This window comes from Diospyros lotus, chromosome 14 (genome assembly GCF_014633365.1).
Source record: "Diospyros lotus cultivar Yz01 chromosome 14, ASM1463336v1, whole genome shotgun sequence".
Lineage (NCBI taxonomy): Eukaryota > Viridiplantae > Streptophyta > Magnoliopsida > Ericales > Ebenaceae > Diospyros > Diospyros lotus.
The window spans coordinates 16946951-17009948 of NC_068351.1; the positions used below are offsets into that span (position 1 = coordinate 16946951).

The 62998-nt window shown below is 34.7% G+C and overlaps 2 protein-coding genes across 3 annotated transcripts; both read left to right on the forward strand.

Annotated features, from left to right (window-relative positions):
• Positions 1-2175: 2175 nt before the first annotated feature.
• On the forward strand, positions 2176-15419 carry LOC127790785 (uncharacterized). Of its 2 annotated transcripts, XM_052320465.1 has the most exons (8): positions 2176-2775; positions 3905-4040; positions 4308-4389; positions 7886-8061; positions 13276-13413; positions 13504-13643; positions 14615-14920; positions 15146-15419. In XM_052320465.1, exons 1-7 carry the CDS (start codon positions 2658-2660, stop codon positions 14872-14874), a joined length of 1050 nt encoding a protein of 349 aa, XP_052176425.1. In that variant the 5' UTR covers positions 2176-2657; the 3' UTR covers positions 14875-14920; positions 15146-15419. The 2 variants fall into 2 exon arrangements, with proteins under 2 accessions (XP_052176425.1, XP_052176424.1); XM_052320464.1 differs by lacking the exon at positions 15146-15419 and having other exon boundaries at positions 14615-15061.
• Positions 15420-46627: 31208 nt separating this feature from the next.
• LOC127790697 (probable histone H2A variant 3) lies at positions 46628-57924 on the forward strand. The gene is made up of 2 exons (XM_052320311.1): positions 46628-46874; positions 57416-57924. Exons 1-2 carry the CDS (start codon positions 46752-46754, stop codon positions 57710-57712), a joined length of 420 nt encoding a protein of 139 aa, XP_052176271.1. The 5' UTR covers positions 46628-46751; the 3' UTR covers positions 57713-57924.
• Positions 57925-62998: the final 5074 nt, after the last annotated feature.

The following is a 62998-nucleotide window of genomic DNA, read 5'->3' on the forward strand; positions in this document are numbered from 1 at the left end:
TCTTTCTGTAAATTATTAGGAGTGGTCCATTAATTGAACCAAACTTATCTATTTATGGACATTAAGTCATAATTATTGTAGGGTTAGGTTTCCCAAATCTATTTTTATCCCTTAATTAAAATCAATATATTATAAGGCTTATTTAGGAGACTTTTCCTTTATTAGATTATTCTTATAAAAAAAGATTACAATCTTAACCAAACTAGAATTAAGGAGTTATCCCAACATTTATGGTTTTTACATAATTGCTTGTGTAATTGATAAGGGGATTTCTCACATTTAATTTTGGCCTATGTAGCTAATTAAGTGGCAACAATGGCCAAGGGTAATGATTCATCATGTGAATCATTGATAGTGTTTTAGTAGGGACCAAGGAACCTTTTTTCTCAAATCAATTTTGAAGAAGTTTTAAACTGCCAAATAAGTGCAGTGATCTATAATTTGAAGATCATCTGGTTGCTGGTATGGCGACATTATTAGCCTTAATGGAAGATGTTTATTATTGTATGGTTAATGATGCATTTGTTAGGATTCTATTGGCATAGGAAATGAATATCTCATGTTTAATGATAGAAAATGATTCAATCTATCTCTCTCTCTCTCTCTCTATATATATATATATATTATATCGATATTGTCTCAAAGGAAGAATTTGCTTACTAGTTATGATCATCTTCTTCAATTGATCCTTGACTTATTAGGTTATTTTCAAAATTTTCAAATTTTGTATTTTAGATAAAAAAAAAATTAGCTAGTGTATGACTTTGCTCATGTAAGGTTGCAATTGTTAAGAAAAATGATCTGGGCTTGTTCGTTCCTATTTTAGACAAAATATTAATTTTTTCAACTAAAAAATTACTCCAATTTTGACAGTGCTTTGATAGCTACCAAATGATCTTTTTCTCAAACTTAATGATAGAGCCTTAAATTACCAAATAGGTGCATTGATTCATACATTTGAAGATTATCTTGTAAGCCTTTATAGAATACGTGATTATTACAAGACCAATGCTACTCTTGTTCGGATTCAGTTAGCATAAGAAATGATGAATATCTCATGCTTAATTATAAAAAGGAACTTTTTCGGTAAAATCTCAAGAGTTCAGAGAATAGTAGTATATATTGAGGATAAATAAAGAATAAAATAACATCAGCTGAATACTTTTTGGATTAGATATAGGCAAAAAACTTCCGAATTAAGCGTGCTTAACCTGGGGAAGTTCAAGAATAGGTGACCTCCTGGGAAGTTCGCGTAAGCCCATCAGGGTAAATTATTCCAATCCTTTCTATTACTCAATGTAGGATGTTACAGGTGATATTAGAGTCAATCTTTGGTAGGGCGGGGAGTGGCGTCAGGACTTGAGGGCTTGTACAAAAAGAAACTTCTGGCAGGCTTCTAGGATGACAGCCTCAAATGAGAGAAGATCTAGAACCAGTTATAAGGTCGTATGATGAGGACGTCATATACTTAGGAGGAGAATGTAATACCCAAGAGCTCAGAGAAATGTAGTATATATCGATAATAAGTAAGGAAGGAAATAATACTAGTTTGATATCTTTTTAGCTGAATGTAGGTAAAAAACTTTTGGGTTAAGCGTGCTTGAACTGGCTCAAGAATGGGTGACCTTCTGAAAAGTTCGCGTAGGTCCATCAACGAAAGTTGTTCTGCTCTTTCATATCGCTCGATGCAGGATATTACATTTTCTCTTTTCACATCTCATCATTGTCTTAAAAAAAGAATTTGCTTGTAAGTGATGGTGATTTTTTTTCAATTGATCCTCGGCAATAGGTTGTTTTCAAATTCTACATGTTAAGCAAAATGTGGTGGACTTGTTCATTCATTATACTTCAGCAACTTAAGCTAATGTCATTTGAATCCAATTTTAATTTTAAAAATAAACCTAAATTATATAGATAAAAAAAAGGTTAAATCAAATGATGTAGGCAGATAGCTAGTTGAGATCAATTACAAGCGTCAGCCCTGCTTCTCATTTATAGTCAGTAGTATAAGACAATTTTTTTTGGTTGGAAAATGCAACACAAAAAAAGAGAAGGTAATTAATGTAATATTTTATACTTGGCGTTAATTTACGTAAAAACAAAAACTCGAGGACGAGGAGTGTAAATTTCTGGAAGAATAGGAAAAAAGAGAGAGAAAAGGAGAACTCATGTGGCCACACTATTTAGGCAAATCTCCATTTGCTTTGGTGCTCCAGCCCTGGCTGTAGGCTCTCTCTCTATTTTTCTTTGTTTTTCCCTTTATATTATCAATAATTTCAACCCGTCGCTTCGCAATTCTGATTCGATAGGACTAGAGGCCGTGCATTCATCCAGAAAATCAGACAGATCAAAGCTCAACATTAGGGTTTCTTACCATCTTCGTGCAACTATACATACATATAGCTTGATTTATTTATATATACATATAGTTTACAAATCTTAGTTTCTTTAGACAATTTCCATGTGTGCTTTTGAATGTTATGTTCGGGTCGATCTTCGTTGCTGGTAGGCTTTGCAGGGCGTTGATCGTATTTACAATCAGGCCTAGGGTTGTTTTTGGTGTTCCTGGTTTGATCGTTTCGTCAGATATAGAAGTTTGCCAGTGAATTTGATCGAGGAGTAGTCTAGGCTTTTTGAATCGTTGAATTCTGGGAGTGATGGACAAGAAGAAGGTCGCAACTCCGCTGGTCTGTCATGGGCATTCTCGTCCTGTGGTCGATTTGTTCTACAGCCCAATTACACCAGATGGGTTTTTCCTCGTCAGTGCCAGCAAGGGTAACTGTTCAATCTCTACACAAATGCTGATTTTTTTACTTCTGACTGCATGCATTGTCCTTCGTATTGCAGATGATTACTTATCCTTGTATGCCATGGAACTCTTTTGATCATTTCTGAGTTTTTTTTTTTTTCTGAATCTTTTGAAATTTAAGTTAGAAAATGATGATGACTGTGGAAAAGTAGTATCTTATTGCTGGTAAGGAGCTTTTTGTTGAGCTTTAAACCAAAGATGCATGAAGAATTTTATTTCATAATTCAAATTTATTCATTCCCTTAAAATTGCAATTTAGAAATAAGACATTATGAATGCCCATTTTTTAAACTATCATTGAATTCTAGTAATGGAATTTGAATGGCTTTGTACAATATCTATGAATGTGTAGCCGCACGCTCAACGCACGCTTACTAGTTTGGAATAATTCAAAAGTCTAAGCTTTGGGTTGTTTGATCTGGAACAGTTCAAAAGTCTTCATGGGTCCAGCAGCAATAAGTTGTAGGATTATGACCCATCGGTCATCACACATCAGCCTTAACAAAATATGTTCTAGTAATCTGCTTGTTGCTATGAGTTAGGTCTTCAAGTTACTTATATTGTCAAAACTGTTGCTGAAGATTTCATTTATATATAGAAACAGTAACAAGAAAACAATTATAAGCCTTAATCCCACTAGACAAAGTCAAGTAAATAATTTCTATCTTGCCTACCATTTCCATACATGGTCACATCCTCTCAATGCCATGATATCCAATATCATGTTTAAGGGTTTTCCACCTAGTTTTCTTCTGCATTTCTCTATCTCTTTGTTACAAACTTTTTCGTTCTATCCACTTGCCTTTTTGGTATGTCTGTTGGTTTTCTTTTCACATGTACTAATTATCTTAATCCCGTCTTGCACATTTTATTTTCAATAATCGTGACTGTAATCTTATTATGCATAATATTGTTTGTAATTTTGTCTTCTTTTAATGGATGAATATCTATTGTAATATTTTCATTTCAGTTACATGTGTATTCTGCACATGTTAGTACTTAACTGCTTAACATTTTCCATTATAAAAAAGATTGCCTTATATCTGTTTGTTAAGTTTTTTTTTTTAATAAATTTCACTGTTGTTATGAACTTAGATTCAACCCCTATGCTTAGAAATGGAGAAACTGGAGATTGGATTGGAACCTTTGAAGGGCATAAAGGTGCAGTATGGAGTTGCTGCCTAGATACAGATGCTTTACGTGCTGCTTCTGGGTCTGCTGATTTTACTGCGTATGCAACCAAGCCTTTCCACTCATATATATATGTATATGTTCAATGATAAATAAATTCAATTACCTTATCTGCTGTAAAGTTTTGTCCATTGGGTATTGTTCTCTAGATGCTTGTGATTGTGACCTTTCATATCTATTTTTCTATAGTAACAAGCTAATGGTATCAATCTTCCAATAGAAGCATGGTTTGCATCTTTAGACTTGCCTGCTATTATTTACAAATATTGTGTCTGAATTAGTTTTTCTCATTCACAAATGTTTGCAGGAAAATATGGGATGCATTGACTGGGGATGAACTACACTCTTTTGAACACAAACACATTGTCCGTGCCTGCTCCTTTTCAGAGGTAATATAGGTTTTTGTTTTTTCCTTTGTTCTTGAGTATCAGAGTATCATTTTTATGTACTGTTTTTGGTTAGGCTTAAAAGGTAAAATGATATGGGAACCTTTCAGAAACATAAGGAGAATAGTAAAAAATAATTGGAAACATATGAAAAATGTTTGGAAGCAAAACCTAAAAACTAGACAAATGTTCATGCAAACTCGGCAATTAAAAAGTTGAACATCTTTGAAGTCTATACATTCTTCTATTCAAGTGCAAAAGGATAATTACAATATTAATGATAAAGAAAGGTTATGTTATTTTTGAAGTTCTGGAGATCCTTTCTGCAAAATATTAACATTTTTGTTTTTTTCTATATAACAAGGTTTAGTAGAAATGATGCAGAACCAACAAAACAAGAATATGATTGTATGGCTCATTAATCCTATAGGAAACCTAATTAAAATACTAAATAATGGAAACGTAATTAAAAATTAACTAGAAAAGGAGTAAACAAAAATATGCTAATTTCTATATTTGCATCTTGAATAGTAACTTCCAATATACTTCCTTCCATACCCGCCATCAAGAAGTCTAGAAATAGTAAACACTAGTGTTGTAAAAACTAGACTGAGCCAGCTGGTCAAACCAGGAAAACCATTAACTGGTCTTTTGTTCCGTCTGGTCAAGTAGAAAAAGCCGGCTGGTTTTTAGTTGAACCAAGCGATTGAGCAGGTGAACTGGACAACCCATCTCAGTTCAACTGCCCCTTCCCCCAAATGAAAAACCTACCCTCTTCAACAGGCCACACAATCTCACCAGATCCATATTCTATAATGCCAAACAAATTGAAGAAGCCACCCTGATAATCAGTCTTCATGCTGCTGCTGGATGGCTGATGCCTTTGATATTTTCTCTCTCTCTCTCTCAACACCTTTTGTATTCCATCCATTTCCTATTAAAAAGCGCTTCACTAGGTTTATAATTTTATATAAAATATACTATCTTGTTTGTATACCAACTTTTATGGGGCTGTCTTTACTTTTGATTTTTACATGATTTTTATTTTGTATCATAATTTTTAAAATTAGTGATAATACTTCTATTATTTTTGAATTTCAGATGTGCGATATTTTTATTAAATTCTATTTTTAAGATAATTGAATACCTAGAACTAACAAGTAAATTTGGTAACAACAATATGTTTACTTCTCAAAACAACCACAATATGGTATTAATATTTTTCTTAAAAATTTTTAGATCATAGGTTTAATTATTATATATTTATTTATTTGATAAAAATACATTCCAGTTTGACCCTGGTTTGACCATTGGCCCTTAACTGTCTCCCCTTCTCTCTTCAATACCCAGTGCGGTTTTTAAAACACTGGTAAATAGTCATAAATAAAAGGTTTAAATAGCTAATTAGGAACATGCTTGTAAAAAAATCTAGATTCAGGTGAATAGTGAGAACGGAGAAAGAGTGCTCCAGTGAATAGGATTTATGACAAGATGGTAAATCAATGGGACAAATGTCTTCAGAAATATCTGTACCATTTGGCTATTTACCTCTCCTTTGACATAAGCTTTAGATTGCATTTGTTCTTTTATATTTTCTTTTAATATAAAGTACATAAGAAATAAATGTAGTTATATATTTATAACGAGCATCAATGTATGTGTTGGAATTTTTTATATAGGTTTTTTGTGAGTTTTCATAGGATTCACTATTTTTCATTTGAAAATATTGTAATTTTGTTTTTGTACTATTCTTTTTATCTCTTCCATTAAAATATATATTCTCTTTTTTGCACTATCTGCTTTCTAACATTTGTATGAGTTTTTTTGTTTATTCTCAAGTAAAATATATAGTTCACAAGAGCTAATTTAGACCGTAGTTGATGCACGTGGCTTGTCGGAAGGCATCTTGTATTAGTTATGAAGAGGTAGAGTGAAAAATGGTAGTGTTGGAACAAGAACTATCCCATGTGCACACATCTCCCCCCCCCCCCCCCCCCCCTCCCCCTTTTCCGTTTCTCTTTCCTTGTTCTATTCAGAATTGGTAGGTTTCTTCCTAGTATTTTTCTTGTATGGTAATCTTATTGTATGGAAGCATTTTGATCCTTGTGTGTCGATCTATCAACTACCAAGTAGAAACTTGTCAGAAAGTACCTTGTTCTATTCAGAATTGGTAGGTTTCTTCCTAGTATTTTTCTTGTATGGTAATCTTATTGTATGGAAGCATTTTGATCCTTGTGTGTCGATCTATCAACTACCAAGTAGGAACTTGTCAGAAAGTAGGTCTAATCCACTATAACGTAAGATGTATGTGTCAGATACAAGCATAGTTGTCAAAAGCACAAGCCTCAGGCACATGAGGGAACACATTTATTCAAATTTCTTATAAAATAATTACACTATTCTTTTCAATATTACCTTCAAGGAGGTAGATACAAACTTATAAAATCATAAATGACAAATAGCCAACCCTATAGTAACAAGTAATATTATTGCAAAAAACAATTAGTTTCTTCTAATTGCAAAAGAGATTAGAGGAAAGAAAAAAATTATAGCTGAACACACTGCAAAAAACAATTATAGGAAAACAATTAGTTTCTTCTAATTTTTTTTGCAATTAGAAGAAAGAAAAAAAATTAAAGCAGAACACACAGAAAAAAATAATTACAACAAAGAATTAATTTCCTCTAAATTGCAAAAGCAATAAAATAAAAATGAAGCAGGATACAGAGGTGAGTAGTTCTTCACTGAGTAAATGTCACTGCCAAAGGATCTCGGGGAGTGGGAGATCCGACGGACTCCAGTTTACACCACTAAGTTCGCCTCTCATTGATATACAAGAATAAGCAATCAAATCCACAAGAAATAAGATGTAAGAGGATAAATGGACAAGAAATAGGGTTTTAATACACTCAAATATATGAGGCATGCACCTTGCATCGTGTGCCTGGGCAGCGGCTCAAGCATGGTGCTGCGCCTCAGTGGTGATGAGGCACACAGACTCACACCTAGGCTCGCTTGAGATGATCTTTGACAACTATGGATACAAGTGGCATAAAAAGGCATCAGTCTCTGTAATAATGCTTTAAATTTTCTTTTTCTTTCATTTTGATCCTATTTTGAAAGTTATTCTGGTCAGTTTATCCCTGCCCTCAAATCCTTTTTTACCTTTTTTATTTTTACTTTCTCAATGCAAGAACTTTCTTTGGTTGATTGCTGCTTCTTTTGCTTTCCTATATCTTGCTATTTCTTCCTATAGTTTCAAACTGTTGTAAACTACTTTGCTGTTATCATTGCTTTTTTTTTTTCCTTCTTTTTTTTTTCTATTACTATTATAAAATTACAGAGTGTATCTAAGCCTTTCTCACTGGGTTATATTTGTGTCTGGGATGGAAATCACTAATAAATCCTTGGCCAAAAAATGTGTAGGCCTTTCTATTTCATTGTTATTAGACTAGACTTAACAGAATGAATTTAAATAAATTGTTTCATTATCATTCAGGATATGCATCTCTTACTTACTGGTGGTGTTGAGAAAATACTTCGTATCTTTGATTTAAATCGACCAGATGCACCTCCAAGAGAAGTTGACAAATCTCCTGGTTCAGTAAGAACCGTCGAATGGCTCCACAGTGATCAGACTATACTCAGTTCGTGCACTGATACTGGGGGTGTGAGGTATGCAATTGATGTTATTATGTCTACATTTGTTGCTACTGTCACATTTGGCTTTTCCTTGTTAATTATTTGTACTGTGTGCACTCATATTTCTTTCTTTCTTCTTTTTGCCTAGTGTGTACTCACATTTCTTGATTGAATACAAAATAACAATGGTATTTTGTGCAAGACAGTTCAGTATTTGGTGTGTGTTCTATTGCTTAAGATGCTAAGATGCAATACTTGCAGAGAATGATTAGCAAATTGATCTTGTTTTTTTGGTGTCTTAGATTTGATCGGTACTTAAGGCCAAAGCCAAAGACAAAGCCTGAGGTGCTTTTATCCATCACTTGCTGAATCCTAAAAGGAGAGTGATTTGCAGTGCCTTCAACACTCTTCAGGTGTAGCAGGCAATATATTGCGGTAGCCAAACTTGTTTTGGTGCCTCTCTTGCTTTAGGAAAATCTGTGGGCACATTTTATGTGTTTTGGCAGTCGTTAGCAGTTCTCTAGAAAATTCTAATTCCTTAGGAGTGGAGTTTTGACAGGAAAAAACAACAAAATTGGTCATCATATTCTGATGTAATCTAGGGCTATTTCTTTTCATTTTTTATATTTACACGTTGACCAATACTAATGGAGTTTATTTTGATTATTTAATTTAATTTAGCCTATAGTGTGGTTGTACACACCCATTTATTGGTCATATGATTACCACGTGATCCCTTAAAAATAAATTATACATGTTCTAATAGGTGTGAGACACGTAAGCTTATTTAACCCTAACCCCGTCAATTATTCTGTATCCAATGGTTAAAAGAAACCTACAGTTGTTTCTGTTCTCTCCCCCTCCTCCCCTCCCCTCTCCCCCTCTTGTGCTTCATTGCCTATGTATTCTTCTTCTCTTCCCTTCTCTCTTCTTCCCTTTCTTTTATTTCCTCTTCTGAATGGCTCTTGTAGTTACTGCAGTGGTTTCAGCCACTGCAACTGCTGCACATCTCTTTTTTCCTTTACTTGTCGACTCTTGTTCCTTTCCTGATCTAAATCTTATCCTGCTGCCACTTTTACTGAAGCAGCCTCATTCTTCCTTTTGCCAAGTCCTTGAGTTCTTTTCTATCCACTGCTTTTAGTTATCTATATTTGGTGTCTGTATGTTACTAGTACAGCATTTTTTCCCATTTGAAAAATGCTTTGAACCTTGATTTAGTAATTAATTGAGTTTTCATTTCAATGGTGGTTATCTACATGTCTGGAAAATTATTTGGGCTTTAAGACCTTGTTTTTTCTTTTTTTCACCAAGTAAAATAAGAGTTTTTCTATTTAACTGAGGATGATTGCTAGTTGAACTTTAGGCAACTTATACTTATTCTGTCTAGTTCTCTATTATCCGTTGGTTGCAGCCATTTAGACCTAGAATTGCAACATAGCCTTACTAGCATTTCTTAAATGACTGGTCTGAAGAAAACATAGACTACTCTATATTATGTTGGATTTTGAATAGTTGAAGTCAAATTCAAATTAGAGATATCTTAGCTTATACTTAGTGAGTTTACTAGCCTACCCTATTGTACCACTTCTTAGGATATATGGGTATAATTCTAATAGTAATCTATACAAGTCTATCACTTGTTGTGTTACTGATTCTGTTGCCCAAGCCCATTCCATATGCTTATCTGCATTTCAGGTAATAGATCTTGAGAACTTTGGGTTGCTTATTAGTTTTACAGAAAATGTTGTAAAACAATAGTGATTTGGAGACATGATTTGGTAGCAGAAATTTGTAGCTTTGTGTCATGACCCAAGGAATAATAGAAGGGCATCATTGTAATAAGGTTGCAATGGTTTGTTAGGATATTTTTACAAGTTGTTAGAGCACATGGGTGCTGTTAGGATGTTGTTAGAAATTAGTTAACTAGCTACTATAAGAGGAGAGGATATGCTTGAATTGATTAATGAAATTCTCAATATCTCTCCATTCTCCCTCTCATTTCTCTTAACTTTCTCCCTAATTCTATTCAATCTCCCCCTTCATTTCTTCTCTGTTCTTCCCCAAATTCCTTCCAATTCCTTCTAAGACCCTAGCTCAATCCTAGGGTCATGACACTTTGTTCTGTTTATATGGCTTGTTCTGTTTGTTTGGGAGTTTGTGGTACAGAAGAAGTCATTACTTCTCTGGGTCGGATTAAAAGACTTATAATCAATGATATTAGCAGTATCCTTTCCCTTTATTAGTATTGCAATTTTGGTTCAGCAGTTGTAGAGTCTATATTATAAAACAAGCATGTTTCCTTGCCCAGTTGTTTAGTGTTGATGATTTCTGTGGATAGTAAATGTGGATCTATACCCTAACCCTTGATTCAGTTTTTCCTTTTAGCTGAAAGGTAAATTGACATGTAAACCTTCTGGAATTGTTTATATATATATATATTGTGAATCAGATGGTATTTGAGTAGGGCGGTCACTTCAAATGCAGAAGTATATGGGTGGACTGGACTGTGTTACAAGACCAAGTCAAAGGACTTCAGAAGTGTACTTAATAAGGGGTTTCTACATTTTCAATAATAGTTGTTAGGAGGTGAAAGATGAGTTTCTGAAGGCATTTATGTACACGATATCCTGTTTTCAGAGGATGTCAAAATTTTGCGGACATTCTATGTAGAAGGGCACTATTGTCCATAAGGTAATGGCACCTATTGAAGATAAGATGCATGAGATTCAATTAAGATGGCTTTTACATGTGAGAAGAAAGCAAGCTGGTAGAATATGAGAAATTTGTAGCAAAAGAGGTAGAGGAAAATAAAAGAAAACTTGGTAGAATACTCTTAAACATGGCATAGGGTATAATGGTCTTATAGAAGATATGGCCATGGATAGAAATAATTAGAGAGTTAGAACTTTTGTAGCCGTTGCCTCCTAGTAGGATTAAGGCTTGTGATGTTATTGTTGTATTAGACGTAGAAGGGATTTAAACTGACAAAATAGTGGGTCTTCTTGGCTATGAGGTGGAGTATTTCTGAGGCTTTCGTAGATTGTAGAAACTATAATGTTTATTCTTGGCTTCCTTCCTCCCTCGTGTAGAAAGCTGCCATGGAGAAATTGTTGCCACAAGGGTATATTAGATGTCTGGAAGTTGTATAATTTGTTGCATGTGCAAAAAATACGGGGAGCCTGCAGTTCATCTCCTCATTTTATGGTTGGATTTCTGTGGCTGATAATGCTAGGCATTTTTGGTTTTCTATGGGTTTTTCTAAGATGTATGGTGGGCTTATTGTTTGTTGGAAAGAGTAGCACCTGACTTTTGGCACCATTATGTTTGATGTGGATCATTTGGGATGAGACAGCTGGAGAACTCTCAAGATACAGACAACCTATAGTTTTGTACCAGAAGCATCTCCTTGCTAATATTACTTATAAGAAAAGTAGATTAGTGTTTATGCAATTTTCTTCTCTTTAATTTAAACTCCTTATTTTTTTCAGTTGTTTGGACGAACTTTATTAGTTGACTAGAAATCGTACATGCTAAAAGTTGCAAGGTCAAATGGAGCAACGTAAGTAGCCAAGTGATTGAGTCCCATGCACTATAGAGAACCTTGACCTGTGCAAAAACCTCTGTTGCATGGAGATGTCAAAATGGTGACGTTTAGGTGTTTTCGAAACGTTTCTTGGACCAAAATGCCAATAAGCACCCCAAAAAAAACATTTTTGGACCATTTCGCAATATTGGAAACGCTTTTCCTGTCCTGACATCCATGTTGGAGATGGAAGAAATTTTATCCCTAACTGAAAAATTATTTGCTGCCCCATGATAACTGAAAACTTTAGCCCTAAATCTGTTCTTCCTTCTTCATTTTGCGAAAACCTAAATGCTCTACCGTCATCGTCCTTCTATCTTCTCGACCTTTTGCCGCTGTTGTCCTTCGGTCTTCTAGATCTTCTGCTGTTCCGTTGTTCCATCTGCCACTGTCATCCTTTCGTCCATCTTCAACTGGCGACTACAACTCCATGCTCTTCGATCAATGACTAGTAACCGACAACCGTCTATCTTCTCATCTGTATGTATATATATTCTTGTTCCTAACTCTTTATGTGTGTGTATATATATATATATATTCTGCAAATGTATACATAGAGAAAGAAAATGAGGCTGAAGTAGAAGAACTTTTATATATTCTGCAAATGTATACATAGAGAAAGAAAATGAGGCTGAAGTAGAAGAACTTTCATAAATTGTATTGTGTTTGATTATTTTCTTCTTTTGGATTTATTGTTTGTTTTTAATTATTAAGTCACGATTCATGGATAATAGAATTTGTGTTTATATGTCCTGGAATGAATGATGGAACTTTTGTTTATGTTTGATTGCATAACTATTTTTTTTTTATAATTTTCTATATTAAAAATTACATTTACAAAAAGGCCCCTATATTTTTTATTTATGTGTTTCTCCCATGTTTTCATTTTCTATTTTTTTGGAAATGCTGTTTTTCCGTTTCCTTTTAGTATCATATTCGTTTTCTGTTTTCATTTCTTTGCAACCTAGGCAAAAACCATTCAGAAAACAAGTCAAGTCCTCAAGGAGTTGGTTTTCTTTTATTTTCCTGTGAGGAGAGCCACAGTATTCCTCTGGGATGGCAAGGATAACCGATAACCATTATGAGATGGTATCAGACACATCCTTGCATCAACCTGATTATTTGCCTGTGGAGCTGTCCTGATCGGTTAGGTCTGGGCAATTACATACTCCATGCCACCATCTTGAGGAGTTTACATTTGTGTGCTATATATGTATGTATCAGTGAGACACTGTAGTTAGGGATTAAATTGCTGGGCAGCATAAACCAACATCTCCTTCTGAAACTCATATATAGAGAGATCCTTACACCTAGTTATTTATGCAACACATGCGGTGTTCACTAGATAAAATTGTCCTTCCCCCTTGTTATGGTGCTAATAAGTCATTGCAAAAGGCTTACACTTTGTCTGCTGCTTCTGTAGCACCTGCAAAGAATTTGGCTTTGTGCAATGACACATTCCAGCCACAGAATCTAAGGAAATTCAGGAACCAAGCTTCTAGTTCTGATCTTTCTTTTAGCCTTGCACTTTGTATTCTGACATTAACCATTTTACTTCTGACATTGTTTACTTGAATCTTAAATGCATGAGTGTGCTAATATCTATTGGTTACTGTCACACCATACCCATTTAGTCTCCTGATTTACATGGTTATTCTCTATAGGTTATGGGACTTGAGAACTGAGAAAATTGTCCGAACTCTTGAGACACAGTCCCCTGTTACCAGTGCTGAAGTGAGTCAGGATGGCCGCTATATAACTACTGCAGATGGATCCACTGTTAAGTTTTGGGATGCAAATCAGTAAGAGTATTTAACTGTATTCTTATCCTCTCCTCATTCAAAATAATCTGCATGAATAGTTCATGATATTTGTCACTTGTTCATTCCCAGTTTTGGATTGGTGAAAAACTATAACATGGCCTGCAATGTTGAATCGGCTTCATTGGAGCCAAAGCATGGTAATAAGTTCGTTGCTGGAGGAGAAGACTTGTGGATTCATGTTTTTGACTTCCACACTGGAGAAGAGATTGGTAGGTGTCCCTGAACTAATATTTGCTTCCAGGAAACAAAGAAATTATCTTCGAGGGATTATAATGGTGTGGTACCTGATCTAAGATTGGTTTTGTCTGCTACCGTGAAATATTATTAGAGGCGCCATCATCATTCTCGGTTCAGCATCCAGCTGATATAATAGATCCAGCTGATATAATAGTAGACATCACAATGATTATTATTGCCTTTTCAACCTGCATTTGCAATTTTTCTAGGGTAAATTATATGAAACCCCCCTGCACTTAGGGTCATGTGCAACTTATCCTCATGTGCTTTCGATTGCATCAAAAAACCTCCTTACACTTTCAAAATATTGCAATCAGTCACAATTTGTTGTCATTTTATATAATTTTGTATAATAATCTATATACAAAATACATAATTCTACATACATAATTTCAATATATCAAAAAAATACAAAATTTTGCATTAATTAACCAGTAAATTGCATAAAATTATGTAAAATAACAACAAATTGTGGCTAATTGCAACATTTTGAAAGTGTAAGGGTGTTTTTTGGTGCAATCGAAAGTATGGGGGGTAAGTTGCACATGATCCTAAGTGCAGGGGGATTTTATATAATTTATCTATTTTTTTATTATTATTAACACCTTGATTCACAATTAAATGACCTTACATTTTATATAATTTGGTTTCATGGCCGTATGGGGCCACAAATCTTAGAAAACCTGGACCTGGAAGAAGTTTGCATGTGGATGACCAAGTATGATTCTTTTCCAAGACCCTGGCCCCCAGCCTCTTACCAGTTATGCTTCACTGATTCTTTGTGCCTTCATCCCCTGACCTCAATTTGTTGTCCATGCCGTAATCTTGCAATCAGCCTATCAAGTCCCTGTTATCATTGATATAAGATTAAGCAGCATATTATGTGACTCTTAAGATCTTTGAGGTTGACTGTGATTAATTAATCAATTATGTGTTGCTACAGGGTGCAATAAGGGTCACCATGGTCCAGTCCACTGTGTGCGGTTCTCACCTGGAGGGGAGTCCTATGCATCAGGATCAGAAGATGGAACTATTCGAATATGGCAGACTGGTTCTTTGGCGAATAGCGAGAATGGTATACAGGGAAATGAGCAGACTGGAAAATTGGAGGTTGCAGCTGATGAAGTTAGCCGAAAGATGGAGAACGTCCATATTGCCAGAGAAGGGAAGGCTGGAAAGAGAGAAAAGGCAGCAGATTCCTGATTATGAATGTGGGATGGGGTAAACTTTCTGCCATATTTGGGGAGGGGTGAGTATATGTCTGTGATGTGAATTTTTTTTTTTTTTTTTTTTTTTTAGGGATTGTCTCCTCTTTCTGTATTAATATGAAGTTTCTTAAATCTCTCTCTCTCATATTTTCTTCAACTTGGTGGTTTCTATTTTGTTCCCTGGGAAGCCTCTTGTTACCAGGATGCTCGTAACAAAGAAATGCAGAATACTTTAGAGAGGTTGATGGTGATTGTATATCTTACAGGAACGTACTTAATGCAGTGGAGAGATTAGGGCCAAGAATTCAAGTTCGAAGGTCACAGCATTTGCTTCTTACATGGACTTGTACTTAGCTTATGTTTTTGGGCTGCACAAAGGGGCAAGTATGGAAGTTGGAGGGAGGGACATCTAAAGGATCACCCCTGACCCACCTATAAAGTTTAGGCCTCTACAGCTCTTGTTGCCCTTTTAAGACGAAATTGACAATACACTTGGCTACATATTTTAGTGGCAAAATTATAAGTTCCTTCTCATTCTAATCTAAGCTAAGCTATTCTTACGCATGACAAATGGCCCATTATTAGACACTCAAAAGTGGTCATAATGGGAATGGAGGAATCAAACACACGACCAACCTCCTGGCCTACCAAGCTGTCATTTGTTTATGACTTTAGTTTATGTGGACAGGTCAATAAATTGGGCATCCTGAAATGGCGATCCATTCCAGGGCGTTCTCAGGTTTTTAATTAATTGGTTTTGGTTCATTTTCTATAAGAAAAATATGCTTGATATTTAGGGTACATTAAAATGTACATGGTACTTGTCAAACATAATCTCTAATCTTATTGTGAAAATCATGTTCTTTTTATCTCCTCGTTAATTAATCCAATGGCTTATATAACCTGCAACGAGTTTTAATGATCTCATTATTTATCTTACAAGGATTAACTTGAAAATGAACTCACTCACTCACTCCTGGTTTGGTTTCTTAATTAATAGTTCCATACCTTACAGGCAAACACAGTCATCTTTTTACATCATTGAGTTTTTGCAATCAACCTCAACAATTGGCTATAATATCATTCGACTATCAAACACTAGAACTAGAAATTCTAAAAATACCCCAATCCAATCTCGGCTAACAGTTGATTGTTCATATGACAATCGATCTCTTGGGGATATTAGAATGGCCCCAGTTGAGGAGGTAACAATGGACTATGGACTTGCCACTTGAATTTATGGGCCTTTTTTTAGAACATCCTTCCTTGGTCAATCCAGAAGAGTCAGCTGCCAAGCCAAGGCTACGTGGCCTTTTCTTGTCACCTTTATGTGGGTCGATTTGGTATCATCTAAGTTAAGACATCATTGTTTGTTTCAAACACGCCACCATCATTCCAAGTAGTCCCACTAACCGCATCACAATGATCTACCTATCTACCCATACATACATACATACATACATACAATAAATATCATCTCAAAATATTTACATTCCAAATTACCAACACTTTTTTAGGTGAATTTCAAAATATGCTCTAACCATGTCATCTTAGTTGGTTACAAGTAATTAGATGGAAAAATCAACCATTATTTATAGCATGATATTTATTCTTACTTTTAGATGGAGGTATTTCAAATAATATATATCATCTAAAATTTAAAATTTAATTATTTATATAACTATCTTGAGAATTTCAAATTTATTCATTCTAATATAAATATAGATATATATATACATACATGTAAATGTATTTGTATTATATATATATATATATGTATACATATAATATACTAGAGGAGTGATCATGTTATACACGTGTAAGAAAAAATTAAATGAAAGTTAAATTACTCATGTATGATAGTAATAATTTATTTTTTAAAGTAACATTTTAAATAAAACGAGTCTTCACATGATGGTAAAGTTATTTTAAAAATTTTGTTACTGATTAGATATTATGAATTTAAATCTTGTTAATGTATTTAATTTTTACTTTTTAAATTAAACACATGAAGGGTATGGTGTTGGGATTACCAAATCTTATCAATAGAGTGTTTTTAAAAATATTTTTTTATGTATTTTGTTTACAAAAAAAAATTAATTATATTATCAAGATTTGAACTCGTGATTTTTAAATAATAATTAATTTTTTAAATAATTTAATTATTATACTAAAACTCATTCTGATTAAAATTTTATCTAAAAAATTAAAAAGCAAACTGTAATTGTCAACACTTACTCAACAGACTTTCATTTATAATTATTTATTTTTTACTTTTTGCAACATACCATCCCTCTATACGTATATATGTAAATGTATACAAAATTCATAACCTTTAAACTAATTGATTTTTCAAATAATTTTACTACTCCATTAAAAAGCTAATTTTATTTAAAATTTTGCCTAAAAATATTAAAAAGTAAACTGATACTATAAATTGTCACCCAATCAATTTTTATTTATTTATTTTTTGCCTTTTTACATGCACATAGCATGGGTCACCTCTCTAGTATATAATATGTATTCATACACATGCTTAACGCATATGTATATATATGCAAATTTATAAATATATATAATATTATATATGTGCCTAAATATATAGGTATGTATGTCTATAAATACCCATGTACTTATATATAAATATATATGTATATATGCATAAAATAGATACCTCCGTCTAATGGAGGAGCTAAAATCAAATCTCTTACCAATATGAATCATTATCCATACCTCATGTCTTCAAATAAAACCTTAAATTCTAAACTTAACCAATCGATACAAGGTTATTGATGATGCGAAAGCAGATCACACCCTCCTACCTCAAACCCATTATCTACAAAAGATGAAGTCGAGGACTTGCTCCCCTGTGATTACTCCGACGATCAACTCAGTTCACTGATTTATCACAAACTTCAAGTATATAGTAGAGAACTTAGAGAAAAAAAGAGGAATCCCTTACTCGACTTGATTGCCTTCTTTTTATCATCTTGCCAAGATAAGAATTCCTTTTTCGAATCGCTGAGATCCCCATCCCGTCCTTTGCAGAGCCATGATCTTAATGATATGGATATGGTTATCTATTCCAAGGAGCTCGGGATAATCCCCACCTCCGTGATCTTCAGAACGATGATTGAGGTCTAGGAATTTGGGAAATCTTTGTTAAACAATAGATTAGCCAGTTTTGGTGAGATGCCTTTGCCACATGTCCCTCCCAAACTTAGGCTGGATGGCGATCTTAGATTGGCCTCCCAGGAAGCACGTGTCTTTACTATTACTAGTTATATTCTCGGGATATAGGAGTAATTATAAACCCGAGGGCATTTTCCCTCATTAGTTATAATTTTATGTTTTGAGAAATACAAACTTCAATGCACACTCACACAATGTTCTTATACTTTCTTGTAATTATTCAAGAGAAAACACATTTAATTTTCCCTGACAAATTTAAATTCAAATGAACCCTTGAATTAATAAACTTGCTTGAAGAGTACCTGAAAATAGACTAGACCTCTTATGTAATGTAATAAGGTAAAAGGGTAAAAGAAAGTGTCACCGACTTACATGAAATGCATATATAATGATAATTTCACCAATAATAGGAGATTATATTCTATTCTACCTTCCAGTAATAAAAAAAAAGAACTCTATATTTGATTTGACTTAAGCATTGAAGAGTAATTCCAAGAGCGCTCCAAGTAGCTCTTCTAACTACTTGTGCTTGTAGAGTAACTCAAAGAAAAAGCAAAAGGAGATGTCTATGTGAATTAGAATTAGAGAACATATTATGCATAAGTACTCATAACATGAAAATATTCATAACAAATATAATCAAAGATTGCACATGTAATCAAGTGAATCTTATCCCCCCATTAACACATGTTATTTTGTTCAAAAGTCTATTCCTTACTTATCTATGTCTAACTTCATAAGAAATCTCAAATCTTGTAATTGGTGATCGAGTAATTACAAGCATTAAGTTTAGAACAAAATAAACATAGTCGAAGTAACAATCACAAGTAAAAATTGAGTAAACTAATAAAGTTTCAATGCATAGGATCATTTAAAAACCCTAGAAAATTAATTAGCCACTCATAATGAATAATATATCTCCAAAATCATCCAAGATTTGCTACATAATTGAGATCCTAAATAATAAAAGAAAAACAAAATGTAAAAGATAAAACTGATTTTCTTTGATGTCGCCTTGACTCTTCCTTGATGAAGCAAAACTCTTTGTTGAACCTCTTGACTTTGAAACATTGCTTTTGATCCCTCTAGGCTACTGCAAAAGTTAAGAATGAGTGGACGAGTGGCTGGAACAAAAAGCTCAAAAGAAGAAGGAATGAAGCAAAACAATATTCCTAAAAGAAAATCTATATTCTCTCCCAAAAGTTACATTTTTTCTCTCTTTTTTTTTTTAGGGTTTTGTGATGTCTAATCTTCTCTATAATGTTTTTTCCACGTCCCTAAATAGATGACTCCTTTAAGTAGTCCTGAACCAACTTAGAAATAGATTCCCAAACTAACAAGTCTCTTTTCACATGAAGGTTGTTCACGTTAAGTAACTTTGCACGCGTTTTAGACTGCCTTCCCGTGGGCTTCATGAAAGTTATAGATAATTGTCTTAGATTTTCAACGCATATAAGAACACCTAAATTCGATATCTATGGAGGAACTTATGACTTGAAAACTAAGTAGAGGTCCAAGCTAGAATTTCAATCCTTGTGCATGTAGAATTCCAATTTGACCCCAGCTTCTTTTTCCATGTTAATTAAAAACTTTGACTTCCAATTAGCTAGCCTCTTAATTCCTCCTCCAACTATATCACATAATAAAATAAATATTAGTGAAATATTAACTCAAAAATAAATTAATTAACACATTAATTATCTAAAATTCACAAAATTGGGCATTTAATTTGTGAAAAAATTTAAGGTCATCAATTTTGAGCCTAATTTATGTTTAGTCTTTGTTGTGACTAATTTACCTAATTCTTTATTATTACTTTCATTATATTGTAAGCCAACTTTATCATAAAAACCTTTATGAGATTCTAGGATTTTATCTAAGATATTACTTCCTATAGGGAATTTTGATAGCATTTGAATTTTCATCACTCCATATTGTTAGCAGCTTTTCTTCCCTCTTGATTTTTGGGCATTCTTCGTTAAGCTTTTCTTCCCATATCCATAGCATTGATCTCTAATTTTGACTCCTTGTTTGCCTTTTTAGACCTGTCCCAACAAAAATGTCTACAATTTTTATTTTTAAATCTTCTCAATAAATTTTTAGCAAGGCGGCATCTTCTAAATCACTAGATTTAGATTTAGATTCTTCTTTTTAGAGACTTTTAAGGCTATTCCTTTATTTTTATTATTTAGAATTTCCTCTTGCCTTCTTATGCTGAGTTTAAGAGTCATAAGTGATTTTAGCAGTTTATTTGGGGACAATTTTTTTAAATCTCATGCTTCTTGTATTGCAATAACTTTAGGATGTCGTTCATATGGTAAACATTGCAAAAACAATTTAACTATATCTTCATTTGAAATCGATTTTCCTAAGTTTTTTAGATTGGAGACTATATTGTTTAACCTAGTATACATGTCTTTTATAGTTTCACCAGGTTACATTAAAAATAACTCATAATCATGCTTTAACACACGAATTTTGGACCTTTTTACATGAGAGGTTCCTTCATGTGTTACCTCAAATTTGCCCAAATCTCTTTGAATGTCTCATATGCTGAGATCCGGTTGTATTCCTCTAGGCTGAGTGGACATTCTAGCATGTTCTTGGCTATTACATTTAGCTTGATCATCCTTATATTGTTGTTAATCTAATCTTCTTCAGGCTTTGGAATGATGATGTTTCCTATTGCTAATGTTGGCGTCTGGAATCCACTCACTATTATTCTCTAAGCTTTAACATCTCTTGAAAGAATGAAGGTCTTTATCCTATTCTTCCAATAGGCATAATTGCTTCCATCAAAGTACAGTGGCTTGTTGCAGGATTGGCTTTCCCAGAAGGAATTGCTTAATGTATTGGCCATTTGATATTTACTCTAGGGTTGTTAAACCTATAAATGAGACCTGTTTTGATACCACTTGTAAAACCTAGTTAGCTTAAGAGGGCGTGAATTAAGCTTTCACCCTTTTTAAGAAATCAAGTAATTTAAAAATGAAAGTGACCAAAAAATGAAAGATTGTAGCACATAGGAAATTTAGAGTGGTTTACCAACTTTTCTACTCCACTACCTTATCACTCAACCAAGAATTTAGTCAACCCAAACTTACTTTTGGGTAGCTTTTTCACAAGCTCAATTACAAACCTTTACAACAATTGGTTTTTACAACTAACTCAACCACAACCAATATCTTTTACAAGGATTAGGCTTAACCTTTACAGCTTTACAATAAAGTGGTAATAAAGGATAAAAGAGAAGATTTTAAGTGATATAAGAAGACATACACTTCTCTTGGGTGTACAAAGAGATATGAAGATAAGAATGCGATGCACAATCTCTCTTTTCTTTTCTTTTTGAAAGATCACGAGCACTAAAGCACACTTTAAAAGCTTTAGAACTTAGATATGTCAGTTTCTCATTAGCTTCTTTTTTCAGACACCAACTCTTTATATAGTGTTCTAATATTTAATGTTTCTACTGAAATGTCTTGAATTGCGTGGTTTGGGCTGACCTACATATGCGATATAACAACCATATAAGAGAGCATGAGAAGATAGCAGCGAATATCCAAAAAGATAGATACCTTGTTAACACGGTTCAGCATATCATACCTACCTCAACGAATACGTACATGATACACAAACATTTTGTTTACATAGTTATGTGCATTTAACCTACGTTCGTTGTTACAAAGAGTGGTAACCTTAAGGAAATAATTTTGTTAGCGCGATTCGATACATGGCACCCACATTCGCGATTACACATGGGTATTTTGTTTACGTAATTTGACACATTTTGTCTACATCAGTGATGGTATAGTTCTTACATGAATATTTTGTTTATGTGGTTTGGTGCATCTCACTTACATCCGTGACGATATAGTTTTTACATGGATATTTTGTTTGTGCGATTCGGTGCATCTCACCTACATCCACAATAAGCATATTAGAAATTGATACAAAAGTTAGCTTAAGAGGGGGTGAATTAAGTTTTTTCACCTTTCTTGAAAAAATAAACTTAAATAAAAGGAATTCAAATAATAATGCTGTAAATAAAATAACAAGAGCATAACACATGATGTAAAGTGGTTCAGCCTCAAATGCCTAGTCCATTACCTTGGTTCACAACCAAGGACTCACAAGTGTATTATATTACCTTGTAGTTTTACAGGCTCAACTACAAAACTATATAGTTGGATTTTTACAAAAAGGCTTAGCCACAATCATTGCATATTCACAGGATCAGACATAACCCTTACAAGTTGGCTTTTCACAAATAGGCTAAACCACAACCACTACCTTTTAAAGGATCAGGCATAACTTTTACAAGAATTTCACAAAAAGATGTGAAGAATTTCTCAAGAGAAAAATATGAATGAAATAGTAACCACAAAAGGTTTTCTATTGACAAAGAGAGTTACAAGATTTAGAATGAAGAACATTCTCTAAAGAATTTCTCACAGAAAAATTTTTAAAGAGTAAGCTAGTGAGAAGTAAGAGAATTCGAATGAGATCACTGAAATCTTTTTAGAGATTGCTCTAGAGTTTTGCATTCGGTTCTTCTAACCTTCTCCAAGTAGTTTCATCTCTTATTTATAGATTTTATTCCATTGAATGTTAGCTAACATGGTAGAAATCAAATTAGAATGTTCATTTTGTCTCACAACCGTCACTTTTTGTCTCTATAAACATTAAACAACATTTATTAATTCATTAAAAAATGCCCATGTTGTATGAAATTCATTAAATGTATTAAAAAGATAAAACTAGCAATCATTTAATGCGTCTAACAACTATATTTTTCAAAGTCTGACAACTGTTACTCGACTAACTTTTAAGGTTACTTGACTAATATAACGCTTACTCGATTGGACTATTCAAGTAATCGATTATCTATAAGACATACTCGAGTATAATCAATTCAATACTTGACTAACTCAGAAGCTAAGAGACTATGCATTTCTTACTCAATTGCTGGGCTAAGCTTACTCGACTAATAGATACATTTACTCGAGTACAAACATTTTATACTCGATTAACTTTAAGATCAAAGATTCAACAAGAGACAAACCTTTCTTCACTCGACTAACACATATAGATACTCGATTGATAAAATACATTAGTCAATTGATAAAAAAGCTATACTCGATTAAAGAGACACTCAAAAATTTTGATATAGAAGATACTCGATTTTCAGAAGGATTTACTCGAGTACAAAATATTGATACTTGATTAAAAAAAAAACTCCTTACTCAATTAAATTTAAGATATAGAGGGATGCACTAAGCACTCAAGTATATGGATTTTAATAGTCGATTGAAAGATGATTTTACTGAAACATGTAATCGACTAATTTGAAAAATACACTAGGCTTTACTCGGATTTAAAGCACACTTGTTTGAAAATATTTTTAAAAGCTTTACTTGATTAACTCAAAGGATTACTCGATTGATTTTGAAAGCATACTGAGCAATTACTCGATTAGATCAAAAGCTATATTGAGCCATTTTGAAATATATATATATAAGCATGAAGTTCTCCAATTTAGGAGAATTTATAAAATGTTTTGAAAATCATCAATAAAATAAATTTATTGAAAATATATTTTCCAAAAACTATTTTGTCAATAAATCAAAATACAAATTTCTTAATAGAAATCTTTTTGTTGACTCGATTTGGATTGATATACATTTATAGTATAATACTTATATGAGAAGGTAATGGTAGTCATTGAAGAGGATAGCCATTGGCACCCAATGAAAATGTTTGTCCTAGGGAAATGATCGCCTGAGAGGATCAAGATAGATATTTTTGTTGACGTGATTTAGCATATTGCGCTTACCTTTGCGATATAAGGGAATGCCCGAGAAGATAACATGTGAGAAGATGGTCATATACGAGGATGCTTTTGTTGACGCGGTTATATATACCTCACCTACGTTCATAGTAGAATGTCCATATGAAGATATATGAGAAGGCAATCAATGGAAAACGTTTGAGAAGATAACCATCGACATCTGAGGAAGATGTTTATCTTGGGGAGATGGTTGCATGAAGTGATGTGCCCAAAATACAAAAGAACTACCAGCACCCCTTGTTTGATAAGAAAATTCACCACAAACAAAAAAATACCAGTTTTGATTCGTCACACTCTAAGATAGAAGAAGAAAGAGTGATAAGAATTAAGTAAATTCGTCACTAAACAAATGAATTGTTTAGATAAGCATTGTATAAAATGCTCTCTAAACTTTCTTGATAAAAATGTTCATTCCCAAAACATTACAAGATCACACATATAAATACTAGTCTTGGAACATCCCTCCAAGCATAGGTGGCATAATAATTAAAGCAAAAGACACATATAAATACTAGTCTTGGAACATCCCTCTAAGTATGGGTGACATAATAATTAAAGTAAAAGACACAATTCAAATATAAAAAATATAATAATCAAAAGAAAAGACAAATGAATAAAAGATGCCCAAAATTTGTAATTCTCGCTCCACCCAATGAGTACTGACCACCAAACTTGAAACGGTTATAAAATACAACTAGAAATTCAAAATGGCACCCATGAATATAGGAAGTTGTAATTGAGATCTTAAGTTTTCTATTGACATATGGCATGCCTCATAATTTCAAGCCATTCAAAAGTTATGGAGTTCTAAAATTACCCCTCTGATCAGTTTCATGACTAACCTTATAAGCAAGTGAGCAATGTGATTACTTTGGTTTTTAACTCATTCACTTTGAACTCTAACTCCTTCAAATGGGTTAGAGTTTTTCCAATAAATAGCTCAAGTTCCTTTTGAAATTGTTTAGCCCTTGAGTGAGTAATTAGTCCAAAACTTGGAATTACATGCTTTTGGACAGCTCTTGCCTTAGCATTTTTACTGTTCACATCATAAAGAGACAACCATAGATATTTTTGTTAGCCCGGTTCAACATATCGTACATATCTCCGCGATGAGAATGTAAGAAGAAGTAGCTCTGAGTTGGATAGCAAAAGTGATGATCATACTAACAATGATGCTTCCATTTCATTACATTTATAGATGCACGCATACTATGCGAATAGTTTTTTTTTTTTACATGGTTCAACACATTTTGCCTACATTTGCGTGTGTTTGCATACATGGGTATTTTGTTTGAACGATTCGGCGTATTTCGCCTACTTCTGCAAGCTACATATGAGCTATCATGGTTGAGGGAGTGTTTGGTGCTAGTCAGATGCTCCTTGATCAAGTGAGATGTTGCTCCTTCTCATGGGTGACCATTTCTAGGAATCCATGGAGGAGTAGTAACTTTACCAACCTAGCTTCAAAGCAATGTTGTCCCTTAGTGAATAGTGTTGCAGGGAAGGATGGTCATTTCTTATTCGAGGACTCTTCTCATTGGTTGCTCAAACTTGGATCCTCGAGAGATAATATGGGGTATCGTTTCATCCGTTGATGCTTTCCCAACTTTCTTCGCCTCCTCGTGTATCTAGTCTCGAGGAAGACCAGGTTGAGGGACATTTCTCGACTGAGTTGAGATGGGATGCCCTCCCTTAAGGTCCAGTTGCATTTTTTAGGGAGACAACATAATAGTAGGATAAAAGCCTTAAAATATGCATAATAGTAGGAGAAGAGACTCGTGAAAGCTTTTAGGTGTTTCTTTAGGGAAATTTTCCATGTGACCTCTCGAAAGATTCTTGAGAGTTGTGCAGGAGCACTCCGATGGGCTCCCTAAGTGTCTTTTTAGGCTATGGTGATTCTCTAATATGGGTCGACCTCGCTTTTCTGTCACGACCCGAATTCTAATAAGTTATGACCGGCACTAATCCCTAGGCTCAGCGGCCCCACCGTGGATTAGTGAGCCTCTTTCTCTAGCTCGATATGGTAAAAGCATTAATACTACTGACAAAACATAGAAACATAGAGTAAAATACCATATCAACTATCCACAAAAATATTTCAATGACTCATATATAGCAGCTGTACAAAAATATGAATATCCATCATCCTACTATTATAAATATATATATACAGTCTCATATCTCGGGCCTTTAGCACAAATTTGTACCACAAAAATAAAAGACAAATGAACAGACTCAACAATACGTGTATGCGTCTCCACAGAATATCCTATATCACATCAGGAATCAAAATGGGATCTGACATCATACCAGAAGATCTGCTGGACTAGAATTCAAAAGAAGGATCTCTTGAAAAAAAAAAATTAAAAAAAAGGGGTGAGTCTTGTGGACTCGCGAGTAAAAGGTATGATATGCCTACTAGGAGAGTATGCAATAAAAATGCTAGGATGATCATCATGAACAGCCCCCTCACCTTTTATCGTTTAACCATTTAGCCCCCTTAACTTAAAGAAGGACCTATTAGCCCCCTCAACTTCCAATTTTAAATCTTACACACACCTGGGTCAACACGTGTATTACACACGCGATTGAGGCGCGTGCAACACATCACCTTCTTCTTCCTTGTTGTCTTCGGCAACCTCCTCTCGCTCGCTGCCTCTTTCCTCCCGCCCGCTACCACTCGCTACCTCTCTCTCGCTCTCGCTCTCTCTGTCGGTGGTCACCAGCAGTGTCCGAGGCGTCGATCGAGGTTGGAGGGTCGTCGATAGCAGCGCCCAGGCGTGGGCGGGCAGAGGACGATGGTGTCGATTGGGGTCGGGGGGCGGCGTGGGAGGTGGGTCGCGGGCAGATCTGGGCGTTGGGCGTCGATTGGGGTCGGGGGGCGGCGATGGCGTCTTCCTCTTCCGCGGTTGTCTTCTTCCTCTCTCTACCTCTCTCTCACTCTCACTCTCGCTCTCGCTCTCGCATCTCTCTGTCTGTATCTCTCACTCTCTCTCTCTCTGTATCTCTCGCTCTCGTTCTCTCTCTCTCTCTCTGTGTGTCTGTATCTCTCGCTCTTTCTCTCTCTCTGTATCTCTCGCTCTCCTTCTCTTGCTCTGTATCACTCGCCTTCCTCGTGCAGGTGGCCGGCTATGGCATCGAGGGGCGGTGCAGGCGTCGATTTGGGGCGGGTGGCCAGCTATGGCGTCGGAGGGGGGCGGTCGTGTTCTTCCTCTCTCTGCCCCTCTCTCGCTCTTTCTCTGTCAGTCCCGCTCGTTCTCTTTCTTACTATCATTTCAGGCGGCTATTCGCCGCCGCCGCCCACCGGCCTCTTCCTCTCTTGCAGACGGAGACACGTGGCATGCTCCCATTGGCTTGATTAATGTGGGGCCCACCGCGTGTAACTCACGCCCAAATGCTTGCTGCAGTAAGGTATGTATTTGTTACAAAATTAGTAGTTGAGGTACCTAATATTTTTAAAATTGGAAGTTGAGGGGGCTAATAGGTCCTTCTTTGAGTTAAGGGGGCTAAATAGTTAAACGATAAAAGGTGAGGGGGCTGATTATGCCTTTAGCCCAATAACATAATAATAAGATGAACAACAGGTACATGTATCATAAGTTTACATAATTTGAGGTTCAAAAGAAAACATAGTGTAGGAAAAGTAGGTGCCTAGAGACAACCCCCATAAGTTGCTCACCTAACCACCTAAGTCTCCTATACTTTTTATATGTAATGCATGCACCGAATGTGAGGACACACTAGTAGAAACTAGCCTAACGTCTATACACCCATGCACACAAGTACATATACTGGCACATACATCATCATCACACTATAATACCATTATAGCTCACGTGATAGCAGTGCTGAAACATACTATCCGTGTCTCTTATGGCCTTAGCATGCCAAGCCTCACAGTACTATGATTTTTTCCTGTTATAAGTCACAAGGGAATCTACTAGATAGTCATCTAATAGTAATGCAAATGATACACTACTTAATGCACAAATCATAACCATTTATCATTTCATGCGGTGCCTAAAATACACCATATCATTCAATATTTCACATTCTCAAGACAAGAAATTAGTTAGGGTATCTTTCTGCTTATGTCTCTCCTAGTATGATGGAAATATTTCATGCAGTTCAGAAACATTTAAAAGTGTTTTTCTGTGTTTCGCATATAAAAAATCATATATAAGTTATGCATGGAACAATATATATATACTTGCATAAAATAAGGTAAACATAACATATTATGTCTACTCGCCTGAGAAATAATGACTCAAGTCCGAGTCTGGGGAGAAGGTCGAGCAAAATCTTAGGAATCCAAGCCTACAATAAACAGAATGGGGTGGTCACATTTGGGTTATAAAAGTAGCAACGAAATAAAAATTATCGAAAATCTTATCCATTGCCTAACACCCTAAATCAGTTATTTTATACCTTGGCCCGCACAATATTCGAATTTGACGCTATGGAATTCGTCGAGCTTAGCCATCGACTACATCATCATGCCTCGCCTTGCATGCTATGCGTAAGTGTATAGTGGAACTACACACCCACTTATAGGCTACAAATAAAAATATATATATATATTTCTATATTCACCCATAAATTAGATTTCCTTTAATATAGATAATATTTTTAAAGTTTCTCTTTCTCAAAATACATATATATTTATATTTATAACTAAATTGATAAATTTTTTACAAACATAATAATTAATTAATTAATAATTTAATAAATAGCTTAAAAGAAATAAATTGTAATGTTCTAACCTCAGAATAAAATGAATCCATCAAAAATCAAGATTCGAGATAAACCCAAGTCATCATCATAGGCTAGCCTAGAATGCACTCGAGGTCAGTCTTGCTCGGCCTCGAGTCATCTAATAGGGCTTCGTCCTTAGGACTCTGATCAACAAAGTGACTCGCCAGTCACATCACCAATTCCAAGGGACCTAAGGAGAACCCAAATTAGACCGACGTCGATATCCTGAGTAGGACCAACCTAACTAAGCCACCCTAGATTCATGAACAAGCGACAAGAAGGGAGAACAAGCCGAGTGGGCCAGCCCAAGGGCTACCACAACTGGGCCAGGCCATGCCCAACACATTGGGCCATCTTATAACCCAATCGGGCCTTGCCATCCTAGGCCAAAACCTAGCCCAACCTGCCCAACCCCAAAAGCCTTCTTTTTTCTTTTTTTTTTCTTTTTGATATTCTATTGCCACCGGCGACTGCCGCCAACCAGTGAAAAATGGCTAACCAGCATACCAATTTGAAGCCCTCGCCACGAACATCAACATATCTCAAAATGAGAACCATTGGACGGCTGGATGTTTACAGATCTAAAAATTAATTTTCGGCTAACGCAAGGACGAATTCTGGCCATCGCCGACTGCCGACCATTTTTTCTACGATCGGAGGCTACCACGAGGTGCGAAGCACCAAGGGGACCAATGTACCCAAAAATAAGAAAGATCGATGGCTAGATTGTAACACCCCGCTTTTCTCTTACAGAGCGTGTCACTATGCTGAGGCCTAAAATATACGTAAATTATTTTTTTTCTTTCTTTCTCAGTACATAACTTAAACTTTAAGTACCGAGTTCCAAACAAAACCCCCAACAAATAGTTCACAATGTGAAAGCGATAATCGAAACCTGATATAGTACATAATCAATTCACTTTATTTATAACATAAGAATCCGTACCATAGTTAACATCATATCCTCAATATTGAAATACATAAATACATGAAGATTCCAAAATGTTCTAACAAGGCTAATCATCAATAAAGTATTAGCTAAAACATATCCAAGATAGCTCGTTGAATCCATCGGCCACACCATCATGTGCCGTCTCATCTCAACCTGCTCCTTGCCTAAGCTACAAGTCTAAACTGGAAAGTTGAATGTTCCAGGGGTATAACCCATTAAAAAATGAAACTTCTAGTGAGGGTCCAAAACATATATATAAATGCATGATGCGATAACATGAATAACATTTGCCCTTAATGTAACTTCTCAGTCCCACCAGCCCGACACAAAATCCTAGGCAAATCCCGAACCTCTGCAGAATAAGCCTAACGTTATTCCATCATTACCCTTGGGGAATTACGGCTACACTCTGGGGGTGACATCCCATTCCCATGCACAAATTTTAATATGACAATAACATCATGTCATGCAATTATCATAGACTTTCCATATAATATGACAAAATGAATCATATCTTTCGTGAATATCATGCATAATAAACAATCATATCATATAGGATAGGAAAAAATCACATTTGCCCAAAGATCAAGACACTTCGAAAAATGCGCATCGCCTCGATATGCGTGCCTGACCTCGATTTTTGTGCCAACTCTCGAAAGTTGCACCCATTACATCTCCTTGATCACCTCAATCATAAAAAGAATATTTAATCACTAAATATCTCAATATTTCATTTTCTTCCTATTTTTCTTCATTTTTCCCTCTAAAAATTCCCAAAAATACTATTGAGACTATTTTCTCAAATCTAATTCCACAACAATTCATTATAGGCTATGAACTTCAAGGAAAAAATACTAGACTTACCCGGATGTTACGCTTTCACGTAAAACAAGGCTCTTTGGTGCAAAAATCGAGACATCGGGAATCCTAACTTCAAAACTAATTGCACACACTTCAAGATTACAAAATTATAGGAATTTAGAAAATTTTCTCACATTTTTCCATGTAGGGACGCGCCCTCACGCGCCCAAGGAAGGATGATCCACGCGTCTGTCCGTGAAGGCCACGAGTGAGCTTTATGTGTAACATCCCGTTCGAGCGATAGGAAGAACTGGAACAACTTACCTTGATGGACCTACGCGAACTTTCCAGAGGGTCACCCATCATTGGATTGCCCCAGGTTAAGCACGCTTAACTTGGGAGTTCTTTGCCAACATTCAGCCCAAAAGGTATCCAGCTGGTGTTGTTTCCTTTCTTACACTATCCTCGATATATTCTAACTTCTCTGGGCTCTCGGGGTATTACATTCTCCCCCCCTTAAGCACATGACGTTCTCGTCATGCGACCTTACAACCGGTCCCAGATCTCCCCCCGATGCATGGCCGATGTGGGATTTGCCTAAGGTGCCTACACGCACCCCCCCTCAGGGACTCAGCTTCCTCACTGAGGTTTGCCCCACCACCGCGCTCAGAGGCTCGAGGGTCGGCTCTGATACCATTTGTAACATCCCGTTCGAGCGATAGGAAGAACCGGAACAACTTACCCTGATGGACCTACGCGAACTTCCCAGGGGGTCACCCATCATTGGATTGCCCCAGGTTAAGCACGCTTAACTTGGGAGTTCTTTGCCAACATTCAGCCCAAAAGGTATCCAGCTAGTGTTGTTTCCTTTCTTACACTATCCTCGATATATTCTAACTTCTCTAGGCTCTCGGGGTATTACATTATGCTTCAGCCTTCTTCTTCGGCTCCGGCACACCGGAGTTTCTGAATTTTGATGCCATTTTGTTCCTCTCCTCAAGTCGATCCAAATGGCCTATCCCACAGCCTGAAAGGAGCTCAGGAAGGGCTCCGATTTACCTAAAAAAGGCTCGGCCAAACCGCTCGCCTCCAACTCTGGCGAAGCATCGAACGGCCACCAAAATGCTCCAAAGTTTCCAGATTTCATCCTTAGGGCATGGGAAACAAAATCCCTCTAATTTGGGATGCCGATTCATTCAAAAATGAGATCAATTTGGAGCTTCAACTCCTTGAAATTTTCGATCAAGCCATAGCTATTTATAGCCGAATCCGAGCATCCAAATGCCCTTGGCCACTTGACCCATTGCCCTGAGAGTCTCCACCTCCCCTAAATTGGCTTGGAAACAACCCAAGCTGACCAAAATCTGAGTTGCAGACGTGCGAATATTCGTCCGCTTTTCTTTTTGCTTTTCTGGCCAACCCATTGGCCGTTGTCGGCCAAGCCTTCATCAAAAAGCATCCCTGAGCAACCCTTGTTCCATCCCTATGGGCGATTTCAATAATTTGATGGGTTGGTTGGCCATGGTTGTTTGGAGGTTTTCTTGAAATTGCACTTTAGCCCCTCAAACTTGGGCTTTCTCACTTTGGCCCATTTCACCAAGCCCCTTGACTTTTGATAATTGTCTATAAGTCCCTCAAGTCCTAAAACATCCATTTGACCCTTGAAGATTCCGAAAAAATATCATTTTGACCTTCCCCTGACAATTTTCAAAACCTGCACTTAGATCCAAATTTTCGTTTTGGCCCTAAACCTCTTTGTTTCTTCCTGAAACCATTAAAGGGTTGTTCTTTATGAAAAATTGAAACCCCATCAAGCTTCCGTTGACTTCTTGGGAATCGTCTATAACAATTCGGTATTGCAGCCTAATTGGCAGCTGCATTTTAGCTGAACCGAAAATCACTCCCAATCCAATTTCTTTCGACACCATAAATCCTATCTCGGGGTGTTTATTAATGCCACATCATTTTCATTTGGCATCTCGGCTCCAGGACACTCCCGGCAGTTAATTCGGTCAACTATACGGTAATAAATTACTATTATACCCTTCATTCATTCTTAAATTCCATTTTTGCCCCTAAGACAATTTACCCTTGAGTCCTTTAGAATCTCTTGGGTATTACATAGATTTTCATAGATCTAGGGTTTAGTTTTCAGCCAAAAACGAAGCTCACTACTAGTCACCATCGGCCAACGTGGCTTGCGATTTTCGACGATCGGAGACCATTATCCGACACCCTCGAGAAATCCGACCAACATATCCCAAAACCAACAAAATCCAACGGTCGGATCTTTGTAGAACTGACCTTAAACAACTGGCCAAAACCCATATCGCGTCTGTATACATACCTCCCATGAAACAACAGAAAACCAACAAAGAACAAAGCACATCACTTACCTCTTTGTAGATCGGGGGCTCTTAAACGGTAAAAAAGAAGTCGGATTGACGATCGAACGGTTAGATCATGAATAATCGACGAAAATCTGAGAGAGAAAGCAAGAGAGAGAGAGAGAGAGAGAGATTGCAGGTTTCTGGGGGGGTTGCCCGCACGCCTCCCCCTTTTCTTTTTATATTTTCCCCTTTTTATTTTATTTTATTTTATTTTATTTATTATGTATATATTATTTATTTATTTATTTCAGAATTAAATTATTAATACTATTATTTATCATTATTATTATTACTATTTTTTTATTTTTTTTTTCTAGATTTTTACACTTTCTCACCATATGGTTTTACCCTTTGCTTATTCTCACATATGGTGCCAAATTATTATTTCTAGACTACAACAATTGAATTTGTATGTAGGGGAACCTTGACAAACAGTTGGTAGGGCCAAGCAAGAAGGAAAAGCAAAGAGTTGCCGAAAAAGACTGGCAGCTAAGGGCTCGACCTGCTGTCTAGGGGAGTAGAAGGAAAGAGCACTAGAAAGGTAGGGGTGCCTCGAATATGTCTCTGGAGGGTGACTGTAGAGTTTGCGAATGAGTATTCTAGGTAGTCTGCAAGACAAGAGATAGTTAGAAGGCATGTGAGGATTTCTCCCGCGTGGGCCCTTCGATGCCTAAGTGGAGAAATAGAGATGTAGTATGCTTGGATGTGTTGCATGGATGAGATCTGTAGGTGCACTATGAGAAGGTACAAGGGTGATAAGTATAAGGAAGACATGTAGGTGGACCCTTCAAGTGAGTGACACAGAAGTGTAAAGAGAAGCTCTGAAGTAGGAATGACTTGTTGAAAACTGAGGGGTTAATAGGTATTTATAGAGAAATTGCTGAATGTGACGCTTGTGATAGATCATATGATTGATGTTGAGCTAACTTGCTCATATTAATTAAGTTTTAATGATTAATAAAAATATTTTTACGATATAAATATATTTTTTTCTCATATAAAAAAATAAATTTATTTTGAATTAAAAGTGGGTACAAAAAGTAAATTTATTTTGAATTAAATGTGGATCGTCTTTAGACATATTTCCTTCTTTTAATCATTTATGTTTCAAAAATTTATGTTTGAATTTTCATTTATTGATAAATATTTTTATTACTTATGCAAAAAGTATATTTATTTTGAATTAAAGGAGAATTACTTTTAGACATGTTTTCTCTTTCTTATACAAAAAGGAAATTTATTTTGAATTAAAGAGAATTAGTTTTAAACATGTTTTCTCTTACTCATACAAAAAGTAAATTTATTTTGAATTAAAGGAGATTGCTTTTAGACATGTTTTCTTATTTTAATCATTTATATCTTAAAATCTTATATTTGAATTTTCAAATCTTGATTTCTCATGCAAAAAGTAAATTTATTTTGAATTAAATGTGAGACATGTTTTCTTATTGTTTAAGAAAGTTTAAACATTTTTTGAATTTCAAACTTCATATTGATCATTTCTTTAGTGTCTAAAATGCTTATAAATACCCCTCAAACTCATTTTTTGAGTATCCATTACACATATTGCATATCCAAAGCTCCCAAAAGCTCTCAAGCTAATTTTCAAATATTTCAAGGCTCTCAAAGATTCATTGTTCATCTATCGAAGAGCCACAAGGCAAGAGGAGAAAAAGATATTGCAAAAACGAATCCCAATCTTCTTCATTCAAACTAAGGTCACTATTTATTTATTTATTTAAATATTATTGCCTTGCATAATTTGTTCTTAATTACTTATTTGTGTCCAAGTGTGGATAAATTATTTGTAATATTTAAATTACTATTGTGGATTGTATAAGTTTTCTAGAACCGTTAAAATCTAGGTGAATCTAGTTTTCAAGGTAAATTAGGGAGAAAACCTTGGTGTTGGTGGTTTTCTTATAACCCATTGTAATATAGAAGTGTATCTAGTTTCCAAGGTGAACTAGTGTGAAAATCTTGATGAGATTAGTGGAACCCCAAGGGTGGTTGAAACCTTAGTAGAGTGGAATAGGTGTGTGTGGAGACACCGAATCACTATAAATTGTCTTGTGTCTCATTTATTTATTTTTGCTATTTCTTGTGGCTTGCAATTTATTAATCTCAAACTTACATATACATAGTTATAAAACCTTAACTTGTTTAAAATTAAATAACAAGAATTTAATTAAAAGAAAATAATTTATATATATTCTTAGAGAAAATAATTAATCAATAATATTTATTAAAAATGAGAAAAAATTTAAACACTCAATTCACCTCTCTCTTGAGTGACCATATCTTAAGGGACCAACAATTAGTATCAAAGCGAGTCTTAAAATATTTGTGATTATCAATCTCTAATTTTAGGATAAGATCTTATAATGGCCTCTTATTTTAACCAATCCCTAGGTGATGTCTCAATCCTCTCTAGTCCTCCAATGCTCATTAGAAAGGATTATGCTTTTTGAAAGATTATGATGGAATCCTACATCATTTCCATAAGTTATCTTTTATGGAGACTTATTAGAGATGGATTTGATCTATCCTCTCAATATGAGAAAAAATGGTCAAAGGAAGACATAAAAAAAATATAAATGGGCCATAGGGCAAGGTATTTAATTTTGAGTTCTTTAATGCCTAGTGAGTGTGGAAAATTGTCTTCATGCTCCACATCTCATGAATTATGGAAAGAATTAGAGAGAATTCATGAAGAAACCAATAATTCTCAAATGAGTTTTCTTATGTCTCAATATCAAAGATGTAAGTTATGGCTTAGTGAGACAATTAGTAATTTGAATGGATGGTTCGAAAAAGTCTCAAATATTTTTAGAATGCTAAGAAAAATGATTGAAGATACTAAAGAGTATAATGAAAAGAAAACATTAGCATTCAAAGGTGAGGAGAAAAAGAAAAAGAAGAAGAAATAAAAAAGAGCCAAGAAATCAAAGAGAAATGCCATTCCCGCATGGGATATGGATGATTCTAGCGAGTCATTCCAATCCAATAAGGAAAAGGCACATGTATGCTTTATGGCTATAGAAGAAGATGAAGAAAAGGAAGATAACTTAGACTTAGAAGAATTACAAAAAGCATACGAAGAAGTATATATAAAATATATATCTATTAAGAAAGAAGTAAATACAATCAAGAAAAATCATAAAGAAGAAAATGAAAAATTAAAGAGTAAAATAAAGAACTTAAAAGAAAAATCACAAGAACTCAAGAAAGAAAATGAAGATAAATTAAAAGATCAATTAATTAATCTTGAAGAAGAAAATAAAATATTAAACACTCAAAATGATAAATTATTAGTAGAAAAGAAAGCCATAAAGAAAAGTTTAGCCACATTAATTTTAAAGAAAATTTTAAAACCCAAACCAACGTACAAAACACCTAAGAAATAATAGAAACAACCTAGATGGAGACCTCAAGTTAAGAGAAACAACATAATACAAATGTGGATACCTAAAGGGGTAATACAAACATTGAATGAGTTAGGTCATAAAATCTTAAATGTTGCTCCTCATCCACATATACATCAAGAATAATTAAATCATTTGATCACAATGAAAAAAGATTCAAGGGACCCGTCTATAGATAGGTACCCAAACCTAAAACATGATCTCATCAAATATATAGACGTGCGTGTGGACCATAATGTGAAGCAAAATGATATATGGATAGTGAATGCTCACAGCACATGATTAGTGGAAGAGATATATAGATCTCATTTCCAAAGAAGAAAGGTCTATCACCTTCTAGACATAATATCTAATAGTAAAGAATAATGATATTATTTTTATGGCATAAAAGACATATTAGGTCATGCAAATCCAAACATAATCAAGAAATTTTTGATCTAGTTGTCGAACTTCTTAAAATGAAAATTAGTGAAGAAATTTTTTATGATGCTTGGGTTATGCTTTTGACTTCAAAGAATGAAGTTTTTCAAAACTTTGTGAAAAAAACTAAAAAAGTTCAAAGAGAACTAAATGATAAAATTGTCTCTTCAAGAAATGATTAAAACTATATTTTTGAAGAATAGATTGCCTACCTATTTTTGAGTCGAAGCGATTAATATCGTTTGTTACACTTTAAATAGATTTATTTTAAGGCAAGGCATAAAGAAAACACCATTTGAGATACATTAGAAGCCTATCGTATCCTATTTTAGAGTCTTTGGATGTAAATGTTTTATTTTGAATACAAAGGACAATATAGGAAAATTTGAGGCTAAAAGTGACCAAGGAATCTTTCTTAGATATTCAAATAATAGTAAGGCTTATAAAATGTTTAATTTTAGGACAAACTCTTTAGAAGAATCTATTTATATTAAATTTAATAAATTCTTTAAGCCAAAGAGAAATAATGAAGATGAGGAAACAATAGATCCATTTAAAGAGATTTAAATGAACTTGTTAAGAATACAAATTTGTAATCATCCTATGTATCAAAATAATTGGAGAACCAAATTAAGGCGTAAGGACTATATGTTTTTTAATGTGGCCTTCATATCTAATGATTGAGCCAACTTGCATAGATCAAGCCTTAGAAGATGAATTTTAGATCAATGTTGTGCAAGAAAAATGAAGATTAGAAATTAGTTTCAAAATCAAAAGATTTTTCTATATTTGGAACACAATAAATTTTCAAGAATAAATTAGAAGGGAATTAGGGATAATAAATCTCTTTAGGTAGTTTAGAATATTGAAATGGAAAAATCTCTTGAGCAAATTTTGTTTCTATTCTTAAAATAATAATAATAATAATAATAATAATAATAATAATAATAATAATAATAATAATAATAATAATAATAATAATAAAACAAATTAATTAATAATAATAAAAATTAAAAAATAAAATAAAAATAAAGAAAATCTCTCTCTCTCTCTCTCTCTCTCTCTCTTTCTCAACGCCCGCGCCCTTCTCCATCGTCCCCTCATTTGTCGTTGTCGCCGTTGTCCCCTCGTTCGCCGTCGTCTCCTTTGTCCCCTCATTCATTGCTGCCTTGCCGTCATTGTGGCCTTTAGATCCGCGACTACCATCGTTGTTGTTGCCGCCCATATCCGCGCTCGTATGGACCTGTGCTGACCGCTGCTCTAACCAGAACGAATCCACGGTGAGTTCATATCCACTCAGATATGTCATTATCATCAGATCGCGATCTCTATTACCACCGCCCAAATCCACGGTAGCCACCATTGTTGCCGCCTCCCAGATCCGCTCCAACAGCCACCAGGTCTACACCGACAGCCACCAGATTCGTGCCGACAACCACCAGATCACGGTGAGTTTCTATCCCGGTTCTTCGGTTATTTGTTGTTCCATCCAGATCTATCCAGATCTAGGCTCCAAGTCTATTCGTCTATTTGTCCATCCTAATCTACCCAGTCCCAACATCCAGCCAAATCTATCCAGATATACCTAGTACCCAGATCTAGCCAGATCTGCCCAATTTAAAAAAAAAAAATCTAGAAAATCATGTTAGGACCCGATTCTTTGTGTGGTGCCTGCAAAGTATTAAGAAGAAGATGTACTCAATCATGTATATTTGCCCCTTACTTCTGCCATGTAGAAGGAGCTACTGATTTTGTAGCTATTCATAAGATTTTTGGTGCCAGTAATGCCTCAAAGCTATTGGACCAGCTTCCGGTTAGTGATCATTATGGGGTTGTTGCTACACTCTTGTATGAAGCTTAAGCTAAGTTTCAAGATCCTATTTATGGTTGTGTATCTTACATTTTTGCCCTCCAATAGCAAGTCGTCGATCTTCAATTTCATCTAGCTTTATTGGAGCAATTACTATTTGCAAACCCTCTCAATGTTCAAAATTGGTTTCACCCAGAAATCAATTCAAACCCATATTATGACAATGGATCGTTTCTCGCAGATGATCCAAACCCTATTTGGAATTTTGAAAACCCAGTCATCCAAGAAGAAAATGTGTCGTTTCCTTATTTTCAAAAGGCTAGTTTGCAACCTTACCCATTCGAAACTAGTAGTAGCCAATGGCCATTCCCAAGTGATATAGATGAACTTGGATCCGTCGTGTTCGGCAACCATCATCAGCATTGAGTATCGGCGAAATCCAAAGCTATCAACATGGGTGCCTTAGATTAATGCTTTGTAAATTTTGTAATGCTACTATATCCATTGACTATACTATGATTACTTTCTTTGATGTTGTGTAATCTTGAATTATGCTCGATATTGTGGATTATGCTCGATATATTTCTCTCATGAACTATATTGTTTATATATCTTTATTTTCTTCGTTAACAATGTCTTTTTTATTATGACAAAAAGGGGGAGAAGAATAAGATGTTATGAGATGAAAGATTGTATGCATGAGAGTGTGAATTGTATATTATTTTTGTATGGGGGAAGAAAAATGTATTATGATATTTTTTTGGTGTATGTGAGGAAATAGTATATTTGAGAGATAGGACATCAAGCAGGTGCAATTAAGACAATCAGATTTGACAATCAAGTTTGGTCTTTAAAACTCTTAAAAATTATTTTATTATTAAACTATATCCAAAACACTTTTATACTATTAGTATTTTTGAAATGGGGAGCTTATAGTATAAAATTAAGGGGGAGTTAAAAAATATTTTATCAAATTAATAATCTCATAAATCATTTTTTTGTCATCATCAAAAAGGGGCGAATGTTAAGCCAACTTTCTCATATTAATTAAGTTTTGACGATTAACAAAAATATTTTTATGATATAAATGTATTTCTTTCTCATATAAAAAATTAAATTTATTTTAAATTAAAAGTGGGTACAAAGAGTAAATTTATTTTGAATTAAAGGTGGATCGTCTTTAGACATGTTTCCTTCTTTTGATCATTTATGTTTCAAAAGTTTATGTTTGGTTTTTATTTATTGATAAATGCTTTTATTACTTATACAAAAAGTATATTTATTTTGAATTAAAGAATAATTACTTTTAGACATGTTTTCTCTTTTTCATACAAAAGGTAAATTTATTTTGAATTAAAGATAATTGATTTTAAACATATTTTCTTTTACTCATGCAAAAAATAAATTTATTTTGAATTAAAGGAGATTGTTTTTAGACATATTTTCTTGTTTTAACCATTTATATCTTAAAAGCTTATATTTGAATTTTCAAATCTTAATTTCTCATGCAAAAAGTAAATTTATTTTGAAATCAATGTGAGATATGTTTTCTTATTGTTTGAGAAAGTCTAAACATTTTTTGAATTTCAAACTTCATATTAATCATTTCTTTAATAGCTAAAATGCTTATAAATACCCCTTAAACTCATTTTTTAAGTATTCATTGCACATATTGCATATCCAAAGCTCCCAAAAGCTCTCAAGCTAATTTTCAAGCACTCCAAGGCTCTTAAAGATTCATTGTTCATCTACCGAAGAGCCACAAGGTAAGAGGAGAAAAAGATATCACAAAGCCGAATCCGATCTTCTCCATTCAAACTGAGGTCACCGTTTATTTATTTATTTAAATATTATTACCCTGCATATTTGTTCTTAATTACTTATTTGTGTCCAAGTGTGGACAAATTATTTGTAACATTTAAATTACTATTGTGGATTGTATAAATTTCCTAGAACCGTTAAAATCTAAGTGAATGTAGTTTCCAATGTATGCTAGGGAGAAAACCTTGGTGTTGGTGGTTTTCTTACAACCCATTGTAATATAGGAGTGTATCTAGTTTTCAATGTGAGCTAGTGTGAAAACCTTGGTGAAATTAGTGAAACCCTAAGGGTGGTTGAGACTTTGGAAGAATGGAGTAAGTGTGTGTGGAGACACCGAACCACAATAAATTGTCTTATGTCTCATTTATTTATTTTTGCTATATCTTGTGGCTTACAATTTATTAATCTCAAACTTACATATACATAGTTATAAAATCTTAATTTGTTTAAAATTAAATAACAAGAATTTAATTAAAAAAAATAATTTATATATATTCTTAGAGAAAATAATTAATTAATAATATTTATTAAAAGGGAGAAAAATTTTAAACACTCAATTCACCCCCCTCTTGATTGGCCATACCTTAAGGGACCAACAATTGAGATGATTAATTATCTGTTGTTAGTTTTTGATTGTGTATCTAGTCCTCAGACTATACGTGGCATAGTTGTCTTGTGCATTGGTGTCAGATATTTACCGTTAAGCAAAACCATCTAGTGTAAGAGGTGGGAATGCTTTTTGTGTGATCTTTGTGCAGTGGTGTATGGAGACAAATGCTCACCGATAGTATCCATTGATCTTCGGTGTGGAGATGAACATCCTATGCGGTCTCAATTGGTTATGGTTGGAAAACCCCTAGCTAGGGTGCGCATGATCGGAAAGAGTTTTCGATGTCAGAAGGTTCGATGTGTCATCTCGATCACACCATACTGGATCTTAGCATAGCTACTAAGTCTTGTGAATTTAATTAGTCCATGACTTTCACTCAGTTTGGATGTTAGTTAATGGAAAGATTATAGTGCACAATAATCTAGACCCTTAATAGGTTCAATGAAGTATTGACTTAATTGCCATTAATATCGTCTTAACATTATGCTAGAGGTCATTCAGGACTTTTCGAGTGCTGTGAGGAAATGTAAAGTTTCTCATAGTAAACCGACATGTTCGGTTAGTGTTAAAGAGTTTGGCGTGCCCTAATTACTACATGGTGGTGAACTTAGGTCACACGCATATTGGGTAATGCATTGAATTAGTGATTCATTGTTGTCGTGCATTCTCAATCATCATTAAAAGTTAATGATAATGATGATGGATGTGTTGTTAAGAGTTTACAAATGGATTAATAAACTATTAATAGTTAATAGAGAGAGATCATTAAGAGTTAACAGGGCATACCATTAAGAGTTAATAGGAGGTCTTGATTCTATTAAGAGTTAGTAGAAGGGTTATTAAGCGTTAATGGTAGATATTGATGCAATTTGGTAAAATTTTGAAAGAAAGGCTAGAAACGATCGACAATTTTCCTAGAGCAGTCGACAATTCGTTTGGAATGGTCAACAGTTTCTCCAAGTGTGATTAAATCCTATGTACTTTTCTTTTGTCATTTTAGTCAACAAAGCATTAAATACTTTATTGAACCCATCACATACATCTCAAACACATTTAATATGAAAGAGAGAAGGAAGAAATAAAAGAAAAGGAAAAAAGAAGAAGAAGAAATTGGGGTAATTTGTGAGACATGCCAAATCTCTTATTTCCTTCGTTCGATTTTCACAAGAGAATGAAGCAGCATCTTGCCCAAGCTTTATTGTTCATCTTCTTCTTCCTTCTACTCCATTGTCTTTTTTTCTTTCTTGCTCTATCTATCTGTTGGTCCTAAGGTTGTGAAATGACTCGTTCATCCGATGAGAGCCTATCTTAGCTCGGAGTCACCTTCATTCTCTCTTGTCTAGCATATGGGTGAGGTGAAGGGTTTCGATGTAACCTAGGTGTGGACCAACTTGGTCTCTTACATTTGTGGGGGTTGGCTTGGTCAGCCAAGGAAGCATGTATCGGAGCAGATCAGCTTGGTAGAAGTTATTTGTGATTGAAGGAGTTTGGGTCTTGGTACAACACAGGCATAATTGGTGACAACATCTCAATGAAATGAGATAATTGTTACTTCTTTATTTCATTTTGATACATATATATTTGCATATGGTTGTTTATATCTAGTCTTGCAAGAGTTGTTTTGTATCATTGTTGTTGCATGTGTGTGTTTTTAAACAAGTTTTGAAAACCACAATGATTTTATTTCATGATAAACTAAGCGTTGGTGCATTCCTATTAGCGGCATAGGTGCAAAAATGGCTAGCTGGGGGAGTTAGGTTGTGGGAGACTTGCGACAAGGCAAGTGGAAAAGCATTAGCCCTTGGGAAAGGGCCACAAAAGGGCCCAGGGAAAGGGCTCCACACATGGGTCTTTGGGAGACAATGTGTGGAAGAGGCAAGCTTGGTGCGAATGGGCTACAACAGGTGCGGGCGTGGAAGATTCTTGTGTGTAGGCACACATAGAAAGGTTGGCGCATGCATGGGCCTACGGCAAATTAGCACTATGTGAGAGGCTTCCGCCCCTTGCGTAGCCAAAAGCCCCATCCAAGGCCACACCCCCTCTATTTATGGGATGGGCTTACTTACTGCTTGTGCAGCCTTCCCCCTTCTTCCTTTTATTTATTTATTGATTTTTACCTTATTTTTGGTTTTTTCTTTTCTCTTGGCTTTGGAAGGAGGTGTCCTAATGAGTGCTTGTTTGGCCGCATGCACGTTTATCGAGGACCTTCCCGAGGACATTTCCAAGGAAAGTGTCCTGGGGGCTAGCTAGACTCTAACACCCTACTTTTCCCAAACGCGATGTTAACCCAGGATTTTGGAAATATTTTTTTTCCAATATACACTTGACATAAATCATTCCCCAATGATCTTATTTGACCTTCTCAGCATATCAAACTTGATAATCAATAAGCTAAAACAGGTAATATCATCACATCAGCAAAAGCAAGATCGAAACCTCAAATGATACATAATCGTAATTTCTTTATTTATAATATAGAAACAATACCATTGTTTGACATAACATCTTTAAAACAAAATACATAAAGATTAACCCCTTAGCAATACAACTAAACACCTTAAGCATAATCAAAATATATGCTAAATGTCTCCAATGTAATCAATAACTACATCTCGATAACCTCATTTCCCTTGACTACTTTCACCTAGAATGTTTGAATATTTTAGGGACATAGTCCAAATTAGATGTTGAATCATCTAAGTGAGAGTTCAAAAACATTTTCATGAATATATGTAAGACCATGAAACAAACTGACATATCCCGACTTGTCTTTGCCCAAGAGAATCCCACATAGCGCTTAACCTGTACCCTGGGGAAAGAGCAATATCTCTAAAGGCAACATAACCATATTAACACATTAGCATAACACAATATTTCTTAAGAGGGACAACCTTAACGCATGAACCTGGGTATTACCCCACTATCATACCAGGTATTACGCTCCCATTCAAAAGCATTTCGGACCATGTCAACACTAACCCTAGCCACAAGAGGATCAATACTAACCCTGGGAATCCATGTCCATCTCGACAATAATGCTATCACTCAAAGGAACTTGAGATGGTGTCTACTCTCAACCCCGTCACTTGAGCCAATCTGAGGTGGTGTCCACTCTTAACCCTGCCACTTATGGACCAACCGGGGTGACGTTCACTCTCAGCCCCCGCCACAAGTGAGCCTTATTCCTTTGCATGCTTCCCTAGTGCTATCACTCGAGTGCCACAACACAAGTTGACATCCCACATGAACAACACATAAACATGCCAATGCCACATACCATGATTCGATGCATAATTTAAAACCAACATTTTCATACATATAATTTAAAGCACAAAATTAAATGTACATGTAAATAACCATTTTGGATGAACCATCCACATGAAAACAATCATTCACGGGTTAAACCATTCACATGCAACAAAATCAGTTTTTCGGTAGAACCACTCACAATAAATCAAGTTTTTAAATAAGAATACTCACATTGAATGCGATTCAGAATGCCTTAAAATTCGTGTTTAACCTTGACTCTTGTGTTAGGCTTTTAAATGCTAAATTCTAAGCCTATCACATTTCTCGAGTTTCAAATAAATTTTTAAATTTTGTTAAAAACTTTTTACTACTTTTTCCTCTTTTTCCTTCCTCTCCTCCTCTTTTCTCTTATCTCCTTGCCTTCTGCCCCTTGCGCCCAAGCCTATTTATACCCTCCACACTGTTGTTGTTGCCTTGGCCACCACTCCATATATATACATATTATAATTGCATCATCCTTAGCTAAGAAGCTCTTTAGCCTTCACGCACACTTCACACACATAAATATATATATTATATCAAGAAACTTAGGTTGCGTTCTCTTTACTTTTCAATTTTCAATTTTTTGTTTTGGTAGTCTGTTTTTAGAAAATTGAAAACCCGTTCTCTTTGTCATTTTGAAAAATTATTTTTCAAAACAAAAAATTAGAAAACGCGTTCTATTTGAAATTTTGAAAATATTTTTTTAATGATATTTTATTCAATAAATTTGATTATTAAGTAAATTATAAATATTTAATATTAATATATTATTAAAAGTATACATACATTTTAAAGTTAATGAATTTTGTAATATTTTTTTCTATTATAATAATCAAATATGAATAAATAAATAAATAAATTTGTTTTGAGTTTAGAATTTATTTTGGATAAAAACATTCAAAACAACTTTTGATTGTTTTGAGTTTTCCTTACAATTTTTTTTTTTGTTTTCAAAAATATATTTTTAAAAATAATAAAGAGAATGCGTTTTTATTATTTTAAAAAATTAAAAACTAAAAATAACTTGAAAACAATAAAGAGAATGCAATCTTAGCCTTCACAAATACATACGATATGTGCCTCACTATTGCTCATTTCATCCCCTCGCAACATATATTATATATTTTATCTATATACAACATAATACATAGGAAAGTTCTACATTGGCCTTTTCTTTTTATGCATATATATCATGTACGCTAATTAATTAAATTACATATTTAATACCTCCAAATTAACTTTGGAGATTGATTAAATACTGTAACACTCTCAATCATGGATTTAATATTTTGGGTTACTTAGAATTCAAAATTAACAACTCTAAGTTACTTGATAAGTACGTTTTTGTCTTTGCGTCCTCACAAGACTTTTATTTTATCCTGAAATGGTTCAGGGTTGACCTTTACATAAAATCGGAATCTCTTCAAGGTTCCGTTGATTTTCCAAAAGTCCTTTACGATCATTCTATTTTTTAGACTGCATTTTAGCTATACCAAAAACTATTTATGTCCTAATTTCTTTCAATGCCATAAATTTTGTCTTAAGACGCTTATCAATGATATACATTTTTCCTTAAACATTTATATTTTGGGGTACTCCTTTCCATTGATTTGACGATTAAATTCTTAAATCAACTTTTAATTTCTCAAACTTTCTTAAGAATTACTTAACAATTTTATCATTTCTAACACTATACAATACGAGATATTATATAGACTACAACAAATGTCAAATAAATCACTATATTTTTATACTAAAGCTACGTTAGTTATTATCGTAAATGTCGTCTTAATGTTTTCAATGATTTTTTATTCTATTAACAATATCAACCCTATTTTCAATTAAACTCTAATTTAAAAATTAAAGTCAAAAATCATATTCTAAACAGATTAGATAAAAAGGCATTTATTATCATAATTTAAGATTCTTACATAAGAGGTGTTTACAATTGTCTACAATTCTTCGTATTTGGATTTAGAATTCAATTTGTGCATTTGTGATGATTATTCTTTGAATCTCAATCGTGATTGAAGTAATCAAGGTGAATGAAATTAAAAATTCATTCACAATATTATGACATAATAATAAATTTAATTTTAAATTTAAAAATATAATGACTTATTAGTCTTTCTTAAAATTGATAGACGAATTTAGTTTTGGGCTTAAAAATATAATAATTTATTTAATCTATTTTAAAATACAAGAATCAATTTAATCAAACCTAAAATACAATAATTTATTTAAAAATTAAATTAAATAATTTTCCAAAATACAATAATAGTTTTATCGCACAAGAGTAGGATTGAGATCGGCAGGCAGTTTGGTGATATTATCGTGCTACTTCCCAAACATATATAATAATAAGTAAATAAATAGGTTCCTCGTAGGCTCGTACAGTAGGACCGAAATAATAATAAATAAATAGCTTCGTCGTGAATCGAACCAGTCTCTCTCTCTCTCTCTCGGTCAGGCACCGGGTTCGTGTGGCTCTCGTGGTTGATTCCCCGGCCAGCCGAAACCCTAGCGGTTTTTGTGTGTACGTTTTGGCGGGAAAATGTCGGGGAAAGGAGCGAAAGGCCTTATAATGGGCAAGACCCCCGCCGCCGTGAACGGAGCAAACAACAAGGACAAAGACAAGAAGAAGCCCGTTTCTCGCTCTTCTCGCGCTGGTCTCCAGGTTCTCTTTCTCTCTCCAAAGATCGGTTTGCTCTGTCTATTTTCCTCATCTCTCTGCTTCAATTATTTTGCATTTAGCTGTGTTTCTTGCAATGTGTTGGGAAGTGTTGCATTTAGCTGGAGGCAGAGTTAGTGCGTAAAGGGAACACTCAATTTTGAACTTCTGCTTCCACCCCAATTTTCTATAAGATTAACAATTTCGTTTTATTTTCCACGATGAAATTATGTATTTGGTTGGAAGAGAATTCTGTATAGGGAAATTGTTTCCAGGCGATAGAATGAAGTAATTAATTTAGTTAAATGGGCTTGGTTGAGAAAAGGAACCTATCAGAACAAAATTGGTTCTATGTGCTTGGAAAGTGTTGAATTTGCTTCGAGGGTCAAGAAATGCATTCTTTGTTGGTGGTTGGTCTTCCCTCTTCTGTTATTGCCAATAAACAATGAGACACCAACTAGTTATAAAATAATAATTTATATATATAGCACAGGATGTATATACATGCATGGAAAGTGTGAAGTGTTGGAAATCCAGTCATGTTGAAAAGAGTGACCTTGATGTATTGTCCAACACATTGCATCATTGATTTGGGAGGCTTTGGGATTGTGGTGCAATTTTTTATTCTTTGTTTTAATCAAAACTAGTGGCCATTCTTCTTGAATATCTATCTACACAAGCCTTCCTTTATTGCAAGGTCTATGCAAATTGATATCTCTTTCCCCATCATTTGTGTCAAGTAGTTGGTATAACTTTTCATAAGCTTTTAACTTGCTTCACTATTTGTGTTCTTTACTTTTTTTTTTTCTGGCCAAAATAGCTCTCTTTCAGTTTTCTTCATTGCTGCTATATCAATGCAAAGTCTTGTAGCAAGCTCTCTGAGTTTTGATTTTTTCTTATTCCTCTTTATTGAACTACCAAGACACTTTTAGATTTGAAACTTTTCCCATTGACTCTCCTAGAATCATTTTTGTTATATTTCAAATAATAGTAGTTATTTAAATCCACATTTGGTTAGCATGTTCTTCTTAGTCCAATCTCATTTATCACACACATTTTTGTTGAAAATAGCTTGTTTTTCACCTTTAAAACCTCACCATTTGATTCTTTTTGTATCAATTTTTTTCCTTTTTTTTTGTATTGATTTTAATGCCTATAAGTCTATGCTGAGTGGTGAAATTAGGCATTCTATAACTTTATAATCCTTAAAACATGTGCGGTCCTCTTGTCTCATTTAAAAATAGCCTATTTGGGTTAGTTGACAAGCCATTTTTGTATTTGATGAAGTGTTTGTCTCATTTATTAAATATAGTTTTGGCTATGGTGAGCTCATATTCTGTGGTAAAATTAAAAATAGCTTTACCCTCATATTTCTTTCTCCAAATCCATAATCTCCATATGTATCTCTATACTCTTGCCTTTCTCTATCCACATGACCATTTAAGTCACCTTTTATAATGATTTTCTCTCATCTAGATATTTCTTGTTCCATCCCCTCTAAATCTTTTCAAAATTTTGTCTTTTATCTCTTTTCCTAACCTAACTTGTGGTGCATGCAACCCTACTTCCAATTCTCTTTCAGATTCACTACCCCATCTAGTCTTATCCATAATAATCCCATCTAGTCATGACTACCAAAGTTTATATATAGATTTTGTCAACATTTTAGCCTTCTCTCCAATGCATCTCATCTCTTAGAGGCAAATTATGTTGATTTTTCTCCTAATCATCAAGACCACCAGCTACATAGATTTTACTATCCAAGTCCTGATATTTCATAATTCAATCCTTATCTATTATCTTGGACTACTACACTCGTATTTGTCCATGAAAAATGATAAAACCTTACAGATTTAACACTGCGTGTGGCATTGATGCAGCTACCCTAACTCATTTTACCTGCACTCAGGTAATATAGGACGTTGTTAGGAAGGTTAAACCCTAATGATTTGCTCATTTTTCTACCATTCATGATTCTTGATCCAATGAGTTTTATTTTAGTTGTCAGCTACCTAACTCAACCCTTCTTTTACATATACTTGGCACTAGCTTTGAATATGAACCCACTGACTAAGTTGAAGATGTATGAGTTTAGTGCAGGTATGAGTATGGGGATGCAGGGATGGTGATTAGGGAAAGGGTACCCAGGCATTCCTAATTGTTATTATTAGTATTTTGAATAAGCAACAATTTATATAAATCACAAAAAGTTCCTTAAAAAAGGGAGAACCTTATGGTGTAGATGATAAGGAACTAGAAATTTACACTGTCACTATCAGTAACTAGATGATCATTAATCAACTGCAAAAGAGGAAGACATAAAAAAAAGAGTCTACCTTCGTCTTGTCAATTGACAAGGTTTGTCTTTCCATCAATTTTGTTGGCTTAGGTTTTAGGAGGCTTCCTCTTTTCAACAATGCTATTATGGGAAGCATCTTTGAATCTTTGTTATTAAGAGGTCAGGTCTCTGGAGGGGAGTAATGGCTTGTATGTTTGGTAACTCCATGTGGGATAGGTCTTTTTTGTCTCTCTGTCTTTTTTGTCTCTCTTCAACTGCTTTTGCTTGTGGGGTTTGGATTGGGATGCCTGCTTTAGTTTTATTGACTTAGAGTTAGACCAGTTGGTATGGAGAATGATTAGGTTTTGTTTGTATACCTAGTCTGGTCATAGCTGCTGCATTAGTTGTTCATAAACTTATGTGGCTGGCTAGCAATTTCTAGGTTTTCGTGTGTGTTTTACTAGCTTCATCTCGAATATTGTGTTTGGTCTCCCATGCTTTGGAGGAAATGACAACTATTTTGATTACTGTAGCACTATTCTCGGATTTATCAAGTTGAGGGGGTTTGGAGTCCTTCCTCAAATGGCAACTTTTTAAATGATCATTTTCATTCTAGTACACCCTCAGTCATAGGGATCTTTCTCCTCTTGGAAAGCTATTTGGAGATCAAGAGCTCCTCTCGAGTTCGCTTTTTTTGACAATTTAAGGGAAGGGGGCAGTTTTGACTTATTGCTGCTACTCATGTAAAGATATTGTTGAATTGAGCAATCATCTTTACTACTTTTGTAGGGAGATTTGGACCTCTTTTCCCATGTTCAGTGTTCACTAGATCAAACTAGCTTAGTGTCACAGTTATATTTGTGAGGGTTCATTATTTAGTTCAAAAGATAGATGTGGTGGCTGATGCCTTCTTTTTGTGATGTGGCACTTCCTTTTATCTATTCATTCTTAATCTATCATGAAAAAAAGGTAAGAAAGAAAACAGGAATCCCTTCAAACCAAAAGAAAAGAGATGAAAGAATGTAAGTCTTCCAACAAAAAACTGAAATATTTAAACCCTCAAAAGCTCTCTTACTTATTCACATTATATGCACCAAATATAGCAAAAGGGAACAATTCCTGAACTTTACATTGGCTGACCTGCAGGCAGCTCTGCCTCCAAATATATTAAACTCTAAAAATGAACTTAACATCCTCCGTTGTACACCTATAACATTGCACTAAACTCTAAACTCTTTGACCACCAAACGAAATAGGAGCAGGTGATCCACAGACTCACCACACTTCTTGCATGTAAGATGGCAATCAGTGACCACTTTTTTTCTCCTATTTGAAGTCAAATAAATTTACATGTTAACTTGGAAATGTGTTTTCTCTGTATAATTTGTGTAGTCATGACACAACTGGCTTGATCTTGAGTGCAAGAATTGCACCAATAACTGCCAATTAGAACCTTCCTAACCATGTATATTCAACACAACCCCATATTGGATGGGGACCCATATTTATTGATCCCTAATAAAAAAAACTGCTAGCCATGTCTAAGTGAAGGAGTGGGATTAACCAATGTATTAGATTCTTGATTGTCATCACAACTCTCAAAGGTTTCTTGGATAGCTCAAGGTTGAGAGCTTTGTGGTAGAAGGTTATTGCCTTTCTTTTATTTTAATTATGGTGATAGAGGTTTTGAGTGTTATGAAATAGAAGGTTGTGAGGACTAGCAGGTTGATGACTTTTCTATGGGTTCAGGGGGGTGAGGTTTCTGGTTTCGGTCTGTTTCCTTATTTCTTGCAGGTGATATCATTATTTTTGGTGGACCTTCTAAGGAGGTGTGTGTGTGGAATTTAGGAGCTATTTATTTTGTTTCTGTCTCTCTTATGTATATAACTTGCCAAGTTCAAGCTTTATAGTGGGTGTTTTTTTCTGCTGTTTTGGGCAGATTAGATTTTTTGGTTGTTTACCTATTTGTGCTTATCACTTGGCTTCTCCTGCTTTACTTAAAGTGATGGCAGTCTAGGATGGGGTAGTGGACAGCTTTGAGGAAGATAAGGTTGTTTAGTTGTGGAAAATGACCCTAGTTTTCCAGAAAATTACTCTACAGAAAATGGAATATTTGAAAATTTATTCAAATACAAAAAGTTTCTAACAGAAAATTGAAATTTGGAAAACACTCTTTTCCAAAAATTGAACCAGACTTGGAAACTTTTCAAAATGGAGATTTTGAAGGTGCAGTTTTCCAAAATTGAACTGAACTGGGAAAACTCATTTTTATTATTTTTCGAAGTTTTCCTCACTAATTTGGAGAATTGTTCTTCAAATTTTTTTCCTAAATCATATCCCATCTCGTTCTCTTAACATAAGTTACAAAAAAGAAAAAACCTCTCCTCTTTTTTGAACATATGCTCCAATTTTCTTGATTGGAAATAAGTTTGTTGTACTTATAACATTTGGATGTGTTCTTTAATTTTCAAAATTTCTTCCTAAATCATATCCCTATCTCCTTTTCTCTAAACACAAGTTGTGATAACTGTGACTCAAAATCCAAATTCATTTGTGATTGAGATTCCTAATTTGTCTATGATTAGAACTTCAAATTTGATTGTGTCTGAGATTTATCTCATTTGGAGACTTATCTTCTTGGTTTATCTTCTGATTAGCATATAATTTCTTGTGTATATCTACAGATGAGTGTTAGGTCCATAAATAAATGCCCAATAACTTGGAATTAGTGTGGTCATATCACTTTTGCTATACTCGTATCGTTATAGTGATACTTTGTTCTTTCTGCTTGTGGTTTTTCCCGATTTGAGTTTTTCACGTTAAATTCTGTGTTCGTTTGTGTAGTTGATGATTTGATAGTGGTTTGTTTTCGATTCAAAATCATAATAAACTGGTATCAGAGCCGTTGGATCAAACTCAATTGTTGGTAGATCTCAACCATTGGATTTGCAGCTATTCTTCATCATCTTTTCAGCTCGGGTTCCTAACTGTTGCAGTTGTCACCGCCATTGGTCGTTGCCTTTGTTGACCACACTACCTCTGCCATTGACCATGCCACCTCGACTGCAATCGTCATCAACCTCGCCATCGTCGTCAATTGACGACCCACTCAACTTCGCCTTCACCGACGACTCCCTCACCATTGCCTCGCTGTGCCGCCAACTTTTGCATCATTGCAACGTTGCCTCCATCTTCGATCAATTCAAGTTGCTATGAGCTTCACCTAGATCTTGCCTAGATCTGGTCAGACACGACCCGCCAAGGTCCGACCTGCTTCATATTTAGTCAACCTAGATTTGACCCATTAGACCAGATTTGACCCGCCAGATCTGCCAGCCCAGATCTGACAGATCCAAAAGATTTGCTATCCAAATCTTCCATCCTAGTCTTTTTTCTATTGAGCTTTTATTTATCAATATTTTGGTATTATTTGGGGTTATTTGATCTTTTGTAATGGCTACTTTGAAGTATGATATTCTATTATTGGATTGGAATATTAGATTTTCACTATGGCTGGTTATGATACGTGCAATTTTGGCACGAATGGATTTAAATGATACACTTTTGGGTTTTGATAAAATGCCACAATCATGGAGTACTGGAAAAAAAAATAGTGTAAGGATCGTAAGGCCTTATCTCAGATTCATCTGCATTTATCTAATCAAATTTTGCAAGATGTTTTGAAAGAAAAAAATTGTTGTTGCTTTAGGGTTGAAACTAGAATAATTGTGTATGACTAAAAGCTTAACCAGTAAGTTGCATCTTAAATAGAGTTTATATTCTCATCGAATGATAGAAGGTACGTCTATTGAAAGCCAAAATGTGGACTTCACAAATGTATTTTCCCCAATTGTGAAACACAGTTCTATCCGGGTATTACTTGGTATTTGTGGTCGTTCAAGATCTTGAACTTGAACAATTGGATGCTAAGACAATTTTTTTACATGGGGAACTTGATGAGAATATCTATATACAACAACCAAAGGGTTTTCAAGTTCCAGACAAAAAAGACTATGTATGCTTGTTAAAAAAGTATCTATATGGCCTGAAACAATCTCCTCAACAATGGTACAAAAGGTTTGACTCTTTTATGATTAAGCACGATTTTAATAGATGCAACTATGACATTGTGTCTATTTTAAAATGAACAATAATGAGTCATTTATATATCTGTTGTTATATGTTGATAATATGCTAGTAGCATTGAAGGATAAAGATGAGATAAGTAGATCGAAAGCTTAGCTCAACAAAGAATTTGAGATGAAAGATTTGGGAACAACAAAGAAGATACTTGGAATGCTAATTTCAGGAAACAAGGAGGCATGTAAATTGTATCTAAGTCAAAAATGATACATTGAGAAAGTTCTGATTAAATTTAATAGACAGAAAGGTAAACCTATAAGTACTCCATTGGCTGCACATTTTAAGGTTTCATCCAGCTTGTCTCCTCAATCAAATGTTGAAATTGACAAGATGTCAAGAATTCCATACTCTAGTATAGTGGGTTATCTCATGTATGTTATGGTTTGTACACGCTCTAATCTGGCTCATGCAGTGAGCGTGGTTAGTGGATACATGGCTAACCCTAGTAAAGAACATGTGAAGGTAGTCAAATGGATGTTCCGATATTTACATGGTACCATTGATGCTTGTTTACAGTTTGGAAGCACTAGAAATGGAGTTATAAGTTTTGTTGATTCCGATTTTGCAGGAGATTCTGACAAGAGATTATCGCTTATTGGGTATGTTTTTACCATTGGTAGTTGTGCTATTAGTTGGAATGCTATCTTACAGTCCACTGTTGCCCTATCCACTACTGAAGTTAAATGTATGGTAATTATTGAGGCTATTAAAGAAGTCATTTGGCTGAAAGGGTTAATTGGTAAAATCAGTGAGAATCTTCAAGTTCAAGATAGTTCAGTTTATTGTGAAAGTCAAATTGCTATTTCCTTACTAAAGATAAGATGTTTCGCAAGAGAACAAAGCACACTGATGTGAGATATCATTTTATTTGAGATATTATTGTTTGTGGTGAAGTTACTATGAGAAAAATTAGCACTCATGATAATCCTGCAGATATATTGACCAAGTCCCTTGCCTATTGCAAAGTTCAAGCATTGTGTGGATTTGGTTGATATTTGTCAAGAAGATTAATTCTCCATGATTTTGTTGGAAGAAATAATTTTGGATAATTCCATATTTGAATTTTGTGTCAAAGTGGAGATTGTGATAACTGTGACTCAAAATCCAAATCATCTAGAATTTGGATTCTTAATTTGATCATGATTAGAATTTCGAATTTGACTATGATTAGGATGCCAAATTTGATTGTGATTGAGATTTATCTCATTTGAAGACTTATCTTCTTAGTTCATCTTCTAATCAGAATATAATCTCTTGTGTACATTTACAGATGAGTGTTAGGTTTATAAATAGGTGCCCAATACCTTGGAATTGATGTGGCAATATCACTTTTGTTGTACCAATATCATCATAATGATATTTTGTTCTTTTTGCTCGTGGCTTATCTAATAGTTGTTTGTTTTCAATCCAAAATCATAGCACAAGTTACACAAGAAAAACCTCTCCCTCTCTTTATTGAATGTGTTCCAATATTCTAGATTGGAAATTAGTTTTTTGTACAGCATTTGAACATGTTTTTAATTTCCTATGGAAAATGAGAAGTAGATATTTTATAGAAGATTGGAGATAGAAAACTAGAAAACATTTTCCACAACTAAAGAGCCCTTTGGAAGAGGCACTGAACTTCAAGAGTTGGTCAGCTCATTCAGAAGGATTCTCTATTGTCTCCTTTACTTGTGTTCTATGTTTATTCATGGTCTTTTCCTTTGTAGCTAATAGGCTTGAGGTTGCAAAGGGACTTTCTTTGAAGGAAATTGGGCAGGATGCAATGCTAGCATAATTTGTCTAGCTGGTATGTGTTCCTCAGTCAGAAAATGGGATTGTTATTAGGAGAGGTATTCCTAATGAAGTGCAGATGGTTTTGGAGGTTTGTTGGGAGAGGGACAGTTGTAGAGGACTTATTTTTTTAAGGGAGCTGGTGGAGGGGAATGGTGGAATATGCAAGTGCTTGGGAGGTGGTCATCTGATAGGATTACATCCTTGCCTGGGGTAGGCTGTAAAAGGAGATTATGAGTGGAAAGGATTTCTTACACCTGTGTCAGAAAGTGTTTTGTCAGTGAATAAACTTCCAACTTCAAGGGTATCTTGACATCCTGGGTGCCTGTTTTAGGATGCCTTTTTGTCTGGAATGCAGCTCTTAGTCAAGGGATACGTCAGATAATTTGAAGAAGAGGGGGCAAATGGTGGTTAATTGGTGCTATGTCCAAGGAGATTGTTGAACTGGTGAATCATTTGTTGTTACAGTGCTTCATGGCCATGAATGTGAGTGCCTTATTTCTGTGGCCATCAATGTGCATTAGGTGTTAAAACTTGTCATACTGATGTGGAATCCAAGGCATAGTGATCAGCACAAATGGGATGTTTTCCCTCCTTCGGAAGGACTCACAGTTCCTTGGAATGTCCAGAGTTCTTGTATTTATTAAAAGCATGAGGAACCATTCTTGTTTTCCATTTTTTAGGGGTTGAAAGAGTTTATCTTGTTTTCTTTTAATTCCTTTGTTTTCTTTTTTATTTTTGTTTATTTTTTACAGGGTTCACTGTCTTCCATGGTGCTTTCATTTGTGAACTTTGATTCACCAAAAAGTTTATGAGTTTTGATGATTGCTATTATGTTTTAATTGTTGGATAAAGCTCAAATATATGAAATATGTCTAATATATTTTGTTAGTGAAAGATCTACAAATCATTAGAAACTTTAGTGCACATCATGTTGTGGAGGCAGCAATATCCAAGTTTAAGCCTTCCACCCTCCAAGTGATGTTTTCCTCTATTTGTTGTCACATATTACTACAATGCTTTGGAGGAGTTTGTGACCATAAAGGGGAAAGTGAAGTAGTTTGCCCGGGCAAATATCTGGGTAAAGCCTCAAATTTGAAGCAGTGAATATGTATTTTTGTTATGTTTCCATGCAGATCTATGCTTTACCGCTCCAGATTTCTTCATCGTTAAATTTTGTGAAACCATGATGAAATGCACTCGTTCTTGTTTGTGCAACATCTATCAGACCAAATATCTATTTTTATTCACCTACTTTGAGGTTAAAGTCATGAAAAGTGTATCCATATTGCAGGTCTGCAGTATTTCTAATTGCTGGTTGAGAAACAGACATGAGGGCTCTGTATTTCTTTTATTGTGATGGTTTTCAACAAGATGTGTAGAATTAAAAGTTCCTAGCATGTTTTTCACTGTTGTTTTTTTTCTGAATCTCTTTATTGGCTCTATTCAACCTGTGTAATTGCTTTTATATCAAACCAAATCCATTGTTAAGTCAAAATTGTTAAAGCGGGAATGTAAGAGAGCATGCGGGTAACATGTCTAATAGAATAATACATGTGAATATAGCGGACAAGTGCATTTACTAAGAACAAGCTTACTCTTTTAGATACTCTAAAGGTAAATCCTAACTGCTGTCCAACAGGTGACAGAAATTCCTGATGCCATCCATTACAACATACAGTTCCATTGCCCTCATTTTCATAGCAGCAAAAAAGCTGTACCAACAAATGCTTTTTGACAAATAGACCACCCAAGGTCAATGGTCAATTGAAATAAAAGATGCAAATTTTTTCTAAAGGCCTGTGTGTGTTATGTTTCCTAAACCCTCTCTTCCTTTCATCAGAGGAAAGACTGAGGACATATGGTAAATATCACATTGGCTTGGCCTTGATCATAAAATCTGTTTAGATTTGTATAGCTGCAAGTTTCACTGAAGGAATAGAAGGGAAAATTTTGGCAGGATGCAGATTCTTCTTGAAAAAACTATCATCTGCAACTTCCAAGATATAGTATCTAGGGAGATGTGGAGAATGCAAAGTTTACAGTCCATTCACACAATATTCAGAAGAAGTCCCTTAGACAGTGACATCACCAAATGCCATGTCACACAGAATGCTCTAGTAGTTTCTTTGCTTTTGGGGGGTTTAATGTTTTCTGCTAACTGTTGTATTACACTTTTTTCCTAGTACTTTAGGAACATGATGTCTTTTTGTGGCCTATGAGGTGGCTCATCAAGGGTTTGATTTTGTCTTTTGCACACTAGTTTTCTCCTAAAAAAATAAGGGGATTTTGTATTCACAAGTATTTTGTTTCGGTTGCTCTTAATATGAGACTATTTAATGAATTGCAGTTCCCTGTGGGACGTGTTCACCGGATTCTGAAGGAGAGAGTATCTGCAAACGGAAGGGTGGGGGCAACAGCTGCTGTTTATACAGCTGCTATATTGGAGTATCTGACTGCGGAAGTGCTGGAATTGGCAGGAAATGCAAGCAAAGATCTCAAGGTAAAGCGCATTACTCCAAGGCACTTGCAGCTTGCTATTCGGGGAGATGAAGAACTTGACACCCTAATCAAGGGAACTATAGCTGGTGGAGGAGTGATTCCACATATCCACAAGTCACTTATCAACAAGTCTTCCAAGGACTAGCTTTTCAGGTCTTTGTTTACATGTGAATTGTTTACCTCTTATTGGGATTTTATAAAACCCAGAGGACATGTGAAGAACAGGCAGGAAGGCAGAAACTTGTGTGAGGAGGCTGTCTCTCTTATCTGCTGATCTCCCCTTGTCTCCAACACCCAGAAACAGATTATGACATAGTCTTGCTATTTTAGTAATTTGCGCATTTCTTTCTTTTCCAACTCACTGGTTTATATCCTTCAACTCTGTGGATGGTTTGACATCCTTGCTTTTGATGTCTTCAATCTGGGTTGATTATCTGTTCCATGCAGTAACCTTTTGCTAGAATTGAGTATCAATGTGGACTTTCTTAAGGTAACTTGTGTAAATGATTGAAGGTGCTTGATTGGCTTAATAATCAGGGTGCAAAAGGGCCTTAATTTCAACAGTGAAATTCAAGTGGGTTTCTCGCAAAATGGTCATGCCATTACTGGACTTTCATACGCAGAAACCATGTCTCGTAAAATGGTCAGCTTCATTCTACTACTACTAACATACAATGGAATATAGAATAATGCAGTAAAATTGAGCCTGTGTTCCTCAGCATCCCTATCAGAAGACTAAAAGAGTTGGTGTTGAGTTTTATCTTGAATTTATGGACATTGAAAATAATTAGTGTGTTGAAAAATAATAGTATAGAAAATACCTTAAAAAAATTCAGAATGGTGATAGTTTGAGTCACAAATAGTCGAAAGAAGACACAAACAATGGAATAAGAACCGATTGTAGCCTCATATTTTTGTTTGTTGAACGTGAAGTGCCAATATCTAGCAGCCAATTGATGAAAGATTGTATTACAGGTGGAGACATCAAACCGGACACCATCCATTCCAATTTAAGATAATTGCAATTGGACTTAGCTACAATTACTATTTCACATTCCAATTTCATTCATGAGTGTTCTTCATCAAAGATGACATCTTTGCTTACTTTCACCCTGTTTGCAATGGAATAGTATAATTTATATCTCTGATTTTTTCTTCTATGTATCCAATTAATATAGTTTTCTCAGCTCTGACATCAAGTTTTGTACTTGTCTTTCTAGTACATGTGCATAAACAATTGGACCAAACACCTCAAAATGAATGCTTGATATTTGGTTTGAATTCATTCCAAGTCTCTGTAGGAGTGATGTTGCGTGTTCTAGGTGGGGGATCTATTCAATAGATAAACTAAACAAGAAAGGATCTTAAGCCCAAGAGGTAGTTGACATATCTCTCACTTTCAACATGTTTTATATCATGTCCATAGTAATCCTTGTTTCTTCTTTAAGCAACTCCATGCTTAATCCATGATCATCACAAAAATCAACAAATTCATCGGAGTTATGCTCACCTCCACCATTTGATCTCAATTGATTGGACACTCATTCTGTTTCTCCACAAAAATCTTAAATTTCTTAAAACTACTTCAAAAATAAGCCTAGACTTTCTACTAAAATCATCAAGAAAAGTAAGAAAATACCAACTTACTCCAACTAGTAAGTTTCAAAGATTTTGATACATACCAATAGTGTTATATGAAAATAAATTTCTATATTGTTTGCTAAAATTTCAATCTTCACAAAACTATCCATGATAAATGCATATGCAAATGTTTCACTATTTCATTTTGTGTGAGCAACTTTAGACTCCAAATATTTAAATGGCTAAATCTTATATTCAACAACCATGTTCATCTTTCAAAATAGTTTGGAAGCATTTGTAAATATCCATCATTTGGAACATATGATTCCTATCCAATGAGATTTAAGAATGTTGTTACGTCTAGAGTAAAAAACAAGATGATTGTTCTTGAATTACATATTGTACCTTTTTTTAGTAATTGGTCCATATTTAGCATATTACTCTCCATATCTGGTACATAGAATACACAAGAAAAATATATATGATCTCTATTATTCAACTGAATCAAAATTCTACCTTTACTTATTACTGACATACTAATTAAATCAAATCTAAGGAGTCAAAATAGATTCTTTACACTTTTTTCTAATACCTTTCATCTAATTCGACATGGAATGTGTTTGATATTGTTATGCTATATTGTGTTCTATTATGAAAGTAATGTCAATAAAGTACTATTTGGTAATTGAGTATATTCTTATGCTTATTAATGTTAAAAGCAAAGCAAGTAATAAGTGTTTGGTTAAGGGTCTGTTTGGTATTGTTGCATTGTGCTATATTGTGGTAATAGTATTGTGCTACAAAAGTAATATTGATAAAATAATATTTGGTAACCGAGTATAGTATTGTGCTTATTAATGTTAAAAACATATAATAAGTACTTAGTTAATATTTTATTGTTGTGTTGTAGATTTATAAAATGATTAAAATGAAAATAGGATAATAAATAATCATTCTAAAAAATGACATAATTATGAAGAGAGAATAATTATAAAAATAAATAATTTATTAATGATTGTGGGCCCCATTAAAGGTAGGGAGAATGATTAGTAAAACTCTTATACAAAAAAATGGGGAGTCCCTTGCTTTTTGTTTAAAAACAAAATCTGTTCTTTTAAATGTTTTTGTTTGAATTTTGAAGCCAAATAAAGAACATTTATGCTGTGTTTGTTTGGATGTAAAATAATTTCCAGAAACATATTTTTCACATTTTTCATTATTTAGTTGACAAAAAGTGCCAAAAGGGGAAAATGACTTACAGAATCATTTTTCACAAGTCATTTTGCAGAAAACCCATTTTTGTTCTTCAATTAGAAGACGCAATCTCCTTGTGCCTTTAAAGTCTCTCCAATGACAATTCATACCAAATCAATCTTTACTTCTTACTTACAATTCTTCTCTTCCTCCATTGATATACAACTTTCTATTTGTTTTCAAACCAACTCCCATCTTGTAATTATTTGAATCATCGAGGAGTGAATAAACTTAAAAGTAGGGCCTGAAACACCATACTACTCACCATTTGATGATTTTCTTCATCCTTTATCACCTATGTATGTGGTTAATTACATTGAAAGATAAATGAATCCAGCTACGTTTTTGGTTGCTTGTCTAAGATCATATATTTTGAGACTGATTCTTAAAACCTAGCTAGCTTTCAAGATCATATACTGTAGATGGGTTTTCTTGATTCTGTTTGATTGGATTCATTCTTTTTTTTTTTTTTTGGTTTTCAATATAAAGTTTAATCTTAGACAAAAAGCGAATGGACCTGCCTTTTATTGCATCAAAATGGTGGTAGTGATGGTTGTGATTCATAGAAGTTGCTTCCCACTTCTCTTTTGTCTCTATATATGATCAAATTGCATCCATTCTTATACTGTAAATTGATTTATTTTCTAAAGAAAATTTTGTAGAAAGATAAGAGTGTGTGTGTTTCTGTTCTTCTATTATTTTTATTTGTTCCTATATAATTTGGTCGATTTGATACCTGTCTACATCTACTACTGTTGGTCCAAAAGGTGAAATTGCTCACTCCAGGCGCCCCCACACCCAGCCTAACAGGATGTGGGGGAGGTTAATCATGGTGACCCAGTCGGACGCAGTGACTAGACCCGGACTCACCGCGTACAAGGAACCCCTCTCACTTTGGATAGAGGTACCCCACACTGTCGCTTGCGAGACTCGATCCTCGATTTTAGTGTAAGATTCACCACGAAAGACACTTTGTGCCCTCCTTCTTGACCAACTGGGCTACTCATGCGGGCAACATCTACTACTGTTCACTTATATAATAGTGCTTCAAGTTGGATATAAATGTTGACAATCTTCCAGGTGCCTTTTTTATATTATTCTAAACTTTGAATTATTGGTTATTTTTTGTACAATATATAATAAATTGGAAGTACTATCAAAATGAAATTTAGATGACAAATTATCTAATTGATGCAATTACAACCCAAACAACAATAATGGGAGTAGGGATTGCGGTGATAATGATCTAAATTATGCAATTACAACCTAAACAACAATAATAGGAGTAGGGAATTTGGCGATGGCTAGATGAGCAATGGTATAGAATCATATACATTTAGAAAAAAAATATATATATATATATATACCTAGCGCAACACATGTTAGAGCAAGAAAAAGGGTACGATATTTTATACAATTGAGTCTAAGTTTTTTTTCTTGTAAATAAGAGTATATTAAGCAAATCTTCAAAGCGTCTACAAATAACGTTAGGTATCTCCCATGCAACCACAAAAGAAACCAAAACTAACCAACAGAAAGAAAAACACAAGGAAAAAAAACAAGATTAGCACAAGGCAAACCTAACTAGGACGAGCACAGATAAAAGGAAGAAAACGAGCCCCATCTGTAACACCCAAAAAGTTTGAGTTGTTTCGAGAATAGTTAATTTAAGAAAAATACGAGTTTCGTGGAAGATTAGCATCTAAATAGTCCAAAAAAATGACTAAATTGACTGCAGGGTATACCTTGAGCTTAGATACCTACTGTAATGGTCGGAGGTCTACGTAGCAATGTATTGTCCAGTTCAAGTCGCAACCAATTCCTGGTTTTGTCACTCTGAGATTTAATTTCAAAACGCGCGTCACTATATAGAACAACCTCCTCACTTATATGCCCAGTTCCGCCCATTTGCATGGCCAATGTGGGATTCACCTAAGGTGCCTACATGCACCCCTCCTTAGGGACTCAACGTCTTCGTTGAGGTTTGCCTCACCATCGCGCTCAGAGACTTAAGGGTCGGCTCTTATACCATTCTGTAATGGCCGGGGTCCACGTAGCAACGTATTGTCTAGTTCAGGTCGCAACCAATCCTCGATTTTGTCACTCTAAGATTTAATCCTAAAACACGCGTCACTATATAGAACACCCTCCGCATTTATATGCCCAGTTCCCCTCCTTTGCATGGTCGATGTGAGATTCACCTAAGGTGCCTACACTTACAAAAAAGGGTACGGAGTGGACGAACATCTCAAGGAATGATTTTTAGTATCAAAAGTGTTGTTACATGATTACAACAATAAATTCGTAGATGAGAAACTGTCGATGTATGACTCTTGTGTGGCGTATCTAAGCGATGGATGACTTACTTGGGGGATGGATGACATATTCAAGTGATGGGTGACGTGTGAATTGTCCAAACGATGAGTAATTTATCAAGAGAAATGGGTGAGTCTCCCAAAGTGGAGCGATAACGATGGATGAGTCTTTCGGAGGTAGTAGCAACGATAGATGAGTCTCCTAGGGGTAATAATAGCAATGGATGAATCTCTTGGGAGTCACAACAGCGATGGATAAGCCCCTTAGCTAGGTTGAGAAC

What these genes read in the sequence shown, in the direction of transcription:
- LOC127790785 (XM_052320465.1), top strand. Translation starts at nt 2,658, where the DNA reads ATGGACAAGAAGAAGGTCGCAACTCCGCTGGTCTGTCATGGGCATTCT. An exon ending in GTGCCTGCTCCTTTTCAGAG is followed by an intron (nt 4,390 to 7,885) that starts GTAATATAGGTT and finishes ATTATCATTCAG; the next exon opens with GATATGCATCTCTTACTTAC. An exon ending in AAGTTTTGGGATGCAAATCA is followed by an intron (nt 13,414 to 13,503) that starts GTAAGAGTATTT and finishes GTTCATTCCCAG; the next exon opens with TTTTGGATTGGTGAAAAACT.
- LOC127790697 (XM_052320311.1), top strand. Translation starts at nt 46,752, where the DNA reads ATGTCGGGGAAAGGAGCGAAAGGCCTTATAATGGGCAAGACCCCCGCC. An exon ending in CTTCTCGCGCTGGTCTCCAG is followed by an intron (nt 46,875 to 57,415) that starts GTTCTCTTTCTC and finishes AATGAATTGCAG; the next exon opens with TTCCCTGTGGGACGTGTTCA.